Source organism: Alosa pseudoharengus, unplaced genomic scaffold (assembly GCF_046254945.1).
Source record: "Alosa pseudoharengus isolate Yale_2024_CS ecotype anadromous, Long Island Sound unplaced genomic scaffold, YU_APseudo_1.1 YU_APseudo_1.1_scf_70, whole genome shotgun sequence".
NCBI classification, from domain to species: Eukaryota; Metazoa; Chordata; class Actinopteri; order Clupeiformes; family Clupeidae; genus Alosa; species Alosa pseudoharengus.
In genome coordinates this window covers 32,625-104,713 of record NW_027468860.1, presented here as the reverse complement: position 1 = coordinate 104,713, position 72,089 = coordinate 32,625, and the positions used below count along the sequence as shown (strand labels likewise).

General features: G+C 41.6%; 1 protein-coding gene and 4 long non-coding RNA genes across 5 annotated transcripts; 4 read left to right on the top strand and 1 right to left on the bottom strand.

Moving 5' to 3' along the window:
* Nucleotides 1-17,321: 17,321 nt before the first annotated feature.
* On the bottom strand, nucleotides 17,322-18,296 carry LOC143111223 (uncharacterized). The gene is made up of 3 exons (XR_012984501.1): nucleotides 18,182-18,296; nucleotides 17,650-17,704; nucleotides 17,322-17,362 (listed from the first exon to the last, which is right to left on the bottom strand). It is a non-coding gene; the product is annotated as an uncharacterized LOC143111223 (long non-coding RNA).
* A 1,917-nt stretch (nucleotides 18,297-20,213) lies between these two features.
* On the top strand, nucleotides 20,214-24,044 carry LOC143111214 (uncharacterized). Its single transcript, XR_012984495.1, has 3 exons — nucleotides 20,214-22,711; nucleotides 23,394-23,762; nucleotides 23,938-24,044. It is a non-coding gene; the product is annotated as an uncharacterized LOC143111214 (long non-coding RNA).
* Nucleotides 24,045-33,534: 9,490 nt separating this feature from the next.
* On the top strand, nucleotides 33,535-47,000 carry LOC143111213 (uncharacterized). The gene is made up of 3 exons (XR_012984494.1): nucleotides 33,535-33,608; nucleotides 34,205-34,262; nucleotides 46,951-47,000. It is a non-coding gene; the product is annotated as an uncharacterized LOC143111213 (long non-coding RNA).
* Nucleotides 39,578-40,103, top strand: LOC143111218 (uncharacterized). Its single transcript, XR_012984496.1, has 3 exons — nucleotides 39,578-39,683; nucleotides 39,864-39,898; nucleotides 40,017-40,103. It is a non-coding gene; the product is annotated as an uncharacterized LOC143111218 (long non-coding RNA).
* A 313-nt stretch (nucleotides 47,001-47,313) lies between the features above and the next one.
* On the top strand, nucleotides 47,314-57,882 carry LOC143111212 (uncharacterized). The gene is made up of 5 exons (XM_076273418.1): nucleotides 47,314-47,342; nucleotides 47,461-47,560; nucleotides 48,588-48,658; nucleotides 55,364-55,547; nucleotides 56,846-57,882. The coding sequence occupies exon 5, from the start codon at nucleotides 56,878-56,880 to the stop codon at nucleotides 57,610-57,612; it is 735 nt and encodes a 244-aa protein (XP_076129533.1). The 5' UTR covers nucleotides 47,314-47,342; nucleotides 47,461-47,560; nucleotides 48,588-48,658; nucleotides 55,364-55,547; nucleotides 56,846-56,877; the 3' UTR covers nucleotides 57,613-57,882.
* Nucleotides 57,883-72,089: the final 14,207 nt, after the last annotated feature.

Below are 72,089 nucleotides of genomic sequence, written 5' to 3'. Positions count from 1 at the left end.
AAGAGCAGATGTCACTTGTCCTCCGTTTTGTGAACATGACATCATTAGATGTGAGCATTGAAGAACATTTCATTGAATTTCTTAAAGTGAATGATCAAACAGGGAAGGGCCTGTCAGATGTTCTTTTGGCTGCACTAGACGACCTTGGCCTCGACATTAACGACTGTCGTGGCCAAGGGTATGATAACGGGGCAAATATGAAGGGGAAACGTCAGGGGGTTCAAGCTCATATCTTACGTCTCAATTCTCGAGCTTTCTTCATGCCATGCGGCTGTCACAGTCTCAACTTGACTCTACAGTAGGTGATATGGCCAAGAGTTGTCCTAAAGCGATGTCCTTTTTTGGTATTGCGCAGCGTCTGTATACTATTTTCGCAGGCTCCATCAAACGCTGGGAAATACTCAAAGCGAGAGTGCCATATCTTACGCTAAAACCTTTGTCTGAAACTCGCTGGGAATGTCGGATAGAGAGTGTTAAAGCAATACGATACCAGTCAAGTGATATCGTTGAGAGTGATCTTGTCTATGGTAATATGGTATGATATTCTGTTTGCCATCAACACAGTCAGTAAGACACTTCAGTCCAGCGACATGCAGCTAGATGTGGCCTTGTCGCAGCTAAATGGACTAATTGACCACATGCAAAAATACAGAGATAATGGATTTGTGTCAGCAAAGGTTTCTGCAACAGAGATAGCTCTAGAGATGGACATTGATCCTGAACTCAAAGCAGCACGACGAATTAAACGCAAACGGGATGAAAATCAAATTGAATATACCCCTAACGCAGAGCAAGCCTTTGTAACAGACTATTTTTTTGTTGTCGTGGATCAGGCTCTCACTGCTCTAAGATCACGTTTTACGGAAATGCAGGGGTTTGGGGAAATGTTTGGATTTCTTTTCGATATACCAAAACTATGTGGCATGGAAGAGGGAGATCTGCGCAGACAGTGCGTAAGACTGGGTGATGCTATGAGCGCGTCTGAATCGCATGACATAAATACACTGGACCTTTTCCAGGAGTTGAAGGTACTAAGAGACATAATTCCTAAGGGGACAGATACTGCGCTCCACACTCTTCGTTTCCTTAAGGGGATCGAAGGCACATTCCCCAACTGTGAAATTGCGCTCAGGCTCTTACTGACAATTCCAGTAACTGTGGCATCGGGGGAACGAAGCTTTTCAAAGCTGAAACTTATTAAAAATGATTTGCGCACCTCAATGTCACAGGACAGACTATGTGGGCTCGCCCTTCTGTCAATTGAAAATGACGTTGCCTGCAAGCTGAATTACAATGATTTAATTGCGGAGTTTGCGGCAACGAAAGCCAGAAAGGTCGATTTTTTCTAAGTAGGCTATGGTGAGTCAATCTATGTTATGCGTGTTATTAATTTGTCAGTTTATGTAATGCACATATCTTCAATAGTTTAGTTTGAATGTCGTGCGCTCGATATTGACAAATTGCGTTCAGTAGCCTAATAGCCTACTTCATGACCATTTTCTTCAAGTCAAAATGTTCACCTTTAGCTATGTTTGTGTTGTAACATGTATGTCTGTGTTGTTGATGTGACGGATAATAAACGGCTTATTATGGCCAACGATTTATGTGCCTGCTATAATGTTATATATCATTCCCTCTCTTAAAGACATGTCAATGTATTATCCTACTACTAAATATACACCGACAGTAGCCTAAGTTACGTGTAAAGTAGGCTGTTGCATGATTCCATGCACATATAGTTAAAAGGGCCTCGCACCCGTCAAGTTCGCACAGGGCCTCGCCCCCCTCTTGCGACAGGCCTGCGCATGGGACTCATAGCACTGCCGCTGTCCTATTGCGTGCAGAGGGAATTTGAAAGACAACTGATTATCCCGCCCCTCGGACTGAGCACTGCGAATGGTGAGTGCCCAGACCCTACATTTTAATGTGGGTCTGGCTCGTCAGGCTAACTGGTATCTGCTAGACAACAAGTACCAAAACATGATTAGTTCAGATTTCACATGTAAAATACATTTTATATAACCCCACCCCCATCTTCAGTGTTGTGCCAGTTCACAGCTTTTCTGAACTAGTTCAAGTTCAGTTCATACATGCTCAAAGTGAACAGTTCACAATTTTAATTCTGAACTAGTTCAAAGTTCAGTTCATTTTACTTTTTTCGTGAGATATTCAAATAAATACTTTTTTGACACTACGAGCTAGATATCACTATACGTTCTTTGAAGCTGCTCATTGTAGACATTTGCTCATGACACTGCAATTGTGGGTTTCTTACCAGGTGATGAAACTTGCAGCAGTACAGACAAGGTAGACCAGTTCTATACTTAGTGCAATGAAATCCAGCCCTCCTCGCTCTCGTCGTTGCCTGCTACGCGGCGTTGCTATGCCTACCCCGCTCTGCTGCAATTCATCACGGGTAAAGTTGTGCGGAAGCCAGTATGCTATTCAACTACTCTCAGCCGGACACTACGTTGCCCGCAATGCATTGCGCACACAATGTCAAAACCATTTCTGTCTGGTGATACATGATTTAAGCGGCACCAGCGAGAATACAGGAGGGAGGAACTTTCTCTCGTTGCGTTTCAAAAGAGAAAACAGATGTCACTCAGTTTTCAATGGAAAACAAATTCCAACATTCATTTACAGTGATGTCTGCCGTTCATGACACATAATGTGAACTAATTCACGTTCAAGTTCTTCATTAAAAAATGTGTTGCGTTCAGTTCAACGTTCACGAAAAAATTAGCGTGTTCAATGCGTGTTCTTCTCGTTCACGCACAACACTGCCCATCTTGCCTGTTCATAATTTTGAGAAACTGTTGAATTGTGTGCATTTGTGCGTGTACGTGTTTATGTGTGTGTGTGTGTGTGTGTGTGTGTGTGTGTGTATGCGTGTGTATGCGTGCGTGCATGTGCTTGTGGATGTGCCTGTGTGTGTGCATGTGCATGTATGCGTACATCTACTGTGTGTGTATGTGGCATATGTATGATTACTGTGAATGTATGTGTGTGAATATCTGTTTATGCACATGTGTGCATATGGAATTGGTTAACATGACCCCTGGAGGCAAACATACGCAAAAAATTGGTCATCCTAGGCCCTACGGTACAGATGAAAACGAAAAACGATGGTTCGCTGGAAGATTCGCTGTATGCAGTTTGCTTGCATAAAATTATTCCAGGGATTTTGCAACACATCAACAAACACGGGTATACAGTGGCTATTCAAAACATGAACACACTGTGAGCTATACAAAACAAGTGGGGAAGAGGAAGCGTTACACCTAGAAATATTTTGCCCTGGAGCTGGGTAGGGAGTTGATCAATGACTTCGCCAGCAGGAAGAGAGCTACCATTCGTGAATGTGGGGCTACTGTGGACATTAATCCAAAGAAACAAGACAGCGCACGTCTTCGAGTGACTTCCCGGAAAGCACAGTGTTTGGCTGTGCCACATGCAACACACATACAGGGGCTGTTTCCTCCAAGCCCCCCCCTCACCTGATTCATGTTTCATTGTCACACCTATTGAATCAGTAAAGGTGTTTATTTAGCTGATATTTTTATCTGTTTATCAGATTATCAGTTTTCAGTAAAAACAATTATGAATTGCAATCATCAGAAAACACTGTCAATTCTGAGAACCACATGGGAATATTCATAATGACTACAACACAATACAAAATGGGTTTGACTGATTACCTGATAATGAGAAAAATCATGCTGCAATCACCATAAATACAGGTATACAGTACCAATACCATACTTACCATTACTTACATGAAAAAGAGAAGAATGCCAATGCAATGTTTCTGATTAGATAGTCCAGAATTGTAAGCCCCCCCCCCCCCCCCACGGGTAGCCTTAGAATGTTCTATAAGGGTGGTTCTGTTAGGCTTTTCAAGGGGAAAAGGGTTGATTTATATTGAACAAAAATAGACTCAGAGTTCCACTGATAAGAATTTAATACATGCTGACAGAATGTGTCAATTCAGCAAACAGCACAATACAGCAACGAAACTGTCAAGGTCCAGGCTGCCTTACTGATACAGCACACGGCACTCCTGACTGACCGGCATGTGGTGATCTCATCCTGGGCTCACACTGACCCTGTCATTAGGTACTGCCTCCATGATGTCTTTGTCCATTTAGGACATGGCAATCATCGCTGAAGACTGGTGCCCTGCTCTCTGCCCCCTTGTAAGCCATAGACTTTGATCAGTTAATAGACTCAGCAATCTCTCTCTCTCTCTCTCTCTCTCTCCTCACCTCTCCGACAGAGGAGGAGCAGGGTTAAGCTCATTCTGGAATTGAATTATCCAGACCATAATACTGTAGAAGATGATGATTAAGAGCAGGGATTGTTAAACTGTGGATAAAAAAAGCTAAGCAAAATGTTACCACCTTACCGGAATTCTGTGCCGGGTTGGTCACTCAGGGTCATCGAGAAGAAAAGGTTTGTGTGGAGGGGAGGCCGTTCAACTTCCAAGTGGATCTGGTTAGGTAGTGGGCAGAGGTCCAGTAATGTGTATATACTGTCAGGATTGGATGTAACTAGGTAGGACTGGGTATTCACATAACATATACACTGTCAGATTGGTATAACACACTATCAGTTTAGGTACAATGTGGATACACTGAGTCTGTGAGTCCAGATCTTTCTAGTAAGTGTGGGGGATATGTTGACCAAATATGACCTGAAACAGCCAGAAACTACTGGTGGAAATAATTGAAGAAAAGAGCATCTAGTATTATTTAAGAATTGAACATGATGTAGCTTCTCTTCCATTCTTGTCTTTTCTGCTCTTCTGTTTTTGTTATTTTTCTGGAATGTGTCAGCACCTGCAGTTCCTTCCTCTGTTTGATGGGGCTATTATAAAAAAAATCACAATATGTTGTCTTTTCAAAATGAATATTTAAAATGTTTTCATAATCCGAGTGACAAGTGAATTATGACACAGGGTTATTTATTATTAATAAAGTATCACAGCAGAATGCATTATTGATAGTTTGTCCTCATTTTCCTGCGAAGCTTCCATTGCATTTGTGCATCCTCATTCTCAGGTGATAGAATAAAAGACAAGGCGTTATAAAATAGGCTCTAGAATATCTTCAGCAGTGAAGTTATAGCCATAGTGAAGACGTCGTCAAAGCACTCCTTCAGCTGATTACCAGTGAGAGTTCAGAGCAAGTTAGACATGACATGTCTCACTGCGTCTCTCTCCTATCAAAGAGCTGAATACGTGTCAGAGCTGATAGCTTGCCAGATTTGCTTACACTCTGATGTCAACTGGGAAACTTTTGCATATTTTTTTTTTCACAAGCCAAACCAATGCTTTGACAGCATAAAGATTGGTTATATTGTTAGTTTACGAGGACAGATGCATACAAATTTTTTTGCCATACTTGGTAACCTCATTCCTGCAGCCTCTTGTGATTGTGCTCGACCAGCATTGTAACAGCATGACTGAGCCAGAGACTTCCTAATGAGGAGACACAGCACTCAAAGAATCATCCATAGAAATGCATTGGGTTAGTTTGTAACGCAAATATGGCATGTGTCTACACATATCCCACCCCTTCCTGTAATGTAAGTAACCCTTACGTATGCCTCCCTAATCACTTGAACAGGAAACTAGCTGCCCGATAACTGCCCAAAGTGCGTTACCAAGATGACCGCAGAGTGGGGGGACTTTGGCTGAGCCTCACTAGAGCTCAGTGGAGACTGCGTGCAAACCGTTATAGGCAGAATGGGAGTAGCTTATAAAGACATACAGGTATTCATTTAGCAGACGCTTTTAACTAAAGGGACTTACAGAAAAAGAATACCATTCAAGCTACAGAGGAGCAGAGGAGAACAGGAATAATGCATCAGTAAATACTATTACTAGAGGAAGAGCAAGAAAAGGCGAATCCATTAGCCTGGCCAATCCTTGGATCAGCTCAGCTCTCCCAGTGTGCAGGATCACCACAGTGTTCCATGCCCTCACCCCAGCGCTCCATGCCCTCACCCCAGCGCTCCATGCCCTCACCCCAGCGCTCCATGCCCTCACCCCAGCGCTCCATGCCCTCACCCCAGCGCTCCATGCCCTCACCCCAGCGCTCCATGCCCTCACCCCAGCGCTCCATGCCCTCACCCCAGCGCTCCATGCCCTCACCCCAGCGTTCCATGCCCTCACCCCAGCGCTCCATGCCCTCACCCCAGCGTTCCATGCCCTCACCACAGCATTCCATGCCCTCACCACAGCGCTCCATGCCCTCACCACAGCATTCCATGCCCTCACCACAGCATTCCATGCCCTCGCTAGGCAATGCATCTCTCAAAACTCCAGTGATTTCAGGGGAGCCCAGAGTCCTTTGGGAGCTTTTTTAACCCAGTGTTCTCTGCTACACCCCCACTGCTTCCCTACGGAGGAGTTTTTTGGCAGTTTGCAAACGGAGTGCATTACCACCATCTGCTAGCTAGACTGAAGTGTGATGGCAAGTGTACCCTGTAGTCTCGTTCTGGCCGCCGGGTGAATAAGGCAAATTGTCCAGCAATCTTTTAGGCCCAGGCAATGATGCCATGCATGAGATGACTAACCACGTCGGGTTTTAATTTCGTTTTTATTAGATGATGTTCTCATCGTCTGTACGTATCTTGATGAACATGTCCACCAGGTCAGATGAGTGCGCCAGCTACTATTGGAGACAAAGCTCCTTGTGAAATTGGGAAACATGTCAGTTTCATGTGTCTACCACATCTAGAACAACTCTAGAACAACTCGTTGGCTACAACGAAAAGAAACAAGTGCAAAGGCTAGGGTCTTAGGGCAAGTCTTAATGCTCAATTCTCAATTTTTTGCATGGCTGTTTTTGGCACATTGTTTTTTATTAAATGTGGCCAATATCAGACTCCTACTCCAGGGTGGACTGAACTCGGCATGCATGCGCAAATCAACAACAAATGAACAAACACAGCACGCAGCTAGCCTGATCGACCGCTAATCTTATCAGATTCAGTGGAAGAGAGAGTGTAAGAGAGAGACAGGGAGACAGGTAGAGAGAAATAGAATGTGTGTCTGTGTGGGGTGTGTGTGTGTGTGTGTGAGGGGGGGGGTGTTGCACTGCAATTGCAATTGAGGACAAATTTGGATACCAAATTAGGATTCTCAAAGACCTGTTTGCACAAGGAAACACCCACTGTTGGATTCTCACTGTGATTTTTTCCCCTACCATTTCCAGCACAAGCTCATAGAGAGAGCCAAATTGGGCTTCTCAGAGTAATGTTTCCATTTCCGTCTCGAGGGGGAAGAAAAGCCACGGCTCTCGGTGACAGGCAGCACTGACGGGCAGATGGAGCGTTGTCGCTCCCCAGCTTCACTCCTCTTCTGAGGGATCAGGCCAGGGCGCTCACGCTATTTCTGAGCCCGGCGTGTGCTATTTGCGAGGCTTTTTCTCCCAGCCTCTTTATCTCGGCCGCACACTAACATGCTCATGTCTCTTAAATTAGACAAGCTGGAGTTGTGGAGAAGAGGCTTAAGATCAATTTGAGTAACAATACACAGCCAACGATATTTCAGACTGGGTTTGTGTAGATATGGTTATATTATATCACTTAAGAATAGTTACAGATACACACTGATACACACATGAATATGAGCATGGGATGACTCTGCTCCCAGATACAACAAATCACATACTATAATCAAACACACTGATATTCAAACACGCGCACACACACACACACACACACACACACATTTGAGTTATTTATTTGAATCCACCCATCACAAGGGATTCAGATATTTTCAGAGACACAATATGCACCCTGGCACTTAAGGGTACAACACACACACACACACACACACACACACCCAGATAAAGACCATCGCAATGATAAAATGGGTAAGAATCAGCGGCATTCCTTGTGGGACAGCTGTGTGCATCACAATAGGCACATTAGGGTGGTGTGGATAAAGCCCATTGCATGCTGCACCACGCCTCCGTCATTACACCTTACCCTGTGTGGGCCTCCCCCTCTCCTCTCCTGCCCCTCAGCGTCCCACTGTCAGAGACCCCAGTCACCAACACCAGTCCTCCCCCCCCCCCAGCATGGATCTGCATCTGAGTCCTTCATGTGACCCAGCCACTAACATCACCGATTCCCTCCCCAACAGGACGTGTGTGGGAGAGCGAGGAAGAAGAGAAGAGTACGGAGGGTAAGAAAGATAAATAAAAAGAAAGACAGAAAGAAAGAAAGCATCAAACAAACAAGTGAAAAACAGAAAACAAACAGAAAGACCTGAATATACCTGAATATCATTTGTCTGTTTTTCCTCTGCTTATGAATATTACTTGGAGAGAAGCTGTTAGCCGCTATATTTGAAGTGATAATATGATTTTATCTGCACAATGCCTGCACAAGCATGCAAGAGCCAATCAACTACCCCCCCACCCCCCCCAACCACACACACACACACACACACACTCACACACACACAAAGCATTACATTTGAAATGTCTCCACAGATGGTTTTGAAATAGAATAAATCAAGCATTTCCAAAGTGTAAAATAAAATTGTGAACTATGAAATATTTTGCAGGTACCTTAGAATTTTCTGAAAACAACATATGGAGGAAATCAAGCAAGGACTTTGTTTCTTCTGCACTTGAAGAGGCTGGAAAATACTGAAACAGTGGCTTGTCTTGTCATATGACAAAGCTTCCATTTCCTGCCTTTGCTAAGCTCCATGAGGACAACCGTCGCAGTGGCTTGGCTTTGAGAACACACACTCTCTCATACATCACCCTGTCCTTCTACTAAACAATACACACAATGTTTTCAATATTTTCTTGACATAGACAACAACACATTCCTTGAATGGGTAGGCAATTGCTTGGCAGCACTATAAAGCTAAAAGTGGCATATCTTCATGTGTTAACACGTCATCACCAGCAGGACAGGTTACCTTTCCCATTTGATCAATCTGTGGACTGTATCATATAGTGCTTAACATAATTATGCTTAACTATCTTAACTGGATAGCTGAAAACATTTCCTCTTTTGATTTTCTGAACGACTTGTGGTCGTCATCTTCATTCTCAGGGAACCTGATGTGCAGAATGATCAGGATGAATTCCAATGCTCACAATTCCACCAATACTAACAGACAGAATAACATCCTTTTCAAAGCTGTTAGAAGCAGAATCTCCCTATTATTCAGATATGTTAGATGTCTCAATCATAATGGAAATGAGATAGACAACAAGACATGTCATTGACAAAGCTGGTTGAAAGACATTGAAGTTGACAAACCTGGTGATCATATTAAGTGAGAAAATAAAATACCGACCTAAAGATACTGCTATAGTAAGTTCTGGGGCTAGGTCACCTACGGCCAACACCTCCTCTCCTGTGTTTGTTTGCTTCATTCACTTACTGTGGAATTAAGTTAAGAGTTATGACATACCGGTGGCTGTGTGGAGGCAAAATAAAGAAAGACTAAGGAGACACAGACTAAGGAGAAAGGTGGAGCAGAGACAAAGAGAAAGAGAAAGAGAGAGAGAGAGAACAAGAGGAGATAAATAGGAATGCGGGCAAGACAAAGTGCCGGTGTCTGTTCTTGAGCCACAGCCAGGACTTCCTCCCCTTCATCAATCAGCATGAAGCGCATGGATGACCTCTGACCTCTCCATCCACTTCTGCTGGGGACTGAGGCTGAGCACCGTGTAGCAACCCACTATGCACACTGACACTATTTCATCTCACACTCACTCTTTATAACTCTCTCTCTCTCTCTCTCTGTCTCTCTCACAGGTGGAGCTCCACACAGATGCTGGGCTGAAAACAACCAGATGAATGACTGCTAATTAGCGAGTTTTTCATGTCATAACTGCACCGTAAGCTCACTGCCTCATCAACAATATCGATCCATCATGAAATCTTTGAGACAAGACGACCCCTGGAGCAAGGCTCATTACTACTGCCTGAGCTTGTGTATTCCAGAGGTCTCGCTGTCCAATGCAGAGGATCTGAGTGATGGTATGACACTTTCTCTCTCTCCTCCCTCTCTCTCTCTCTCCTTCTTTTCATGTATCACACTGTGATATTACAAACAGGGGTGTGAGACTGCCATTAGAGAACTGATGGAATTTGTGTAACAATTTACAAACCACTCTGTGATGCAGTATATCTGGCCAATTAGCATGCTAAACTTAGGTAAAGTATTTATGTGTAGGCAACTGGCAAGGGCAAACATTTAACAAGCACCTGACCCCAGGTTCACACTTGAAAACTCTCTGTGGGTTTAATCTTTTAAATATTGAGCCTACACACGGCACACTTAGAAGCCTTTTAATGCTGAAAAAGCAACACTAATATATTCATCGTTCGGTGGACTAAAAAGCAGCTGGTGATCCATTTGGGAAGACTCAGTATCCATGGCTGCATAATTAAAGGCTTTCGCACGTTGGTGCCAAGAAGAGCCTGCGAAGGTGAGAAAAAAAGAGTGATGCCTTTTTGCGTCTGACACGAGTCCGAATCCCAGCGCTGCAACGTCCTGAGTACGAGCAGCGGCCAACAGCCGAGGTAAAGAATGAGTCATTAGGACGCACTCCCATTTGTTAAATTAAAATGGCTTTCATGGCTCTCAGCACACAGCTGATGCTGCCCAGTGCTTTAGAGGTGCGGCCAAATTTAACCCATTCTTCTGTAAATAAACAACAATAACAAGTTGAAGTTGTTTTGAGAGTGTTACATTAATTTAGGGGTTTAGTAGACTTTGGGTTCCCATTAATCCATTTCTTGCTAGATTGATGTGGCTAGTCTCAGCTTTCTTTCCAGGTGGAATAAAAAGTGCTGTCTGTTTTGCCTCATGCATCTGAATACTCTGAGCTCAGAAGTAATACCAGAACCAAGAAATTGATTCTAGGGTACTCCTAAACTGAAAACTTAAATGATATTATTTAGTCACTTTAGTGTATATTTAGTCACTTTTAATTAACTTTGTCCTATAGGATCACATCACTTTCACTTCTCTGGTTTAGTACTAATTATTTTCAATGGATAGATCTGTGATATCTTTGAGGACCAGTTCACTGTTTATCAGTATATAATTGTACATTATCAACTACATTTAAATATTTTAAACTATTGTGTACTCATTTTTAAAACTTAAGTAGGGTGAAGCTTCTGCCTTATTTTTTCTCAACTCCACTTACTGTCTGACCTGAGTGCTCTCACTGGTGCTCAATGTCATCTGTCTCCTCAAAGTCCAAACCCTATGGCCAATGTGATGATGCAATACCTGCCATCGAAAGGGCCACTTTGGCTTTCAATTGCATGTGATGCCCTTTGGGATGATGCAACACACTGCCACCTGACTGAGGCCCTGGGGCCAGAGACCACCTCTTCTGGCAGATTTAGCCTGCTGATTGGGCCTGGAATATTCTTTTCTTTTCTAATAAGGGTTGAATGGCATACTGGGGTGCTACAGTACCCTCCAGAATTATTGACACCTTTGGTAAAGTTGACTAAAAACAGGTTTTAAAAATAATATTTTGATGATATGTTGTAATCTCACAATGAAAACAACAAGTAGAAATCTAACCTTGAAGGGAAGAAAATGTGTTCTTAGAAAAAGGAATATCTCATAAAGAAATAAATAATTTTACATAAACATATTGCCCACAATTATTGCCACCCCTAGAAAATCTTATGTTACAGAACATTTTCCTGTTTGTACTTATTTAAGTTAATCAGAGTGTCTGTGAACTTTCAGAAGTAGTTCATGACTTTGTTCTTCACTAAGGTATAAATCCCCTAGTCATTTTTCAACATGGGAAAGACAAGAAAGTACACTAAATTAAATTAAATAAAAAGAAAGTGTGTCGACATTTGTAAGTCAGGAAGTGGTTATAAAAACTAGGTACTTTGAAAATGCCTATATTTACAGTTACTGTAAATCAATAATTAAAAGGTTGTAATCAACTGGAAATGTGACAAACATGCTTGGACAAAGACCCATGGTTATCTTGCCCCCACATATGGAGGATGGTAAGAGAGGTAAAACATTCTGTAAGAACCACTGTTGGAGAGTTACAGATAAAGGTATCATCTTGGGGTCACAAAGTCCCCCAAAAAATCTTCAAGTTACCTCATTACTAATAGATTATTTAGAGGGCATACCAGGTAAAAGCCTTTCCAGTCATTTAACTACCAATGTAAATGGCAGGAGTTACTGAATGGTACAGTGACTTTGTCAGGAATTGTGGTCTATTGTCAGATAAAATGAAAACTGTACTCTTTGTCAAGAAACACTTTAGGTGGATTTGACGTACAGAAGAATGACTATACTGAAAAGAACCCCATGCCTAATGAGAATTACGGTGGACGTGCTGTGATATTGTGGGGCTGTTTTTATTCCCAAAGGCCTTGGGAACCTTATAAAGGTGCATGGTATACTGTATAACCCCAAGGAAAACCTGAAAAGAAAAAAATCCATGGAAATCTGTCAATTTCTGCCAAGGCAGTAAAAGTGGGTCATGGTTGGATCATTCATCAGGTCAATGAACCAAAATAAACGTACAGATAAAAACTAAAAATGGCTTACTGAACAGTCAATGGGCAATGTTTAAACTATTTGTTCTGAAATTCAAATATGGCTGTGAATCATCCATCCTTAGTGTACAGTGTTTCCAAAAGTTTACACAATTCAACCCGAAAAGAGAGACACCTTTAGAGTGAGAGACACATTTAGTACCTGTTTGCCTCAATTCAAATAGTCCTATTTCATATAGGCCATAATGGTACAGACAAAATGAATATTTCAGTCTTGGGAATATGTCATGCAGTCTGCATCAATTAAATCACTGTTTAAGTGTCTTGGCCCAGATGTCAAGATTACCAAGTCAACAATTCAACTGTAGCAGCTTTTTGGAAGCTTTTACATTCATCAACTGTCTGCTATTTTCATCTGGCACTGACAGTCAATGCATTTAGACTAAGCCAATGACTTGTTCCGCTGCCATATCATTGACATTTTTTTAAATGAGTTACATTTGTGTGTTTATTTCTTTTTTGTTTATTTATTTATTTATGTCTTTTTTTCTCAGCCACACTCATGCAGGGATGTGTTTAGTTGTCCCTTGACTTCATTCAACACAAAACAGGATAATAAAAAAACTTTTTTTAGTGCTCAGACACATGCACATATTTACGCTCAAAAGGCCCACATAGGTAGAGGGCAGAGAAAATGACACACTGCTATGAATGCATAACAGTGTCAATCTGCTCTATGAAGATAAAATGATGGGCTCTGTTGTTGACTGGCAGGGGCTGACCTAACTGCCTGTCACTCATGTGTGATTAATGCTTAGGCCACGCTCTTCGGCTGAAGCACCCGCCCACCCCTTGCCAGGACATGCCAATCAAACACAATCATCCACAGGGGTCATGACACATCCTGCCAGGTGACATTGCCACTGATATGTCTCGCTTGTGCTCTCTCAACCAAAAGCATTGCAGCTCTGCTTCACAGGTTCCTATTTTCTAGTTCCTGTTTCCTAATTATCCTGCTCCAACCGTGTGAGTTCCTTTCTGATGTGCAGCAAAAAGCCTCTGCTACATTAATGTGAGAAACCACAAAAGCTGTTGCTGTTGATGGAGGCACGTTTCCAACAGGTCATCAATACTTCTAGTTTGCTTATTCAGGCTACAGCTTCCTGTATTCGGTTTAGCTCTGTAGAAAAAGGCTCCGAAACAATTGGCTCCCATCAATCAATCAATCAATGAATCAATCAATCACTGTCACTGTCTGCATGTTTTATTCCAATAATCCTTGTCTTTTCTGCTGCTATTATCCAGACACATTCATTCTAAGACCTCTTAACTCTCCTCACATAAATAGCCTTTTAAGAAGTCAGTATTTACTTCAGAGAGTGTACACAGAAAGAGACAATTAAGCCTGTCTAGACATGCTGTTGCATTCTGAACAGCATAAATGGCAATACCAGTGACAGATCAATTAGCTGTTGACGCTACAGTATATGGTGAGCAGGATGACTGTACAGGTTAAGCTATGACTATACATCCAATGGAATGTAAGCCTGCCTCATAGAGCTAACACTGTGTTTCTTTGAGAGTGCTAAAGAGAAGGGGAAAAAAAAGCTTCTCGTCAGCAGTCAAGGATCTCGGATCAAATGGAATGCACAACTTTGATGCCTACAAGCAGATTTCTGCCATTAAATTCACAGCAAAGGATCGTTTTCCAAATCTCTCTCAGTGTCAGCTCAAACTTCACAATTACTGTAGCTGGGCTTTACCAAACAGTGAAGCAACACATTTTGAAAAAAAAAACAAAACGTTTACAGTTAGCATGCTAAAGGCTTCAATGAATGCCTCTGTTGTTTAATTAGTACTCAATGTGTGTTTATTGATAGATTGAAGAGGGCACTCATATTTCATCACATTCAGAACAGAATCTTCATGCTCACAACCCCCCAACACCCCCCTCCTCCTGTCTGTGTTTGCTCTCTCTCTCTCTCTCTCTCCCCCAGAAAAAACAAAAGCATCCTGCACACCCTCATCTCCCCTGACAGAGGAGGGAAAGACTTTCATTTCCCCACATTTGGAAACACCAGCCTGATCTCATGAGGACCCAGGCCTGGTGCAGCTGAGAAGAAATAACTACTTAGAGTTTTCCTTTTATCCATCCCCCTCTTCTCTCTATCATACGCAATTGCTCTCTTTCTGTCTTCACTTTCTCTCTCTCTCCCTCTCTCTTCATCTCTTCTGACTTTTCCTCCTCCTCTTCTCTGCATTTCATTTGTTTGCCAAAAGGATTGTTTGATGTTAAAGCAATGGCCCAGTGTATTCACAACCTAGGGTCTATTTATGGATGATAAAGAGTTCAAACTTTCGTTTGGGAGCAAAATGACGTTAATCAGAGGAGTTGTGAGCTAGACATTTGATGTAATGGGTAGGAGGGCTGAAATCTCCAACAAGATTAAAGACAGTGAGGGGAGTGATGGTTGTCAATAAACCCTATGGCTTCCTCCCAAACTTTGTTTTAAAAAACATAATTCATCACAACACTAACAAGTAGAAGTTTAGGTCTAGAGCTAGCTCAAGCCATTTGGTGCTGTTGCTAATAGAGATCAATTTGGTCACCAGCCATTGGCATTTCCTTTGGCAAATGTCACAACCTGAGCTAAGCAGTTTTCTCTGGATCATTTTGTTCTGTTTTTTTTTATCATATCAGTGTCAAGAGGGCCCCATCTTTCTGACAGAGAAGATTGGACTGGGTGGCTGGGAGTCCTGACAAGCCAGCCCACAGTGCCTGGCTAAACGGGGACAGACCGCTGTGGTATACTACAGACAGTCTGGACGTTTAAAGCTACCTTGTGTAAGAACTTCTCCCATCTAGCGGTGAAATTCTATATGACAACCAACTGAATATTACTTTCTAGCCCCTCCCATTCCGAGCGCATTTTAACTCCTACGGTGGCCGTTTCATGCCAAAGTTAACATTGCTACGACTTCGTCCGGTGTTCCTTCCAGTTATAAGGTTACTTTAGAAAACAATTACACATTGCATTTAGTTATATAGCCAGTAAACATGTTGGGTATGACCTCTATGTAAAGTGAATAGCCTAGTTTTACGTTTTCATTATTTTGGTAGGCTACTATTTCATTGCTAGCATCAGCTATCAGGTTCCCAAACGAATGCATGCTAATGTTATAGTACAGTAGATTCAGTGCTATCGTTATTCTGTATGTGCGAGATTAATAGTGTAAAGGCAATGTTTACAGCGTAGCCTACTATTTTTCTCAGTGAGCAGAGTCAGAGATCAGTCGATGCAACGGAGGTGCAAGGGAAAGGTAAAGGAAGAGGGAAAGGTAAAGAAAAGCCAAGAGCCGGTGGCAGAGGATCGATGAGACCTCCTAGGCAAAGAAAAAGTAAGACTCCAAAAGATGACGAGGAGAGACTGGAAGAACTTCAAAGACAAAGGAGAGAAGCAACGGAGGTTTGTGTTTTTAATATATTTCTCTGAACAATATCAATGTCAATGACACCGAAATTAGCTCGGAAGCTGCACCAGGCACGTTCGTTTGCGTTGCGTCTGTTGCAGAAAAAAAATAGACCATTAATCTAAAATTGATTTTACGCGTTGTGAACGGAACGCTTCAGTCACGCGCTTGGTGTAGCTTCCCTGCCTGTTTGTATCTCAATTGTTTGTAGCAATTTCTAGCTGTTGCCAGTCAACTGCATGATGCGAGATGTCTCCCAGTGAAATCACGACACATAATTACGTTATGGTCTATAGAAAATGTTACACAACATTTTCACCTTTTCATTGTCCATACACATACATAGTATTCATCATTTTGTGTGAACACTTGAAAAATGACACAGAGTAGGCTACTATTACTACTACTCTGCTAACAATCTAACTTTGCTACCTAAACAAGCCTATCTGATCTTATTTCTTGTCTTATTTCTTCAGACTTGTGGATGGAATGAGCCTGCAAGAGCACAGGAACCTCACCACACAGTTGCTATAGTGAGGCAGCCAGGTCTGGTGTTTGATGCATCAGTGCAGACATGTCGTCCCCCCACCTGTGCCAGGGATGCCTTGGTGTAGTTGTACACACTGCAGAGACATGCCAATCGATCAGAAGAGAAAATGCTGTGGACAAAACCCTGCCACCTGTGTGAGCCTTCTGCCTCACTACACACAGCACTGCCTAGATGAAGGTTTTCTCCAGATTCACAGGCAGTACATCACAGACATCACAGCATTAGGCCATGTAAGAGAGCCAGGTGATGACAATAGAGTTCAGATATGCTACCTACAGACATTTCATTTTCTGGCAGCATGGGTCTCTAGGACAGGGTAATAGAAGAGTGATCCCAAGCTGTGTGTGTAGGATAAGGGATAAATTCCCTGACCCTCAGGGACATCTCTGGAATTTATTTCACCTTCCTATAATGTTGTAATGTTGTGTTATTGTAAATAGTTTTGTATTAGTGTTCTTGTACTGCCTGTTCCTTTTAAAACTGTATTTAATTTATTTTACACCGGTACATCGCTATATTTTGCTTTCATGAAAATAAAAACTTTTAGAATTGATAAGAGACTGTTCATGCTGTACCTCATACATTACATCCACAAACTTATAATTAAAAAAGGAGTTGTGGTAATTTACCATTTTGAAACACCAAATGACAGTAACATGGTCAACAATGTTATTTGCAATATATTTATTTACAGAAATTAACAAATTATGGTATTTACACATGAACCCTTCCTTTTTGTATGGTGCCTTTGAAGCAACATGGGCCATCATTCTAAATTTGCAGTCTCCTGGAAAGCTGATCCTGTGGAAGACATGCAGTGTCGTTAGACATACACGCCATTTTATATAGTTCAACATATTGTTACTAATCTGTATAGTGCTATTTTGCCTAGACTGAGTTACAGGCAAGGTTACAATGAAGGCATGCACGTGCATCACATAACAAGACCATTGAATTTCGTCCACATCCTCCTCCACGATGCTCATGTCATGTAGGCTTTGTAAAAAATATATATAAATGCTTATATCATGAAAATATACAATAGAGAATGTCATCGGGTATAGACATTATGAGCATTGATGGGTTACCTCTGTTCAAGGTTCTCAATTTCAGGGGCTTCTGCAATTGCGCCAAGATGCTAATCTGAAATGAATAAGCAGAGTGTTTCACAACATATAACAGTACATAAAATGGTAAACACCAAGATATTAAAAATATACTTTCAGTTATTATCAAACAACAATCACATAGAATCAACAATTGTTTTCATGCAGTGAAAAACGTTCAGACAATTTAGTAGGCTACGTCTACAATTAATAAGACTACAGGACAGGCCTCAGGATGTGAACGTCACCCTTGGAATTGGCTACACTAGCATTATCAGATTAGGATATATTTAGGCTACAAAGCAAAAGCAATGAAAAATAACTACAATTTAGTGCCCTTTGCCTGTGATCCGTCATAGCAGATTTATGTTACAATCCTTTTTCATCGACGCGAGGAAAAGTATCCCAGACGTCATTCTAGCGTTATGGACAACCATGCTATACTAAGCCAAGCAACTATAAAACTTCGAATTTACACCATAGACTGTATGTTTACACGAATAGGCCAAATTACCTGTCGAGGAGAAAGCAGGCAATTTCGGCGTCCCTTTTAAAATCCTTGCTCCTCACGAGCTCTTTCCATCTTAGAAAAGCCACTCCAATATTGACTTTGGTCTGTTGTTTTTCCGGTCGCGTTGGCGTTTTAATTCTCTTTTTCGCTTCCTTGGCGACTCCTTTTCATGTCCTCGAGAATAGTTGTAATCCTCCATTTTCAACAGACTTTCAAATCTGCCGGCAGTCGCGAGTAGACTGATCATGCAATGAGTGTTGCCTACAAGCGCGAAAGGCGGAGCTGAATTTCCAGGAATGTCCCTCGTTGGCGAATGTATTTCAAAGATGGAGGCGCAACATGGATTCAGCCATTTGCGCGGCTCGCGCGTATGTATTTGGAATAGCAGATTCTACACTTACGAGAATACTTTGATTAGTAAGTGGAAATAATTACACATGAATGAGCACATATTTTTGAAAGAACAAATGGGTTTTTGCTAAGAATTAACTCAAAAAAGTACACAATGTAGCTTTAAGTGTATTAAACGGCGCCATCATTTGACCAAACCAAGTCCGGAAGCTTGCCTCCAAATCATTTAAAGTTTCTTCAAAAGAAGTATTGCATACGCTGAAAGGTGAACAAGAGCACTGGCGCAGGAGTGGACTTTTTTTCCATCTTTCTTCTTCTTCCATCTTTCTTTTCTGTTCTGTTTGTTTCCCAGGCTCACTTGTTAGTCTGTGTACATTGGCGTTGAGCGAGGCAGAAGCCAGAAGTGCAATGCACAGTACTGTACATGTGCCAGACAGGCTCTCCGTTCATTTTTTGTTGATGACTAGACTAGACCACAGCACTGTTTCTAAATGACAGGATACGAGTTTAAGGCATACATATGTCTAGACCAACAGCAGGTAGGTCTAATATCCGCCTACAACGTTCTCAGCGCAGTTTTCTCTGATTGTTGATTCGCTGACTGTTTAATCCGGTCTGCGACGACACCTTCACGAAACACGCTGCTAGACATGAGGCAGACCGACATAAAGTGTGGCCGCCCATTCTTCTCTAGGAACTACTCGCGAAGTAGCCTCACACACATCACATAAATAACTTTTTCTCATCTTTTATAAGGTATAGCCGCTATTTGCTGCGATAAACGGTTCGCGAGAAAATGAACTTTCAAGAAATAATCATATTAGGCTACTATCTGCGCTCATTTCAATTCATATAGGAGGAATATTTCACAAACTTTTCGTTCCACACATGACAAACCGTAAACCAGAATAAACAGCAGACCTTACCGAACACAAAGGTGTAATGCAATCCCCTGTACAACTAGATGTACCGCATAGCGGTACAAAATATGACCGCCGCTCAGTCCTGTACAGCCGTTCCGCGAAAATAAATCACACTTCAATTTGTCTCCATATTTTACTCCATCCCCCACTCTTGAAACTTTTGTGTATGCTTGTTTGGCATGCCTGAGTGTGTGTGTGCGGCTGCACAGAAAGTAGCCTACTGGTGCTGAAAAGTTGAATAGATTGTAGAATAGCCAAAGAAGATGTAGCATTGTTATAAAACCTTTAAAATCTCTAAACAATCACGAGTAGGGCAGTTCATCACAGTTCATCCATTGCAACTGATTGATGAAAGGTCATTTACACCTGTAGGCTACATTGTATTTGGGAAAAGCAAAAGGTATCAGCATAATGTTATTTATGTATTTATTTGTTTGTTTGTTTGTTTGTTTGTTTATGAACAAAAACATCAGTCAGTTCCATGCCGTTTTCAACAGCTATCAAAAACAAAGGTCATTTTTGGATGGATGGATTTTTTGTGAATGTTTCTTCTTCTACATAAGATTTTAGTCATCTTTAGTTCATGTAATACTTCATTGTCAATGCACAAATTAAGTAACAGTAGTCTGAAACGTTATTGTTAATGCACAAATTAAGTAACAGTAGTCTGAAACGAAATGCTGTTTTACATGTAACCAGTGGTGCAAATAACTGACATGTCCAAATGGGCCTTGATGAAATGCGTCGCTAGACTGTTCATACACATTTTAACGAGCCAAAATTGAAGAACTGTTGTCCGTTATTGTTCGTGCAAATATAGGCTGATTCATGTTCCCTTCCATTGTGTAACTGAGGTCCATGGCTAGTCTGGCTTTCACCAGACCAAGCTCAATCTTTTAAGAAATCAAAAAATAAATAGCGGGCAGATCAGGCTGGGTTCACCCAGCCTAGTCCATGGCACCCGATATTGTTTAATTTTCCGATTGAGATATCCACGCTCTGGCTATTCTAAATGCAAAAATGCATCAGGGAGTTATGACAAAACTGTAACTAACAAACTAGATCCTAATAGAAAGCTGTTAGCTTCCCTAAGCTACAGGTAGGCTTATAAGGTAGGCCTATTTACAACATAAATTGTCAATAGGCTATGCTGGCGACACAAATAAAATCTCCTTTGGAAACCAATGGCTTACGCCTTACAGTATCAAGCGGACTTAAACTGCCATAGGCTATTGTGGCGAAAAGTTGTAATAAAATTCATGCAGCTCCATGAGTTAAGGAAAGCGCGAATGAAGTAGCCACTTCTAAATGGGACCCACTACACAGTAGCTTAAGGTGTGTTGCTAAAGCAACCATAATGAAATGAAGGTGTCATTGTTTGGATACTTCACACACACGTGCTTTTTCATTTCACAGACTACAACTACCAAGCTGGAATCAAAGCACATCGATTCCCCTCTCACACACCCTGCACGCACTTAAAACGAAATAAACAGGCGTCTTAGTCTCACGCATGTATAGGCAAAACTGTATCAGTAACGTTGGTAAATCTTCCATTGCACAGAATGATTTTTGTAGCACGTGCAAAAAATGACAGTCGAAAGATGGTTGCAACCCGGTCTCACGGTTTAACGTGATATCACCACGAAAGTAAATCTGTTCAGGGGTGCTGCCATCACGATTTCGGCCCTTTTTTCGTGATAGGACTACACTTCCCTACCCTATTCATTTTAATGCGCGAGGCATAAAGCCGCCGCTGCGAGCGCTAACCGGTGACTGGGGGACAGGAGGAGAGACATTTGCGCGTCGGGTTTTAAAAGATTTTACCATTTCAAAATATATGAAACATTTCCCGCTAGTTCATAATAATAAAAGTTTAATTCCTTGTCGTTTGTTTGCAATAAGCTCGCCAGTTTAAGACTAAGCAGCCGTGAATCGTGATCCCAACACATTTTGTCATGATGGCCCAAGATCAAGGAATGCGTCTTAGTTGTTTCCTTTTGTATAAATGAACGCTTTATTCTGAAAACATATGATTCCCGCTAGAAATATAACAATAAAATGTTAATTCCTTGTCGTTTGTTTGCAATAAGCTTTTCAGTTTACGGCCGAGTAGCCTGATGGCCCAAGATCACAACGAATGCGTTGTATGAACGAACGCTTTATTCGGAAAATATATCAGGCTACATAGGCTATTTCCTTCTAGAGATATAATAATAAAAGGTTAATTACTTGTTATTTGTTTGCAATAAGGTCAGTTTAAGGATAAGCAGTCGTGAACCGTGATCGCAACACGCTACTTTTTCCCATGATGGCCTAAATCAAGCTGTGAGACCACCTTGGCCAGTTGTCTTCTTTTGAATTAATGAAGGCTTGATTGCAAAACTACTGCGCATTTGCCGCTACACATAATGTTTGTTTGCAAAGCTTAAAGTTGAGAAAACGTTATTTTTCGTGATAGGACAGTTCCCTACCCTATAGGCATATTTTAATGCGCGGTGCATAACGCCGCCGCTATGAGCGCTAACTGGAGAAATTCGCCTTCACCTCAAGTTCTATCATTTTTAGCAAAAGATGAAACCATGCGGTTTCAAATGCAATTGGCCTGTTCTACGCCATTTCTTTAGGTCTAGGCCTACTTTAGCCTACATGTCAGCTCACAATGAATGTAGGCCTATCTTAGAAGTCGTCTTTAATTGCAAAGCCAGCTTAAGGTGGAAAAGTCGTGAATCGTGATCGCAGCACGCCTGCATATCTTCATGATGACCTCACATTAGATGACAGAAGGGGAGCAAATTTGTTTTGAGTTTTTCCACTGTCTTCGCCTCATGCGAGTGGCGTTGTAAAATCTTAGGGCTTAGGGCTGAAACAGGTCGAAAAACATGATAGGGCTAAAGTCTTACAACATCCAGGATGCTATGGTGTTTTATCGTGATCTGATAACGATAATGTGCCGCAACCATGCCAAATAATGCTCAGTTATCAATTGTGACTGACTGTAGACTATGCATTGTGGAAATGTACAGTAGGCCTAGGCCTACTACACATTTCCCACTAGATGTGAAATAATACAGAGCTAAAGAAGAAGAAATAACATTGAATTGATTCCTCCTTCGATTCAGTTTGCAAAACAAGGCATCTCATCCGCAACTACGGGAAGTCGTAGGTATTTTTCGTGATGTGATCACCCCCACCCAACCCTAAGCCTAATTGGTCACGTGTCTCTCTTCGCGCCACCGACCACCGTCTCGCGAAGCAGGTAGGCCATGACTTCACATGGTGCTCTGCATTTTGATTAAAATATGACAGATTGTTATTGATTTTGTGACATAAAATTGTGTAAGAGTTTGATAAGTATTGATTAACTTATCTTGAAGCCAAGACCTTAAAAAAGTGAATGATAGGCTTTGTTTTCAACCGTTTTCAACCCAGCCTCTCCTTAACCCATGCAAGGCTAAAACCTGCATGGTCATAGCCTATGTTAGTATCACTGTCCTGAAAGTTGCCCTCACTAAATATAGAGTGCAGGCATAGGCTAACATACTCTGTCTTATGTTTAGATATTAAAGTAGGCTAAGTAACCTACATTTCTTATAAATATCTCATGGTGCTGGATTTACAGTTGAATTGCTACTTTGACCTAGGCTGCCTTAGGCCTATTTCTTAAAGGGATCCCTGGCTTCTAAGACATGTTTGCCTTATAAGATTGCCTTATAAGATTGACTTAGTCGTCAGCCACATAAACATGATTTAAACACACTCAAAATGCATTTGGTTTTCTTAAAAGTTTACAGATTCCTTTCACTCGTAAGCTGGCATCTAATCAAGGTCCAGTCAAGGCGCATCAACATGTTTCAGCTTGTTTTGTGTTTTTAAATCATGTTAGATAGCTGAAACCAATGTCAGTCTTCTTTATTTATTTATTTATTTATTTTTTGCAGATTTGTTGTTGGATACTTCCCCAGATTTTGCAAACTTTATCAAAGGCCCTTTTAAGAGCCAAACTCTCTCTCTCTCTCATTATATACATCTCTCACTCACTCACTCACTCTCTCTATCTCTCTCAATTGTTCACTTTCTCTCTCTCCCTATACATCCACCTCTCCCTCCCTATAAAAAACATCTCTACCTATATCTCTCACTTGCTGTCTATCTCTCCCTATACATCCATCTCTCTTTTTTCCCTTTCTCTTTCTCTCTCGAGCGCTGTCATCACCATGAGACGCGTTATCAATCCTGATGCCAATTTTGAAGAGGGCAAACAGATGGCTCTCGAGATGGACCTCGATGCTTGCTTTGAAGATTACCGTGTAAGTTGTACAATTTGTTGTTTAATTGTAAATTTGCATGTTCTGTAAAGTTTGTAAGAATTCTTTATGCTTGTGAGAGCCTCCAATAGCTATGAATAATTCTCTTGAAATGGGTGAACAGAAATTCTGAAACTTCACACAATTTTGACTGCAACTTCATGTTTAACTTTTCTAGAGGGAATTGGAGGAGCGCAGAAGTGCTGCCCCACCAGCACCTAAAAGGGGTAGGCAAGGCAAGGGGGCAGGCAAGCCAAGGGGTAGGCGTGGAGGGCGCCCCAAAGGCTCAGCTGTAGGTATAATCAATTCAGTTACTCATCATTATTTGTGTTTTCAAGAGTTATTCTTATTGTCAAATATCAACTTACACCCTTGTTAGTTAAGAAACATAAATTTGAATTTGTTCATATCTAAAACACAAAGATTGTAGATGGTCGGTGCAAGATATGTACATCCTGGAACCACGATCACATGGTGGGGGAGGGCAGGGTCCAGAGGCATGCTCTGTAACATTGAGAATATTTAAAAGCCTTGTTTTTCTGATCAATGAATGTTCATTTCAGATTACAGTATCATGCTCTCCAAACCCTTCTGCCCATTAAAGGAAAATGTTGCAAAAGGATGACTGCCCTTATCTGTCCACTTAATAGCTGATTCCCTTGGCTGTTGTACTGACATACAAATACATATTCAGCAGTGTGACATTAATGTTCTGTATGTTTTACCTTAATTAAAATCCGTTCTAGGTGGTAACATTGTGAAACATGCTTGAGTTAGATTTCGCCTGTGTGTGTCCAAGGTTTTGGCCTGTATAATTTATATGAAGCCTCCGCACTGAATACAGCCCTGGACCAATAATCAGAATGAACATGTGGCAGGAATTTTACTTACTTAAACTATGTTAAGACACTGCCAGAGATACATAGATAATTTATTCATCACCAAGAGCAAAGTCAGTTGTTGCCTGGTTGGGTGTTGACATGTAACAGCGAAACTACACCAGGCGCGTAGCACCAAGCGTTCCGTTCACGACGCGTAAAATCCATTTTAGAAGAATGGTCTATTTTTTTCGAACGTACGCGCCGCTATCACTTCTGGTGTAGCTACTTCCATTGATTATAGTGGAAGCTAATTGTTGCAGCAGACGCAACGCGAACGGAACGCTTCAGTTACGTGCCTGGTGTAGCTCAGCCCTAATTGTTGTTGATTATTAAGATTGTACAAGTAGGTAAATCTGTCATTGCTGTCTCCCCAATATAGTTTGAATCATAGCCTATACAGGTATTTACTAAGATAGACAGACAGATGCATGCTTTTTTATCCAAAAGGAAGTAAATGTATTCTGCAGTGTCATTGACTTACTGTGTGCTTGTGTGTGTGTGTGTGTGAAGATTGATAAACTACACAATTGCCTGGAGGAAAAAGACCACTCCCTTACACAAGCGAACCAGGTGTGTGTGTGTGTGTGTGTGTGTGTGTGTGTGTGTGTGTGTGTGAATGATGAAGTACACAATTGCCTGGAGGAAAAAGACCACTCCCTTACACAAGCCAACCAGGTGTGTGTGTGAAAATGAGGAATTAGCATTATTCACCCGGCGGCCATTACGAGGCTGAGGGGTACACTTGCCATTACACCTCAGTCCAGCAGATGGTGGTGGTATGCAGTCCGTTTGCAAACTGCTAAAAAAAAGCTCACAGAAAAAAAAGAATGGTTCACTGGCCTGTTCTTCTTCTTCAGTGAGTTTTTTTTTTTGGCAGTTTGCAAACGGAGTGCATTACCACCACCATCTGCTGGACTGAGGTGTAATGGCAAGTGTACCCTATAGCCTCGTAATGGCCGCCTGTTGAAAAAGGCGAATTGAGGTGATTCAGTCACCACATTCACTAAATACAATTTCACTCATTGCAAAACACTACATGAAACCGGGAGATGGCAGCACAGCAAGAATGAACAAAACTGTAAAATGATGAAATAAAATGTTTTATTTACAATAACAGCGATTGTCGGACGAGGTAGGGGAAGCCTGGCTTCGCTTGGCCTCCGGGACAAAACGCCACTGCTGGGGAATTGCCCCAATTACTAATTGCATGCATTCTAAGTTGGACAGGACAGGACAGTAGATAAATTATTATGTGATATAAAAACTACTGATATAAAAAGAAAAGAATGATGCATTTCTGATTATTTATTCATGACCGCCCGCATACATTATGCAGGTATAATTGCCTGTTTAAAGTAGCCTTTATTATTAGTAGCAGGTATTATTGCCTGTTTAAAGTAATTCTATACTCTTAAAAGTTGCACTTAGCTCTGCAACAAAAGAGTTGCAGAGCTAAGAGAGAGAAATAAAAATATAGCTGCAAGCAGCAATGAGGGGGCCAAGCAGTATAGGCCGGAGTAGCCACGGCGACAAGATAGAACTCAGCAAACACCCGCGATCAACACTTTCAACTAGTGTCACATCAAAACATAGCTGATTTTGTAGGGCTGAAACAGGGCTGAGTATTGCCACCGCCTCCGCCAGCCAGCCCCCCTCACCTAATCACCCCTGCCCGTCCCACCCCGTCCTGCCCCACCCTTGCATGCACGCACGCATTAGAATGAACTGGATGGAACATGTTGTCATTAGTTTCACATCAAAAAGTAAAACATCAATAAAACACATTGGCAACTACAGATCAAAATGCAATATTGCTAATTGCAGCACCCCCTACAGGTCAAAGGTCACCAAAGTTTTTGAGCGTCCTCCTAATGGGGTCATGAATCCATGTAGTAAGTTTGGTTATGATACATGGCAGGGTTGCTGAGATATGAGCTCACTACCTGTTTGGCAGCTTCGCCACCAATTTCGATTGGCTGTTACGGGCGAATGCTTTTGTCAATTGTTCCAGAAAGCAATATATTGATAGGTTATGGTCTGAAGATGGTCTCTGCCAATTTTGGTGAGGATCCGCTAAAATTTGTGACCTGCGAGAACTTGTACGTGTTTTTGATTAAATCCAATATGGCGGCCGAATCAATTATGATGACATCACAAGTTGGCTTGGGTCGGCCTAAGGACCTCCAACAGTATTACCAGACACCACTAGTGCGTTTTAATTCTAAGCACAACAGCAGCTACAGGCCAAAAGGCATGTTTCTAAATTACAGCGCCCCCTAGAGGTCAAACGTCACCAGATTTCTTGAGCGTCCCCCTGATTGGGTCCTGAGTCCATGTACAAAGTTTGGTTATGATAGATCAATGGGTTGCTGAGATATGAGCTCACTTCCTGTTTGGCGGCTTCGCCACAAATTTCGATTGGCTGTTACAGCCAAATGCTTTTGTCAATTATTCCAGAAAGCAATGAACTGATAAGGCATGGTCTGAAGATGGGCTCTGCCAATTTTGGTGAGGATCCGCTGAAATTTGTGACCTGCGAAAAATTGTACGTGTTTTTCATTAAATCCAATATGGCGGCCGAATCATTTACGATGACATCACAAGTTGGCTTGGTTCGGCCTAAGGACCTCCAACAGTATTACCAGACACCACTAGAGCATTTTAATTCTAAGCACAACTGCAGCTACAGGCCAAAAGGCATGTTTCTTAATTACAGCGCCCCCTAGAGGTCAAAGGTCACCAGATTTCTTGAGCATCCCCCTGATTGGGTCCTGAGTCCATGTACAAAGTTTGGTTATGATAGATCAATGGGTTGCTGAGATATGAGCTCACTTCCTGTTTGGCGGCTTCGCCGCAAATTTCGATTGGCTGTTACGCGCGAACGGTTTTAGTTCCGAAGACAAAACACCACAACTTTTGTGAGGCTTGGTCTGAAGATCATGTATGTCAAGTTTGGTGACGATCGGACAAAATTTGTGACCTGTGAAAAATTAGTTTCACTTTCACTAAAATCCAATATGGCGGAAAATCCATCATGGCGGAAAATGACGTCATAGGATGCGTTGAACTCGGCCTGGTCCAAGGATTCCAACGGTACCTCATTTTTCAAAATCGGGTCAACAGGTCAAAAGTTACGTGCGTGAACGCACGTCCAACTTTGGCCTGTTGGTGGCGCTAGAGTCCTGGAGGTGCCGACATGAAACTTGGTGAAATTAATCATGGGACTGTCCCTAATCGGTGTGCCAAATTTCACAACTTTTTACAAGACGGTTCTATGGGCTGCCATAGACTCCCATGGCGGAAGAAAGATGTTAAATAAATATAGCTGCAAGCAGCAATGAGGGGGCCAAGCAGAATAGGCCGGAGTAGCCACGGTGACAAGATAGAACTCAGCAGACACCCGGGATCAACAGGGCTGAAATAGGGCTGAGTATTGCCACCGCCTCCGCCAGCCAGCCCCCCCCCACCTAATCACCCCACCCCGTCCGACCCCGTCCTGCCCTGCCCTTGCACGCACGCATTAGAATTAACTGGATGGAACATGTTGTCATCAGTTTCACATCAAAAAATAAAAGATTGATAAAACACATCAGCAACTACACATCAAAATGCAATATTGCTAATTGCAGCACCCCCTACAGGTCAAAGGTCACCAAATTTTATGAGCGTCCTCCTAATGGGGTCATGAATATATGTAGTAAGTTTGGTTATGATACATGGCAGGGTTGCTGAGATATGAGCTCACTTCCTGTTTGGCGGCTTCGCCACCAATTTCGATTGGCTGTTATGGGCGAATGCTTTTCTTGGCGTGGGTCGGCCTAAGGACCTCCAACAGTATTACCAGACACCACTAGTACATTTTAATTCCAAACAGAACAGCAGCTACAGGCCAAAAGGCATGTTTCTTAATTACAGCGCCCCCTAGAGGTCAAAGGTCACCAGATTTATTTAGTGTCCTTCTGATTGGGTCCTGAGTCCATGCACCCAGTTTGGCTTTGATACATGCAAAGGTTGCTGAGATATGAGCTCACTTCCTGTTTGGCGGCTTCGCCGCAAATTTCGATTGGCTGTTACAGCCGGATGCTTCTGTCAATTGTTCCAGAAAGCATGGCACTGATAAGGCATGGTCTGAAGATGGTCTCTGCCAATTTTGGTGAGGATCCGCTGAAATGTGTGACCTGCGAAAACTTGTACGTGTTTTTGATTAAATCCAATATGGCGGCCGAATCAATTACGATGACATCACAAATTGGCTTGGGTCGGCCTAAGGACCTCCAACAGTATTACCAGACACCAGTAGTGCATTTGAATTCTAAGCACAACAGCAGCTACAGGCCAAAAGGCATGTTTCTCAATTACAGCGCCCCCTAGAGGTCAAAGGTCACCAGATTTCTTCAGCATCCTCCTGATTGGGTCCTGAGTCCATGTCCTAAGTTTGGTTATGATAGATGAATGGGTTGCTGAGATATGAGCTCACTTCCTGTTTGGCGGCTTCGCCGCAAATTTTGATTGGCGGTTACTCGCAAACGGTTTTAGTTCCGAAGACAAAAAGCAATGCATTAATGAGTCGTGGTCTGTAGATGATATCTGTGAAGTTTGGTGTCGATCGGACAAAATTTGTGACCTTTGAAGACTTTTTAGTGTTTTTGATGAAATCCAATATGGCGGAAAATCCATCATGGCGGAAATTGACGTCATAGGGTGCGTTGAACTCGGCTTGGTCCAAGGATTCCAATGATATCTCATTTTTGACAATCGGCAATACGGGTCAAAAGTTACGTACGTGAACGCACGTCCAACTTTGGCCTGTTGGTGGCGCTAGAGTGCTCTAGGTGCCATCATGAAACTTGGTGACATTAATCATGGGACTGTCCCTAATTAGTGTGCCAAATTTCACAACTTTTCACCAGACGGTTCTATGGGCTGCCATTGACTTCAATGACGGAAGCGTAATAATAATAATAATAAGAAAACATAGAAACACAATGGGTGCCTTCGCAGCTTCGCTGCTTGGCCCCCAAATATAGCTGCAAGCAGCAATGTGGGGGCCAAGCAGGCAGTTCAGCAGGCCAGATTTGCCATGTAAGTCAAAGCCGTTGCATCAGACATATAGCCTTAAGCAGTCACAGCAAGTTCCATGCCATACAACCCAAGATTGGCTGAGTTACAAGGTCAAGTTTCACATCAAAACATAACTGATTTTGTGGAGCTGAACCAGGGCTGAGTGTCGCCACCCCCACCCCCAGCCAGCCCACCGTCGCAATCGCCCCTGCCCGTCCCACCCCGCCCCACCCTTGCACGCACACTTTAGAATGAACTGGATGGAACTTGCTGTCATCAGTTTCACATCAAAAATAAAAGATTGACTGAGATATGATCACACTTGCTGTGATTTAAACAGAGAGGTCAAAAATTGACGTCATAGGGTGTGTTGAACTCGGCTTGGCCCAAGGATTCCAATTATACCTCATTTTGCCATTCGGGTCAACAGGTCAAAAGTTACGTCCGTGAACACAAATCCAACTTTGGCCTGTTGGTGGCGCTAGAGCGCTTGAGGTGCCGGCATGAAACTTGGTGAAATGAATTATTGGACTGTCCCCAATTAGTGTGCAAAATTGTATAACTTTTTACCAGACGGTTCTATGGGCTGCCATTGACTTCCATTGCAAAATAATGCGCATCAGCAACTACTGGCGAAAAATGCATTTTTGTCAATTACGGAGCCCCCTAGAGGTCAGATGTCACCAAATTTCTTGAGCGTCCTCCCGATGGGGTCGGAGGTACATCTACTAAGTTTGGTTTTGATACATGAAAGCGTTGCTGAGATATGAAATCACTTCCTGTTTGGCGGCTTCGCCGCAAATTTCAATCGGCTGGTACAGGCCAATGCTTCTTTCAATTGTTCCAGAAATCAATGCACTCATCAGCCATGGTCTGAAGATGGTCTCTGCCAATTTTGGTCAGGATCCGCTGAAATTCGTGACCTGCGAAAACTTGTACGTGTTTTTGATTAAATCCAATATGGCGGCCGAATCAATTACGATGACATCACAAGTTGTCTTCTGTTGACCTAAGGACCTTCCACAGTATTGTCAGACACCACTAGTGCATTTTAATTCTAAGCACAACAGCAGCTACAGGCCAAAAGGCATGTTTCTTAATTACAGCGCCCCCTAGAGGTCAAAGGTCACCAAATTTCTTGAGCTTCCCCCTGATGGGGTCATGAGTCCATATACTAAGGTTGGTTATGATAGATGAATGGGTTGCTGAGATACGAGCTCACTTCCTGTTTGGCGGCTTCGCCGTAAATTTTGATTGGATATTACGGGTGAACGGTTTAAGTTCCGAAGACAAAACACCACAACTTTTGTGAGGCTTAGTCTGAAGATCATGTATGTCAAATTTGGTGACAATCGGACAAAATTTGTGACCTGTGAAAAATTAGTTTCACTTTCACTAAAATCCAATATGGCGGAAAATCCATCATGGCGGAAAATGACGTCATAGGGTGCGTTGAACTCGGCCTGGTCCAAGGATTCCAATGGTACCTCATTTTTCAAAATCGGATCAACAGGTCAAAAGTTACGTGCATGAACGCACGTCCAACTTTGGCCTGTTGGTGGCGCTAGAGCCTTGGAGGTGCTGACATGAAACTTGGTGAAATTAATTATGGGACTGTCCCTAATCAGTGTGCCAAATTTCACAACTTTTCACCAGACGGTTCTATGGGCTGCCATAGACTCCAATGGCGGAAGAAAGATGTTAAATAATAATAATAAGAAATCATAGAAACACAATGGGTGCCTTCGCAGCTTCGCTGCTTGGCCCCCAATAAATATAGCTGCAAGCAGCAATGAGGGGGCCAAGCAGGCAGTTCAGCAGGCCAGATTTGCCATGTAAGTCAATGCCGTTGCATCAGACATATAGCCTAAAGCAGTCACAGCAAGTTCCATGCCATACAACCCAAGATTGGCTGAGTTACAAGGTCAAGTTTCACATTAAAACATAACTGATTTTGTGTGGCTGAACCAGGGCTGAGTGTCGCCTCCCCCTCCCCCAGCCAGCCCACCGCCGCAACCGCCCCTGCCCATCCCACCCCGTCCCACCCTTGCACGCACGCATTAGAATGAACTGGATGTAACTTGCTGTCATCAGTTTCACATCAAAAATAAAAGATTGACTGAGATATGATCACACTTGCTGTGATTTAAACAGAAGGGTCAAAAATTGACGTCATAGGGTGTGTTGAACTCGGCTTGGCCCAAGGATTCCAATGATACCTCATTTTGACATTCGGGTCAACGAGTCAAAAGTTACGTCTGTGAACACACGTCCAACTTTGGCATGTTGGTGGCGCTAGAGCGTTTGAGGAGCCGGCATGAAACTTGGTGAAATTAATTATTGGGCTGTCCCCAATCAGTGTGCCAAATTGTATAACTTTTTACCAGACGGTTCTATGGGCTGCCATTGACTTCCATTGCAGAATAATGCACATCAGCAACTACTGGCCAAAATGCATTTTTGTCAATTACAGAGCCCTCTAGAGGTCAAAGGTCACCAAATTTCTTGAGCGTCCTACCGATGGGCTCAGAGGTGCATGTACCAAGTTTGGTTTTGATACATTTAAGCGTTGCTGAGATATGACCTCACTTCCTGTTTGGCGGCTTCGCCGCAAAGTTCGAAAGGCTGTTACGGGCCAATGCTTCTGGCAATTGTTCCAGAAACCAAAGCACTCATCAGGGATGGTCTGAAGATGGTCTATGCCAATTTTGGCGAGGATCCGCGGAAATTTGTGACCTGCGAAAACTTTTTGATGTTTTTGATTAAATCCAATATGGCGGCCGAATCAATTACGATGACATCACAAATTGGCTTGGGTCGGCCTAAGGACCTCCAACAGTACTACCAGACACCACTAGAGTGTTTTAATTCTAAGCACAACTGCAGTTACAGGCCAAAAGGCATGTTTCTTAATTACAGCGCCCCCTAGAGGTCAAAGGTCACCAGATTTCTTGAGCGTCCCCCTGATTGGGTCCTGAGTCCATGGACTAAGTTTGGTTATGATAGATGAATGGGTTGCTGAGATATGAGCTCACTTCCTGTTTTGCGGCTTCGCTGCAAATTTCGATTGGCTGTTACGCGCGAACGGTTTTAGTTCCGAAGACAAAACACCACAACTTTTGTGAGGCTTTGTCTGAAGATCATGTATGTCAAGTTTGGTGATGATCGGACAAAATTTGTGACCTGTGAAAAATTAGTTTCACTCTCACTAAAATCCAATATGGCGGAAAATCCATCATGGCGGAAAATGACGTCATAGGGTGCGTTGAACTCGACCTGGTCCAAGGATTCCATCGGTACCTCATTTTTCAAAATCGGGTCAACAGGTCAAAAGTTACGTGCGTGAACGCACGTCCAACTTTGGCCTGTTGGTGGCGCTAGAGGCCTGGAGGTGCCGACATGAAACTTGGTGAAATTAATCATGGGACTGTCCCTAATCGGTGTGCCAAATTTCACAACTTTTTACCAGACGGTTCTATGGGCTGCCATAGACTCCCATGGCGGAAGAAAGATGTTAAATAATAATAATAAGAAATCATAGAAACACAATGGGTGCCTTCGCAGCTTCGCTGCTTGGCCCCCAATAAGAAATCATAGAAACACAATGGGTGCCTTCGCAGCTTCGCTGCTTGGCCCCCAATAATAAGAAATCATAGAAACACAATGGGTGCCTTCGCAGCTTCGCTGCTTGGCCCCCAATTATTATTTATTTATTTATTTTTTGACAACCTATTTAAGGCGGGAAGCGTGTGTTACTTAGGTAGCTCACTGTCCACATGACAAATGACTATTTATCTGTTGGGAGATTTCAGCAGTGTTTGTGTGTGTGTTTACAGACTGTGGTTTTACTGAGGAATGAACTGAGGGACTTGTGTCAGCAGCTTCAGACGCAGCAGCGTAAAGAGAGGTACAGTGAGTGAGAGAGAGAGAGAGAGATGGTGGGGGGGTGTTATGACTGCCGTTATTCATGACTTCCACACACATGGACATGGCACACACACAAACACACACACACTCATAAGTTAACATAGACAAACACAGAAGCACACATACCCACAACAGCAAACACACACACACAAACACACACACACTCATAAGTTAACATAGACAAACACAGAAGCACACATACCCACAACAGCAAACACACACACACACACACACACACTCATAAGTTAACATAGACAAACACAGAAGCACACATACCCACAACAGCAAACACACACACACACACACACACACACACTCATAAGTTAACATAGACAAACACAGAAGCACACATACCCACAACAGCAAACACACACACATACACACACTCGCTCACATACACTCACTCACATACACATAGGATGACTTTCAAGAGTAGGGGGTGGAGACATATTGACATGTGTGATTTATTTTTGCAGAGAGAATATGCAGAGCTGAGTGGCAGTCATATTTTGCACCGCTATGTGGTACATCTAGTTTATAACTTATGTAGCCTTTGATCTCTTCTGACTCCTACAGGGTGTTGCAGGAAGGGCAAGAATGGCTGCAGGGTGTTGAGAGCCAACTCCAGGTTAAGGTACACACGCACACATACACAAACTTGCACATACACATACTAACACACACACACACATTAACAAGCACATACACACACACACACACAGACACACACACACACACACTTGCTGTCAGTGTTAACATGTTAATCGCGATGAGATTATGGACCATAACATGTGTTTTTTTTTTTAATTGCGTTCATGGTGTGCCGCCAAATGTTGTTTTTATTTATTTATTTTGTACACCGTCACTTGTGCTGTTATCAACGATTCTCTTTGGCTGCTTTTAATTCATGATCCTTTGATGTCCTCAGACTGCCACAGACCACCAACATTTCCCAGCACAGACACTTCCTAGTGGGCTTCTGCCTGGTCCTCCTGCTGAGGTCATAGAGATAACTATAGCATAACAGCAACACAGTTGTGAATGACACAATTTTATTTTATTTTTTTAAACCTCCCGATTGGCTGAAAGGCCCGTTTTTTACTTTTTAAATAAGTTGACTCAATAGACATGGAATTAAATGATCCTCAAAGCACTTCAGGTATAGCTATGATCTACAACAGAGGTGGGCAAACTACGGCCCGCCACGCACTTTATGCACTTCATTAAAATGTGTTGAAGGCCTAGGCTACATTTTGCTGGAGCATATTTCTCAATATGACAAGTCCTTTTCAACTGAACTTAAAGGTCCCATGTGTAAGAACTTCTCCCATCTAGTGTTTAGGGATTGTATTGCAACCTAATAGAACTACGGTAGCCGTTGCACATCAAAAACAAACACCCAATTTACGAAACCGTCGCAGAAGGAATAGCGCTGGAATAGCCTCCATGTCTGTGACTGCAGATAGATGCGTCTGAAATGTCAGCTGGAATGTGAGCCCGGCGAGGAGAGATGCTTAATTGATGTCACAGGTGGGCTAGTTGAAACTTTCAACTTCTATTAGAAAAAGACGTTGAGATTGGGAACGTAGCATAGGCTGTTGTTAAAGTTAGCGATATTGGACAGAAATATAGACATAACGAGTTCATTTGATGAAGAATACGTGCAGTTTGAGCCATCTAGATCGAAAAAAGGTGAAGCAAATAGGCATACTGTATCAGTCGCCTATAGCAAAGGCTAATGTGATTAACTAAATAGTTGAATTAAAAGCTCCTAAACTGGGCTGGTGCGGTTTGTCGAGTTCAGAGACAAAAGCAGTGTTTGACATGGTAATGCTGTCTTTTAAGAAACGTTCAGTAACCTGATCAGATCACTGTCCTTTGTCTACAGGGTACAGTTTAACATGTGAACACTGTTCACACAACTTTATTGGTTGGTTAAACACACTAGCACAATGCCACAATCTGTATGTAGCCAAGGCTGAAGGTTAAAACATTTCAAACCAATTTTACAAATTAAAGCCTACCCTACCCAAGTTTATTTATTACCTGGTTTGGTCCAACAAATATTCAGACTTATCTTATTCAGACTTATTCTAATAGTCTACAATGAAGTGTCCTTTAGGCCTATGAAATCTTCAGCCACAAAGAAAGAAAGAAAGAAAGAAAAAAAGTCCCTCATGTAGATTACTGAGGAGGAGAGGAGGGCCAAACTGAAGCATGTTGCCAAACAGAGCAAGCGGGCCCCTTCACACTTTGGCCCAAGCCAAAAACAAGAAATAAAGGGGGGTTTTTTTTGTAAAAATTAGTCTTTTTGTAGTTTGTTTTCTTTATAAATCTCTGGTTTTAGGCAACTTCATACTCCATGGAAGCTATGCACTATTGGCAACAATGTCACTCGCGCTTGTTTTGCTATGAAACGGCCATTTCCCTCTTTGCGCGCCCTTCTCACCTTTTTCACCCCTGACCCGTTTTCATGCCTGAACATACATTCAGCAGCAATGTCATCAAAAGAAAAGGGAGTCCAAGGCACTCTTCTTCAAAAAGTTATAAAAAGCCTTTATTTAAACATGGCTGTTTTTTTTAAAAACAAGATCTGGGCAGACACCCACGCGTAGCGGCACATAGCCTTCTTCAGGGTATACTGCACGAACAAACAATTGCCTCTTTTGAGGTTAACTAATGACATACACCTGGACAGCACAGGTAATGAATTCACATAGTTCTCAGGTAAACACTACATACAAGGGCCAGTAGGTGGCCCCACAGGTGTCACAAGGCAGTGAATAGCCAGGTAAAGAAAAAAAGAAGAAAAGAACCATTTATTTGTTTGTTTTTGGACAACGTAGGCTACCGATAAGTAAAGCGGGAGTTGTGGGTTGCTTTTGCGGCCGCATAAGCTGCAAAGCACTGCGTGAAACACTAGAAAGGGTGTGTCGCGATTCTGCCTTTTCACACCGCGACACAGTATCGTGGATATGAATGTCGCGATTTCGGTTTCGAATCGTAAATCGTTACAGCCCTAACAGATAAGGACTAAAATCTATCTCCTCATTTAATCCAGGGTATGTAATGGCCTGCAGAGTATATATGTAGAAAGTTTCCCTTTGCTTTCATGTAAAACCTCTTGCCCAACAGCTCCCTTCTTATATACAGGACACTACCCATGTCTTAAAGATTTTGAATGATATAACTGTTTCTGATGATTCTTATCTGGTCACTATGGATGTAGAATCTTTATACACAAATATTACTCATGGCGATGGACTGAAAGCTTTAAACTACTACTTAACCAACAGTTCTGCAGACTGCTTACCTCCATCTGATTTCCTAATTAAACTCCCTGAATGGACATTGAAAAATAACATCTTTTTGTTTCAAGACCAATTATATATTCAGGTATGTGGCACTGCCATGGGGGCATGTTTTGCCCCTAATTATGCCAATCTTTTCCTAGGCCTATGGGAGAAGGAATATGTTTACAATAATGTCTACAGTTATAAGATAAAATGGTATGGGAGGTACATTGATGATGTTTGCCTAATTTGGACTGGTTCTGAAGACGAGTTGTTAATGTTTCATGATATGTTGAATAATAATGACAGAAATGTTAAACTGTCGATGGAACATTCAAAGACAACTATTAACTTTTTAGATCTAACTATCTCAAAAGGACTGGATGGCCGGCTCTACACTACAGTTTTTCGCAAAATCACTGATAGAAACACTATGTTAAGAGCAGATAGTTTTCACCCAGTCTGGTTAAAAAACAACATACCTTTTGGACAATTCCAACGTCTGAGACGTATATGCGATTCAGACCAAGAGTATGAGAAGCAGGCCAAAATCATGTCTCATCGCTTTATACAGAGGGGCTACCAAACTGATGTTGTACAGTCTGCTAATGAAAAAGCTCTCTCCAAACAGAGGACAGATTTGTTTAAAAAGAAGAAAAAAAAGTCATCTAGTCAAGAACAAGTTTACTTTGTAACAAAATATAGCAGCCTTGTAGCCTAGAAATCTAGACGCACCCTAGCGGCGGCAAATTAATTTGCTCAGCCTGTACGTCTAGTATCGAACCATAGGAATTTCTATTGGCTTAACACCGTGGATGTTCTCCAATCACAGCGCTCTATTTCGTTAGAGAGTCTTAAGGCGGGCTTAACAGGATAACGATATCCTGCAACGGTGAACAACAAGGAAGGTGGCTATGGCGAACGAAGAGCGGTTGTTTGAATCGGCGTTGGCGTCAACTTTGGAGGAGTTGGACTTGTGCTTTTCTTTGAAAGTAGAGCAACACAATGCACTTAAGTCATTCCTTTCGAAGAAGGATGTATTTGCCGTTTTGCCGACCGGATACGGATATGGTCGTAGCGCTGGCCTATTGCATGCCTAGGCAGTTTGAAAGACAATTCTCTGCCCGCCCCTTGGATTAAGCAGGTGAATGATTCGATTCCAGACTATACATTTCAATGATATAGGATGGCCCGCCAGGCTAGCAGCCTTGCCAATCCGATTAAAAAGATAATTTTGTCTAATTGGAACCTGTTGAAAAGTGACTCTATTTTGAGAGAAGTGTTTCCAGTCCCCCCCAAAATTACGGTTAGGAGGAGAAGCCACCTTAGTGTGAATAAAAAGACTACCTGGCTTCATAGACAGATAACCGGTACATACAAATGTGGTTTTTGCAACCATTGTTCTAACATAAAAGAATGTAAACAATTTGTTGATTTCAAATCTAACAAAACATACAACATACAATCATTCATCAACTGCAATACCACCTTTGTGGTGTACCGTTTATCATGTATATGTGGCTGTTTCTATATAGGCCGAACCAAGAGGCGTCTAAAAGATAGAGTCTCTGAACATAAAAATGCCATCAGAAAGGTAAATTTGGATTATCCAATGGCAAAACATTTTCACACAGTACATAACAGCAATCCAGATGGTCTAATGGTTGAAGGTCTAGAAACGATAAAAAAGAATATTAGAGGTGGTGATAGGTTAAAATCATTATTGCAAAGGGAAACTTTCTACATATATACTCTGCAGGCCATGACATACCCTGGATTAAATGAGGAGATAGATTTTAGTCCTTATCTGTAATGACTTCACTTTCAAGTATTGATGTCTGTCCTAACCTAAATCTGCTGCCACCTAGTGGTTCTTTTCTTCTTTTTTTCTTTACCTGGCTATTCAATGCCTTGTGACACCTGTGGGGCCACCTACTGGCCCTTGTATGAAGTGTTTACCTGAGAACTATGTGAATTCATTACCTGTGCTGTCCAGGTGTATGTCATTAGTTAACCTCAAAAGAGGCAATTGTTTGTTCGTGCAGTATACCCTGATGAAGGCTCCGTGCCGCTAGGCGTGGGTTTCTGCCCAGATCTTGTTTTTTAAAAAATAGCCATGTTTAAATAAAGGCTTTTTATAACTTTTTGAAGAAGAGTGCCTTGGACTCCCTTTTCTTTTGATGACATTTTTGTGTTTTTTCCCAACACCAAAGAGCACCTTCAAGATCTTTTTTCTACAATTCCTAAGCACTTTGGAGTTTTTCTTTATTTCAAGATGCATTCAGCAACGTTGTGGTAGTCGTTAAGGGTTGTTTTAAGGACATGTTTGTGCATGCCCATAGCCAGCCACTCTGAAACAGTCAAAGGCGATTCAAAACGAGTCAAAGTCGAGACAGGACCCATTGTCAAAATTTCGGTTTCCACCACTCTAGTTCATCCAAAACAAACCAGAAAAGGCACTCAAAGTACTAAATACTGGAATTATCCTTTAAGGTGAAAATATTGCATAGTGTACCTTTAACCACCCGCTCACTCACACCTATTAACACTCAATTTTGATGGGCTTGTCTCATACTCGTCTCATGTTCACCTATTAACACTCAATTTTGATGGGCTTGTCTCCTACTCGTCTCGTGTTCAGACTCAGATGGTCTCTCCTGAGGGTCAGAAGCTGTTTGAGGCTCCAGTCTCTTGCATTAAAGAAGAAGAGGCTGAGGAAGAGGAGGAGGAGGATTATGGCCATAGAGAGTCCAGTCAGTCTGGTAAGCAGACACACCCACGCACCACACACACACACACACAGACACACCCACATACACACACAACACACACACACACACTAATGTCCTGTGTTGAATATCCACTGAGTGCAACACAATTGTACTGTATTATGCTGGAGGATTAAATGTGAATGTACGTTTCCTTTTTTTCTGCTTTTGCAGTAGAGATAACTGACCCCAGATCAGAGCTGTTCCAGGTACGGTGTTTGTTACATATACACATCATGTCAAACACATGGATATGTGTCAGCTTGCTTGGCACACACACAATCACACGCGCACACACACACTCTGATGGTTTTGTTTACTTCTCAGACTCAGCAGGTGCCGTGTGGTGGTCTGGTCCTTGCAGTTAAAGAAGAAGATGGTGAAAGTGGATGTGGGGAGCGGAGAGGCTCTGGCAAGGAGAGCATAGGTGAAAAGAGCAACACGCATACACAACACACGAACGCATACACACACACACTCACACACACATGACTAATATGACGGCAGAGTTAAAATGTATCATCATATTCATTTATGTAGATAGACTGGACCTGTCCCAAATTTTCTGGCCAGCACGTGTCTTTATTGTAGTGGTTTCAAAAACTAGCATGTTAGCTACCATTAACTCATTATTATTGCACATTATGGCAGTAAAAACTCCCTTAACTGTTTTTTTTTTGTTTTTTTTTGCTGTGAGTAGTGATGCACGATATATCGGCCGCCGATATAATATCGGCCGATATGGTCATTTTTTTACACATCGGTATCGGTCCGATGTCAAAATAGGGCCGATGTGAACAGGCCGATAATCATTTCTGTGTATTTGACGTGTGTGTAGCGATCCAAGCGTGTTATCTGTCTACACTGAATCCGTTAAATATGCCCTTCTATTGCATCATATTTCTTATTTAAAATAGCAGGGCAACAAGACTGACAGAAAGAAGACACTGGGCATCTGACAAAAGTTCTTTCAAAACGTTGCGTTGTATCGCGCTGCTCGCGTTGCTTGCAGTCAAGTTGATGGCTGGCTTGCATGTCATGTCACGCCTAGCACTACATCTCTCGCGGTAGGCTAAATATAACTGTGTATCAGGCAGAATGTAGTTATATGGTCGTAATAGGAATTTAATAGGGCTGTAACGATATGCGATTCAAAACTGAAATCGCAACACTCATATCCACAAACCTGTGTCGCGGTGTGAAAAGGCAGAACAGACACACCCTTTCTAGTGTCTAGCAGTGCTTTGCAGCTTACGCGGCCGCACAAACAACACACATCTCCCGCTTTACTTGGCGGTAGCCTACGTTGCTTTCATTGTAGACTTTACCAAACAGTATAAACCCCCTGTTAACCTTTCCTGCTTTGTTTCAGACCGTAGTCAGAAACGCAGGGGAGATTCGTTATTCGAGGGCCGATGTTATAAGATAGACTAACGTTGGGGTCACGGTCCCATTTCTGATGAGCAAAATACACGAGCTGAACTTTATGGAGTTTTATTTTGGACAGTAACACCGCTCACACTGTGTACAGACTCCAACTTGAACTTCCACACTCTCTGCTCCAGTCGCATACATACACTTCCTCACTCTATCTCCCTCCTTCCCAGCTTCTTCCCACACACACACACACACACACACACACAGAGCTCTCTTAAAGGAGCCGCAACACCATTTTACACCCCTCTCTTTGCCCCGCTCTCTCTCGCTCACTCAATGGACACGCACGACTCGGCCAACGCAATCCAAATAAAACATTACAATCGTGAAAGCAAGGACTCATAGAAGACGACTAGCTAAATTGCTATTAAATCTGCTTAGCAACATTAGCATGCTGCACATATTTGTTTAAAACTCTTGGTTTCAAGTTGACTGATCATCTCAATACCAATGTTTCCCAAAAGTGCCTGTACCAAGGAGAACAAGTATTACCTTTAAACTTAAACACACATGTAGTCTAGTCGTGATCCCCATAGGCCCAATAGTAAACCCAGAAATGTTGAGTACCCTAAAGTTTTATTGCAGAAATGTCATCTATAGGCCTAGTGGGTGGAATTCAACTTGGTTGCCTAAAGTTGCACTTTGGGCAATTTGCATAATTAGCATAAATAGGCAATTAAGGCGAGGCAGTACAGGTGAATAGGGTAAAAAATTTAAATCATAGATATCACCATGAAACTTTCTGAGTTGATTACTTATGTTAAGATGAGAAAAAAATGTATTGCATGTTTTTTTATAATTTAATGTTTACATATGCAAATGAGGCCCTATTCATTAAAAATGCTCTAATTTGCATACACACAAAAGCAGATAGTGTGATAAAGCCCAAAATTGTTTTTCCAAGGTAAACACGTGTACTTGGTTGGGTGAGTTGGTGAAAACCTTTAAGAAACTTGGTAAGGAGGCAGTGTTGACCTATGGACAGACAGATTAAGAAATGCCATGCAAAACTATAAAAGCACTCCAAGAGTGCAGACCTCCGCCAAGTGAAAACATAACCGCCTCCTGGATCCAGACGGTGATCCGGATCACTCCCAAACTTTTTGAGTTATCTTGCGAACAAACAGATGAACAGACAAACAAACAAACAAACAAACAGACAAACAAACCCTGATGAAAACATAACCTCCTTGGGTTATAACTATAGGTAATAACTATTTAACAGCATGCACACACACAAACCCACAAAAACTAAATACAATATGCAAAATAACCATATCCAGCATGCACACGTACACAAATGCACAATAACTATATACAAGAACTATATAGAACATGCAACGCGTGCGCACACACACACACACACACACACACAGTAAACTATATAACTATATACAGTATGTACACACGCACGCGCGCACACACACACACACACACACACACACACACATTTAACAACAACCACACAATCCCACTCAATAGCCTTCACCATCTTCATCATTTCTTTCCTCATTCCCTTCAGTCTCATCATCTTCTTGATCTTTATTATTGTATTGTGAATGGGTTGCAGCATCGGACCTCACCCCCTTCACACTTGCAATAGTCAGTACAACTGACTGACTGCAACTGAGGCTCTCTCTGACCTGCAGCCTTCCACAACATGACCTGAAGATGAGCACGCAGTATGTGCATCATCAGGTTGGCATCTGTTGGAGGAAGCTTTTCAAGCATAGGAAGCTTTTTGCTGCGACTGTAAATCTGGTAGCGAGTGTTGTTCATCGACTTGGCCTTCTTCTGCCCATACAGTGCAACAAAGAACTTGGTCCCAGTATCTTTTAGGTCACTATGAGTGGCATCAGGTTCCCCAAGCACTGTATTGAGACCAGGAATGGTATTTCCTAGGAATACTTTCAGCGCAGATGTCTTGCCCTTCCAATGGGATGTGACACTGCCTCCTATCCCTGTGGGAAGGGTAAGACATCTGCGCTGAAAGTACTCCTAGGAAATACCATTTGACCACCTGGTCTCAATGAACAACACTCGCTACCAGATTTACAGTCGCAGCAAAAAGCCTCCTAAGCTTAAAAGCTTCCTCCAACAGATGACAACCTGATGCTGCACATACTGCATGCTCATCTTCAGGTCATGTTGTGGAAGGCTGCAGGTCAGAGAGAGCCTCCTGCAGAGGCCAGAGACATCACACAGTTTGGGTGGGAGGTTGCTAGTGAAGGGGCTGTCATGCCCGCTCTTGCCATTCAGGCAGTGGCTCCAGTAAATTTGCTTGATGTCACCAGCTGTAGCTGCAGCACATTGAAAGCCTGCAGCAAAGGAAACTGCAGCTGCCATGCTGCAAGTCTCAGTTGCACTGACTATTGCAAGTGTGAAGAAGGTGAGGTCCACTGCTGCAATAAAGATCAAGAAGATGATGAGACTGAAGGGAATGAGGAAAGAAATGATGAAGATGGTTAAGGCTATTGAGTGGGATTGTGTGGTTGTTGTTAAATATGTGTGTGTGTGTGTGTGCGCGTGTGTGTGCATACTGTATATAGTTATATAGTTTACAGTGTGTGTGTGTGTGTGCGCGTGCGCGCGTGCATTGCATGTTGTATATAGTTCCTGTATATAGTTCTTGTGCATTTGTGTACGTGTGCATGCTGAATATAGTTATTTTGCATATTGTATAGTTCTTGTGGGTTTGTGTGTGTGCATGCTGTTATATAGTTACTGCCTCCGCCAAGGAGGTTATGTTTTCATCGGGGTTTGTTTGTCTGTTTGTTTGTTTGTTTGTTTGTCTGTGTGTCTGTTCATCTGTTTGTTCGTAAGATAACTCAAAAAGTTTGGGAGTGATCCGGATCACCGTCTGGATCCAGGAGGCGGTTATGTTTTCGCTTGGCGGAGGTCTGCACTCTCGGAGTGCTTTTCTAGTTTTGCATGGCACACTTAATTTCTTAATCTGTCTGTCCATAGGTCAACACTGCCTCCTTACCAAGTTTCTTAAAGGTTTTCACCAACTCACCCAACCAAGTACACGTGTTTACCTTGGAAAAACAATTTTGAGCCTGGCTTTATCACACTATCTGCTTTTGTGTGTATGCAAATTAGAGCATTTTTAATGAGAGAGGGCCTCATTTGCATATGTAACCATTAAAATATAAAAAACATGCAATACATTTTTTTCTCATCTTAACATAAGTAATCAACTCAGAAAGTTTCATGTTGATATCTATTATTACAGTGCATGCAAATGCACTGTATTGTTATTCCTCGGGCTTCTTCCGACTTATTATTATTATTCTTCCAGGCCCTAATTTGGCTTGAACCACTTATCGTAGAAACTTGGTTCAAATTTCGTCACGTAGATCTTGCTCTAAATGTTCGTTCTATGACTTTTCATATTTCTACGACTTTTACTTTTTGAGATATTAAATAAAAACTAAACTTAAAATTCTCCATAGACTTAACATGGCTTTATGACATCATAATAGGCTATCAAGGAAATAGAATGCAATCAACTGCACCTGTGCTCTCTCACTGACTGCCTGCAGCAACTTGAATGGAACCTCTTCTCTGTGTCCCTCTCCATTCAACTGAATAGCTCACTTCTCATCCCAACTTTCTTTCACTTCTTTTTCTTCACTTTCTCTCACTTTCTCTATCTATCCCTCTATTTCTCCCAATTTCAATAACTTTTAACTATTCTTACTTTTTTTTACTATTTACACATTTTAAAGCATGGTAACCAGCATGGTATCATTATCCTAGCAACAGCCTGGTATGGTAACCACTATAATGACCCTAGCACCAACCTAGCAACCACTTTTATAGCATAGCAACCACTATCATTATCCTAGCAACAGCCTAGCAACCACCTTAAATATCCTAGCAACAACCTAGCAACCACTTTTATAGCATAGCAACCACTATAATTACCCTAGCAACAACCTAGCAACCACTTTTATAGCATAGCAACCACTATCATTATCCTAACAACAGCCTAGCAACCACCTTAAATACCCTAGCAACAAACAAGCAACCACTTTTATAGCATAGCAACCACTACAATTACCCTAGCAACAACCTAGCAACCACTTTTATAGCATAGCAACCACTATCATTATCCTAGCAACAGCCTAGCAACCACCTTAAATACCCTAGCAACAACCTAGCAACCACTTTTATAGCATAGCAACCACTACAATTACCCTAGCAACAACCTAACAACCACTTTTATAGCATAGCAACCACTTTCATTATCCTAGCAACAGCCTAGCAACCACCTTAAATACCCTAGCAACAGCCTAGCAACCACTTTTATAGCATAGCAACCACTATAATTACCCTTGCAACAGCATAGCAACCACTTAAGTACCCTAGCAACAACCTAGCAACCACCTTAAGTACCCTAGAAACAACCTAGCAACCACTTTTATAGCATAGCAACCACTATAATTACCTTAGCAACAGCCTAGCAACCACCTTAAGTACCCTAGCAACAACCTAGCAACCACATAGCAACCACTTTTACAGCCAAGCAACCACTATAATTACCCTAGCAACCAACCCAGCAACAACTTTGCATGCACTGTATTTCCTTCAGGAAATGCTTTTCTAGTTTATTTTTTTTACCCTATTCACCTGTACTGCCTCGCCTTAATTGCCTATTTATGCTAATTATGCAAATTGCCCAAAGTGCAACTTTAGGCAACCAAGTTGAATTCCACCCACTAGGCCTATAGATGACATTTCTGCAATAAAACTTTAGGGTACTCAACATTTCTGGGTTCATGAAATCACGACTAGACTAATGGGGAAACTGAACAGTCCAATCAGTAGACTATGATAAGCTAGCCAACTATGCTACTTTGTTTACAATATTTCCAGGCTTCAACCACACAGCTGAATTAAAGAGGGAGAGTTGTAATATAAATAGTAGGCCTATAGTGTGCCATACCTATAGGCTAATCTGCATAAAGTGCTGTCATAAATATCAGACATTCAGTATTCTCTCTTTTTATATCAGGATATAAAATAATACAGATATATTCTATTATATTGTAATCCTCTGGTGTTCTAAGGTAGGCTATTGAAATGTTATTAAAAAAAATGCATTTTGGAAAATAGCTCTTTATTTGATTATCATAAGAATGTGTTTTCTATACAGATATATCGACATCGGTAAATATCGGTATCGGCCATAACAGCAAAATTAATATCGGTTATCGGTATCGGCCACAATTTTCACATCGGTGCATCACTAGCTGTGAGTTATTTTTCAAATAAAAAAAACGCCCTGGCCAACTATTCTTGTCAAAAAGGAAGCGTAGTCTGTTCACACTAAGTGTCTTGTTTGTTTGCGTCTGCAGTAGAAGAATCCGTCCTCAGAGCAGAATACCCTGTCTCTTCAGCTGAAGACATCAAAACTGAACAGGTCCAGGTACAGTGGTGAAAGTCTATGATGTTTGTAATGTCTAGTATAGTTATCCACTGTTAAAATCACATCTTTATTTAATTAGCCAAACTAATACTAATATTACAGTAAAATCAAATGAGTAAAAGGTACAATACACAGGTTTAGGTATTTTTGGCAAGTGTAGAGCTCCCTCTAGAGTCGCAATGTATGTTACTCTGCTATTGTAAATAGCAAACTTCTCGTGACTTATCCCCTATACACAATGTAAATGCTTTTGTTGTGGAGGTGAAGGATTAGCAACAGGCAAACACTATCTCCAAAGAGCTAGATCTACTGACAAGGTAATGTTTCACGATTCTCGTGAGATTTGTTGGGTGCCGCTCTTGTTTTGTCTCATACTCGTCTCGTGTTCAGAGTCAGATGGTCTCTCCTGAGGGTCAGAAGCTGTTTGAGGCTCCAGTCTCTTGCATTAAAGAAGAAGAAGAGGCTGAGGAAGAGGAGAATGATGAAGAGGAGGAGGAGGATTATGGCCATGGAGAGTCCAGTCAGTCTGGTAAGCAGACACACACACACACACACACAAACGCACCACACACACACCACACACACACACACACACCCACCCGCCCACACACCACACACACCCACACACCACACACCACACAACACTAATGTCCTGTGTTGAATATCCACTGAGTGCAACACAATTGTACTGTATTATGCTGGAGGATTAAATGTGAATGTACGTTTCCTTTTTTTCTGCTTTTGCAGTAGAGATAACTGACCCCAGATCAGAGCTGTTCCAGGTACGGTGTTTGTTACATATACACATCATGTCAAACACATGGATATGTGTCAGCTTGCTTGGCACACACACAATCACACGCGCGCACACACACTCTGATGGTTTTGTTTACTTCTCAGACTCAGCAGGTGCCGTGTGGTGGTCTGGTCCTTGCAGTTAAAGAAGAAGATGGTGAAAGTGGATGTGGGGAGCGGAGAGGCTCTGGCAAGGAGTGCATAGGTCAGTGTGTCACTGTATGTCACATCCGGCCCGTAGGTGAGAATATATTTTTTATTTGATTTTCATTTAATTTTCGGTGGAATCCGTCTGTTGCTGCTGCTCGCCTCAGCTGCAGCAGCGCTGGTAGTGCTGACGGTAGATTAGTCGCTATCGAAATGTTAACAAACTCAGTACAGAGTATTATGATAGTGTTCATGCTTTTCAAAGTAGGCTAAACTGGCGTTATGGAAGACGCAGCTCTCCAAGCGCAATGCAGCCCACTTCCCCCGTCTAAAATCTCAGCCTGTTAATCGAGTATGGACAAGAAGGCAAACTTGCTTTCCGGATCCAGGCATGAGTTTGACAATCGATTCACGGTTTTTGCTGAACTGGAAGAGGACGTTGCACTTTTTTGCTTTCCATTCACGATTGACGCTTCCGAGGTCCCAGAGGCGATCCAAATGGAACTGATAAAACTGCAGTGTTGTGCACCGTCGAAGGATTAGCCTACCATGTATCTGTTGCAATCGAATCATTTGATCAATACTTGCCACCACAGTACCCAATGCTCACGGCCTTTGCAGGTAAAATATGTGTGTAGATGTAAGTTTGGGACAACATATTTATGTGAGCAGGCTTTTTCCATGATGAATATTAATAAATTGAAAGTGCGAAATCGCCTGACGCACGGACATCTGAATGATGTTATGTAAATAGCCAGAGGCTCTGGCAAGGAGTGCATAGGTGAAAAGAGCAACACACATACACCACACAAACGCATACACACACACACAAACACACACACACCCACATATGACTAATATGACGTCAGAGTTAAAATGTATCATCATATTCATTTATGTAGATAGACTGGACCTGTCCCACATTTTCTGGCCAGCACGTGTCTTTATTGCAGTGGTTTCAAAAACTTCTTTTTTTTTTTGCTGTGAGTTATTTTTCAAATAAAAAAACGCCCTGGCCAACTATTCTTGTCAAAAAAGAAGCGTAGTCTGTTCACACTAAGTGTCTTCTTTGTTTGTGTCTGCAGTAGAAGAATCCGTCCTCAGAGCAGAATACCCTGTCTCTTCAGTTGAAGACATCAAAACTGAGCAGGTCCAGGTACAGTGGTGAAAGTCTATGATGTTTGTAATGTCTAGTATAGTTATCCACTGTTAAAATCACATCTTTATTTAATTAGCCAAACTAATACTAATATTACAGTAAAATCAAATGAGTAAAAGGTACAATACACAGATTTAGGTATTTTTGGCAAGTGTAGAGCTCCCTCTAGAGTCGCGATGTATTGATATGTTACTCTGCTATTGTAAATAGCAAACCTATCACGACTTATCATCTATACACAATGCAAATGCTTTTGTTGTGAAGGATTAGCAACAGGCAAACACTATCTCCAAAGAGCTGGATGTACTGACAAGGTAATGTTTCACGATTCTCACGAGATTTGTTGGGCACCGCTCTTGGTTGTTGCATGGCTGGTTTTCTCGGTAGGGACTCGCTACGTCTATGCTGTATAGCTATGCTAGGTGAACAATTTCCCTATTACAAGTTAGTAAACCATCAAATTGGCTTTGTAAAGATGAAAATCTTGCATAATGTACCTTTAAGGCAAGAACTACATCAAGCTAAAACTTTGAAGAAGAAGGCATTCTGATGCATGAACTTGTAAGTGACCTTGGCTGAATATGCCTGGGAAGAAAATGTATTCTGAGAAAAAAGAAAATCTTATAAAGAAATAAATATTTTTTAACGAAAACACAATTATTGGCACCCCTAGAAAATCATACATACAAAACCTAACAGAAGCATTTCCCTATCTAATTTTAACTTTGTTAAGTTAATCAGAGTGTCTGTGAACTTTCAGAGGTAGTTCATTACTTTGTTTTTCACTAAGGTATGAAAATAAAGTCACACAGATGCTAAATTGTCTTGTCATTTTTCAACATCAGAAAGACAAGAGAATACACTAAATTTAAATAAAAAGAAATTGTGTTGACATTTGTAAGTCAGTGAATGTCTATAAAAACTAGGTACTTTGTTGAAAATGCCTATATTTACTAGCCTGACGTAGTCATACTCAATTCTAGTCAGAATATGAGTCTGATACTGCTCCATTGGGACATAATTATGGGGCGTGTTTTAACCGATACAGGGGGGGAATGCCTCTGCACTCAATTGGATAGACCTAACCAATCAGAGCAATGAAATAGCTTACCGTGAGGCAGGGCTCCAGAGTGCGACCAATTTCGACCTAATTTTTCAAAAGTGCGACTAAAAAAAATCGGAGGTCGCACCGGTGCGACCAGCTATTCGAGAGAGGAAAAAGTGTCCGCATTGAAACTCTACCTTTGGTTCAATAACAGACACATATTTGGCCAATATCGTGGTTTAAAGGAACACGCCACCCAAAATCAGTAGTGATATATGTTCTTACCGTAACTTTCACGAGTTGAGTCGTACCTCTCCCGCGTCGGTAGGTGCACTCAAACGCTCTGTCGCGCGGCGCAAATGTGTTAGCATGTTGCTATGCTAGCGGGCTCTGCCGTGGCCGTAGAGAGAGGCACATAGCAGTATTCAAACACCTCCACGTTTTACCTACTTAAATACAGTTGCACGAGTAGTTGATGAAAAATGTTAGGGCACACAACATGGAACATGACGATTTTCCAAGCGAATAAACATGAGAACTACAATGTGTGGCGCAATAGCACTTGGGAGTACTTCGACCTAGTGTGGTAATATTATTAACACCTAGTTGTAGATCCTATCCACCACAGAGTTTAGAATCCATGCTGGATCGACCCTCAGCCTCTCCCTCCCCTCTGAGCGAGAGAGGCACACACACTAGAGATGCGCTGATGGGCTATTATTTCAACCATAACTGCATAGCAAAACTTATCATCCATCAGCCATCCATCAGCACCAAAGTTTGTTGACCAATTTTTTTAAAACGGCACCGAACAGAGCGTTTGAGTGCACCTACCGACGCGGGAGAGGTACGACTCAACTCGTGAAAGTTACGGTAAGAACATATATCACTACTGATTTTGGGTGGCGTGTTCCTTTAAACAAATCACAGATAGTGAAGGGCGGGACCCAGTGCCTGTGTGTAAATTTGAAAATGCAAACCGATAAGACTAGCCCGAGATGATGATCAAGTTTATCGTTGCCTACGATAGGCCTAGTGAAACTTCCCTTCACCAAGTTCAGTCTGAAATAATTATTCACCAGAAAAACCCGACGTACAGGAATGCCACTTGCACCAAATTTATAGGAGTCATTGCAGATGAAAAGACGTCTTAAAATTGCGAACAATGCATACAAGGCCTTCCCGAACGACAGAGATACAGATATCGCCGAAAAGGAGTGCGTCATTGACCGCAGTTACATGCAGGGAGTAACCCGGTTTTCAACAGCAATATTCATTTTGCGCGCGAGTTGTGTAAACTCATTCTGATGGCATCAATCAATTTAATCCAGTATTTGGCGCAAACCGAATATCGCTGCTACATTTAAAGCCCGAATATTCTCAGCATGTATAACTGTGGTCATTTTGTACGGTGAATTGAATGGACACATTTAGATTGAGCATGGTAAGTCATTGCAATAGCCTATAATAATAGGCCTATCATTTCGTTACTGCATTAACCATAGTGATGTTCTTATTGAAAACTTAAAAATACTAAAATTAAAAAGTAAATTGCATTGTGGGGCTGTCAAATGATTATTGCAATCATCATTGCAAAATCACATAAAAATCCCCCAGGCTACTTGGAACATCTCTTTAAATTGTGCTCAAATACATTTCTATGGAAGATGCTAGCATGGCGAGCTGGTTTAGCCAAGGCCTAAAGATCATGAAGGATAGTATGTAAGACATTGAGCCATGAGATGTGCAGTTTGAAGCCCTTAAAAGGCGTGCACTGTTAACTTACTCACTGTTTTTATTTAATTCATCTTGAGATGTTTTAAGTTTAAATTTCAGCTCAGTGAAGCACTTAAAGCACCAACACTTCATTAAGTTACTTTTCTTGTAGAAGTTTAAATCATAAGTCATAGGACAACCTATATAGGACAGTAACTAAGGAAGAAAAGTGAACCTGCTGCGGTGTTAAATGCGCTGTGGTTGAAAATTGGGTGCACCTAACTTTTGTGCTGGTGCACCTAAGAAAAAAAGTTAGGCGCACCAGTGCAACCAGTGCAAAAAGTTAGTCTGGAGCCCTGCCGTGAGGTGTAGGAAGAAAACGAACCATCCTTCTCCACAAATGCCTTAACTTTGTTTTCTGGTCTTTTGTAAAAGTTAGTGGCGTCTATAACTCATAGCCTACAACACTCATTAGCGAAATATAAGAGATACGTAAGACTAGTAGGGTAGGCTATTAGGAAAAAACTGATAGCCTATAGCCCCTCTGTTTTTAAAAATAATTCTGTTGAACACTGATATGCTACAAACATGTTAAACAGCTGGGAAAGGCTGTCGCAAATCCCTCAAACAGGTGGTCAATCAGAGATTTCAAATGAACGAGGGAACATGCCACAATGCAACAGCACTGTTTTCCCTTGATGAAAGTGAAACCACGAGTTTTCCCACATCTCAACTTTGGCCAAAGTTTTCAAAAATCATCGTTTTCAGTGATAAAACCTCATTAAATAATATGCATTTTCCATATGGGGTCTTAAAAGCCATGTATCCTTCTAGCCACAGTGTTTTTGTTTCAAACATAAGCTTAATCTAAGTTTATGTTTGAACGACGACGTGATAGACTAGGCGCTGTTGCTCACCTGTCCATCATCGTAAAGCCCGATTTGATTGGTCCACCTGATTTAGGGCGAGCATACTTGCTCCACAATGCAGCAATGCCAGACCGAACTTCCCGACCTCAAATGTTGTGGGCGGGATTAAGTTGAGATGTGGGAAAACTCGTGGTTTCACTTTCATCAAGGGAAAACAGCGCTGTTGCATTGTGACATGTTCTCTCATTCACATCTCAACTAAGCACCCAGGCTATATATTTACAGTTTAAACAATGATTAAAAGGTTCTAATCAACTGGAAATGTGACAAACATGCTTGGACAAAGACCCATGGTTATCTCTCCCCCATTTACAGTATGGAGGATGATAAGATAGGCAAAAAATTCCATAAGGACCACTATTGGAGAGTTACAATCTTCAAAAGTGACCTCACTGCTAGCTTATTTAGAGTGCATGCTAGGTAAACGCCTGTCCAGTCCTTTAATTACCAATGTAAATGGCAGGAGTCACCGAATGGTACAGTGACTTTGTCTGGAAGTGCGCTCTTTGGCTAGGAACACTTTAGGTGTGTTTGGCATACATAGAAGAATGACTTTACTGAAAAGAACCCCATGCTTAATGAGAATTATGGTGGACAGGCTGTGCTATTGTGGGGCTGTTATTATTCTCAAAGGCCTTGGGAATCTAATTAAAGTGCCTGGTATCACAAACAACATGAAAAACCTGAAAATGTTTTAAACAAAATCTGTCAGTCTCTGCCAAGATACTAAACGTTGGTCATGATTGGATCATATATCAGGTCAATGAACCACAAAAAACGTCCAGATCAAAACAAATATGGTTTACTGAACGCAAAATCAAGCTTCGGCCAAGCTTCGGCCATTGCCATCTCAGCCTGGAAATTTTGTAAAGACCAACAGTCTTAAATCTCTTGCTTTGTATTCTCCAACTCTATGTGGTGTCATAGGTGAATTTTACAAGCTGTTTTATTGGAAAAGGGAGGCTTAAGAAGTAGAGATGCACCGATAGATCGGCTGGTGACCGGAATCGGCCGATTTTCACGTGATCGGCCATGACCGGCGACCTGCCGGTCAGTCTGAGACATGCCGATTTTATGCCGGTCAAATGCACTCGTGCGCCGCAATTGTAACAACACCCAGAGTTTGCTAAGTTTGAAGAAGCTAGCAACCAACACTCAGGGCTGGATGTAGGGCTACAAAGAAAGCGCTAATAGGCTACTGAGTTTTTCTATGCAGCAAACGCTGTGCTTTGCCATTGGCCTACTGCGTGGAATTTACTAAGCTGTCACTTCATTAGGCTACGTAAACATCGCTCATCACCGCCCGTCACTGCCGCTAATTGCGTGCCCACAGCTGAACGGAGATAACCGATTGCGACATTAAAAATAATCAAAGTTTAGCGATCATAGGCTACATAATAAGATGTCAACAAGCAGGGACATACAGTAGCCCTAGTAGTTCTACTCCACTTAAAAAAAAAAATACTCAAAGTATTTACTGCACGTAGACTAGGGCTATGCCTTAAAATACCCTAGTCTAGCAGATTGAGAAGTGGATGTCGTGAAGTGAACAAACGATAGCCTATTAGAAAGGCAAAAAAAAGTTGCTTTTGACAGTAGCCTACAATGAAGAAAATTGATGCTCTGAATACTGAATCAACCGTCTCTGAAAGTTTATTTAGCCTAATTGATGCATTTAACCGGAATTTGGATTTAATTTTTTCACCGCAAAACAGACGTGCACTGTTTTCATATATGGTGGAGCACCTAATCGCTATTAGCACTTCTCCCCTGTTGATTGCGTGATAGCCTAGGCTACTACCATTTTTCCCTCGCCCTCCCATAAATTCATCAATGCATTTGAAAATATGACATGGTAGCATGTTCAAATGTAGGCCTATCATGAAAATTGTTCTTATATCTTTAGTTGGATATTGGATGTGAGAAGAATAAAATGGGTGTTCCATAACTTAACTTAATCCATAATTTGATACTGCAGCTGAAGTTAGACTTGAAGAAGAATCTGTCTGCTCACCGGTTCCATTTTTTAACAGCCATTTCATTATTGATAAGTTGATTACATGTCTATATTAACATGCTCTACCAAAGAAAAGATAGAAAATAACTATTTGTGTGTGTGCTGTAAAATGGTTAGAAGAAATGAAATCGGAATCGGCTAAAATCGGTATCGGCAGGTCAAACTCTATGAAAAATCGGATATCGGTATCGGCCCAGAAAATTGCAATCGGTGCATCTCTATTAAGAAGGTATTATAAGCAGGTGTGCCAATAATTGTGAGCAACATGTTTTTGTTAAAAAATTGGAGGAGTTGTATAGTGTTGGGCACGACAGGAGTTAGTTCTCCACAATCGGCAATGTGACAGATAGTGTAAGTATAAGTATAAGTATATATACTTTTTTGATCCCGTGAGGGAAATTTGGTCTCTGCATTTAACCCAATGGTGAATTAGTGAAACACAAACAGCACACAGTGAACACACAGTGAGGTGAAGCACACACTAATCCCGGCGCAGTGAGCTGCCTGCTACAATGGCGGCGCTCGGGGAGCAGTGAGGGGTTAGGTGCCTTGCTCAAGGGCACTTCAGCCGCGGCCCACTGGTCGGGGCTCGAACCGGCAACCCTCCGGTTACAAGTCCAGAGTGCTAACCAGTAGAGATACAAGCTGGGCTACATTTGAGGTATTTACAGTACCCTCCAGAATTATTGGCACCTTTGGTAATGTTGACTAAAAACAGGCTTCCCTTCAAGGTTGGATTTTTCCTATTTGTTTTTATTGTGAGATTACAATAAATCACCAACAGATTATTTTTTATACCAGATTTTAGTCAACTTTAGCATGGGGTGCCAATAATATTGGAGGGTACTGTATGTAAGATGAATACAGTACATGTCTGAAGTATTTATTTAGGATGAGTTAGGGGCCAGTTATCAGACAACCTAATGCTAACAGTAAGGTGCTGCATTTAACCAACTGGCTCAAGTTACCTCTTTTTCTCCTTCTGTGTGTGTTAGGAAGAGGAGGATGAATCCCACTTGGCTCCAGTGTTCAGCTCTGAAGCTGGCTCATCCACCCTCTCCCTTGCAGACCCCCTGCATCTGGTCCAATTAAGCAGGGTGTCCGTGAAGTTGGTGGACTGCTGCAGGACAGGACAGCATGGGACAGAGAAGAACAGAGAAGGAGAACAGCAGAAGAGTCGTAAGATAATTCAAAAAAGAAAGATTTCACTTCATTGTTAGTCTGTATCAAAAGTGGTGGTTCACTTTGTGTGAATTATGCTATTTTCTGAAAATAGAATAAGCCTACAATCAAGTAATTTTACACCACAACCTACCACTCATACAAATGTAGTTCAAAACGAAGGCTAAGTTTCTGCCAGTGACTGCCATAGAAGGCCATTTCCCTTGTCAGGCCAGCTATCGCTAGGAAAGGTGGCTGACAATTTGAGTGTGAAGCTAATTATTACTTAGCTGCTAACACTACCGCCACCACTGCACACAACTGCGAACCTAGAAACATACCTGACGTCCTACTAAATCCTCGGTTATCGCTTAATCAAGTTATGAACTTACTCGACGTAATACCAATCTTATCAAACTAGCTAGAGTTAAACTTAACGTCCTCTCTATACGTAGCAGCTATGAGTTTGTTGCTAATCGATGACAGGTAAAGCCAGCTTGGTTGCTTACTTGATTAACTAGCCAAGTCGTTAAAAACAGACTTCACACAATCCATTCGAATAAAAAACACAAATTAATTGTAACTTACTTTGGGTGTGGTAGGAAAATGTCCGTTTCGTCATAGTTTGTTGGATGAAGCAGACGCCAAGAATGTAAACTTTCTTGAAAAGAATTGAGATATGCTTGAAAGCAGTGTGGTCGAAAGCGATTAGTCATAGGATGTGTAGTTTAGGGAGCGCCAGATTGTATGCTTAGAAGCTGACGTTGCAGGTGGACCCACACCTGATTACTTTACGACCCTTCCAAATGAGCCCCCTTTGTGATGTCATAGAGAGAAAACATTTTAATCCCCTATTTCTCAAAAAGTATAAACTTTTCAAAAAATCTAAAAAGATTACTCTTGGCCAATTCCAGACCTACACAACGGTTATTTCAACAAGTCTGTACGTTAAGCGATTATAGCCGCATTCATTTTTGAAAAGGTAAAAAGAAAAGGTAAAAAGAAGAAGCCAGGAGATATCAAGATAGTGGATTCCATCCACTATAATTAGTGGGTCACACAGTCACATTTAAGGACTTAATTTATTTGTAAACATAGGTAAGTACAGACATGTACACACATTTGGTTCCATTTCCATTCCATTTATGAATTATTTATTCCATTTTCCAGTCCATTTATGACCGACGTTTATTAAAACATGACTAGTACATCTTCAGATATATATCCGGACATCGGACCAGCATGAGAAAAGGAAACCATGAAAACCCTGGTATGGATCTATTTCATGGCCTATTTCATGTGTTGTGTTTTCCCAGTGAAACGGACAGGATTATGCACTTCATCCTCCATGGCCCCTTCAGAGAGTCCCACGTCCAGCTGGACCCTGCAAAAAGAGCCGAAGGAGTCTGGAAGATTGTCCCGTCCTCTGCGTAAACACAGCTCCCAGCTCAAGTTGTGTAATTACACTCACACAAGAGAGAAGCTACACTGCTGTAAACTGTGCGGCAAAAGTTTCAGTCAAGTAGGACATCTCAAAGTTCACCAGCGAGTACACACCGGAGAGAGGCCGTATAAATGCACTCAGTGTGGCAACAGTTTCAGTGTAGTAGGAAATCTCAAAGTTCACCAACGAATGCATACTGGAGAGAGGCCGTATAAATGCACTCAGTGTGGCAACAGTTTCAGTGTAGTAGGAAATCTCAAAGTTCACCAACGAATGCATACTGGAGAGAGGCCGTATAAATGCACTCAGTGTGGCAAGAGTTTTTTTCAAAAGGGACATCTCAAAGATCACCAACGAATGCATACTGGAGGGATGCCGTACAAATGCAGTCGGTGTGGCAAGAGTTTCAGTGGAGTAGGAAATCTCAGAGTTCACCAACGAATACATACTGGAGAGAGGCCGTATAAATGCAGTCAGTGTGGCAAGAGTTTCAGTCAAGCGGGAGCTCTCAAAGTTCACCAACGAATACATACTGGAGAGAGGCCGTATAAATGCAGTCAGTGTGGCAAGAGTTTCAGTCAAGCGGGAGCTCTCAAAGTTCACCAACGAATGCATAGTGGAGAGAGGCCGTATAAATGAACTAAGTGTGGCAATCTCAAAAGACACCAGCACATTCACACAAGAGAGAGGCCGCACCAATGCACTCAGTGTGGCAAACGTTTCAGTCAAATAAAATAATTCAAAAGACATCAGTGCATTCACACAGGAGAGAGGCCGCACCAGAGTTGCAGTGAAAAGAGAATGTAAAAGCTTGTTCACATTTTAAAAGCAGGTGTGTTTACCTGGGCACATCTAATCCAATTACAATTGGATTCATGACTCAGTTGGAATAAAATTACTGTTCTGAAACGGATAGTTCTGGTTCTTGATTATGATCAGTGTTGGGAAAGATACTTTCAAAACGTATTCCGTTACAGAATACATGCCCAAAAATGTCATTTGTAGCGTATTCTGTTACGTTACTCAATCTGAGTAACGTATTATGAATACTTGGATTACTTCCGCATTGAATTGCATTTTATAAGTGTAGGAATGCGGCCATCATTTCCTGCTTACGAAACAGGCCTATTCTGGTGTGTTCTTGTTCCAAATGGCTGAATGTGTTAGGCCCACAGGTATATTCACAAAACCTTGAATATATCACCATGGGACTTCATTACTTACATAATTTCCCCTGATAACCTTAAGTTTTAATAAATAGATAAGCTTGTTTTGTGCGTTCAGGAGAAATGTAGTTTACAGATGCAAACAGGGTAGTCCAAAAAAAAGATGATCAAACCAAAATCTCAAAATTGACAAGTAGCTTATTCTGGGGGAAAGGTTTTGGCTCCTTATCTCATAACTTGGTCTATTAATTCTACTAGTTTGTTCTTTGTCAATAGATCTTCATCAATACATGATATAAGCAGCCTTATATGTGAAAGGGGAATTGTATAATACTATTAATTAAGAAGACCTGGGGCCTCATGTACAAAGTACAAAAATGTTGCGTACGCCATCTTTAACGCTCACGGTCGGCTTTATCAAGAGTAAATGAGCGTGAGCAAGTGCGTTCCTCCTGGGTTTCTCCATGGCAACTACATCTGTGGCGTACGCACATTTCCAATGTGTATCGTCAGTTGGCGACACTTGGAGGCAATGCAGTGCAACAACATTATTTGTACAGCATATTGTAAAATGTGGGCTATTAAAAATGACAAAATTTCGAAGTAGGCCTATGTTTCTAGACAAATGGGCATGCAACATGCGCAAATACTACTAAGCTATGCAGCATAGGGTTGCCACCTGTCCAGGATTTTCCTGATTGTCCAGGATTTTCATGGTCTGTCCAGGAAAATAAAAATAAAAATCCTGGACACTGAATGTCCCGGATTTTTGTACATGATGCGCAAAATGTGTATTTCAGTTTAATTGAAGCGTGCCTACGTCCATAAACGTATGCACAGCCTTATTGGCTCTACAAAAATGACGTAGCATAACATGGGTGGTGGTGGTGGGGGCACGCACCGTGGAGGTTCATTAGAAATGGTAAGGTGGAGACGGAGAGTGTGTGGGACAAGGAGAGACGGAGAAAGGAAAGTTTATTCCACATAAGCAAAAAAGCAGAACCTAATTATGTATTCCCCCTTTTTTCTCAATACTGCCCCCAGGTGTCCACAACTAAAAACTGTTGAAAATATAACAAAATAATAAAGGTCTGCTATTAAATAAAGCAATTAACTAAACAAATAACTAGAAATTGTCATTCTTACTCATTTTAGCTATACAATTGTCGCTTAGAGTGACGGTTTTTATCTTGGGTTAGATGTGCGAAAGGCACCGTTGCTTACAAACAAAAAGGTTGATTGGATGGTCAAAATGTCCAGGATTTTTGTCAGACACAGGTGGCAACCCTAATGCAGCAGCCTACATCTATGATGACAGTAGTCTTATCAGAGTATATCAAGAATTAAAAGGGAATGTGAAACCTATTTAGAGACAGCACCTATATTTAATTCCACGATTGTTAATGACTGGCTTATCAACATTTCAGATTATGAACCTGTTTATTACAAATTACAAACCTGTGATGAATGAGGTCAGTTTCTCGCATTTGCGCATGCCTTGAACATTTGCCGGGCGTTTTCACTTCACATCTCATATTGAAAGTAATTGTAGGTGAATAATTACTTAAAATTAATCTTAGACTGGCGAACTTCAGGAAAAACTCAGGAATCAAGTTTATTCTATTACAGGCAAAGAGGGTACAAAAAAAAGGTCTATGTAGGCCTAGCCCAGGCCTAAAAGGCCTAGGTTGGCCTAGAGCCAACTACTCTCTTCCGCTCTACATCCTTAGTCTGACAATCCAAAAATCCTAATCTCATTTCAGTTTAGTTACTTTTAAATGTTTTAAACAAAGAACAAAATGGCGCCAAGAACAAGCCCACCTGATTGGTTCTACAGTTGGTATCTACTCACACCCACTTCACACCTATGAATTCTTGTCAGAATAGCATGAGGAGAGATATCATATATATCAGAAATATCACTTATAGAATGTTCCAAATATTCTCACAATCAAATCATTACAATCCTGGTACTGAGACTATCAGAATGATACCAGACATGAATACATTTACATTTCATGATACATGGATACATTATATCAAGGTAGCATCCTTTGTCTTGTGTAAGTGATAGGCCTTGAACCAGCACATTAGCATTCCATTGGGGAAGGGGATAGTGTCTTTGTTTAAAACCAAGATGGGTTACATGGCTAACTAAAAGTAGTCTTGAAGTTAAATTATTATCCATTTTAACCATACATTTTATTGCTATCAATATCCAGTGTTTGGAATAACGCCGTTTAAAAGAACAGCGTTAGGTAACAACGTTATTTTTTCACTAACGGGGTAATCTAACTAATTACTTTCCCCGTCGTTACAACGCCGTTAACGTTACTGGACGTTAAATGCGGTGCATTACTATGCATTGATTGAATAAACTGTGTAATCCGAACGCACACTCACAGCTAGTGAGGAGGTGGGTTAATAACGACGTAAGCGATTATGATTGGCTAAGGCAGAGTCATGTTCCATGATAGCCAATCAGAGCCAGTGTTTTTACACACTTGCCAGCACATGTGCCACACACACACACGCAACAGCTAAATTAAATTCGACGAAACAGCAGAGGTCAGGAGCAATCCGAAAAGTTGGCATTTTCAAGGTGGAGATATAAGCACTACTTCAAATTCATCAAGGCAAGAACGTGCATGTAATGTGTACATTATGTCCAGCAGCGAAGACTTTGTCGACATCCGTTGTAAGCAACTCTAATTTAACCCTTAGAACCCGATTGACGCAAAGTGCGTCAAAAAACACACCCTTTCTTCTCTGTTACATTGCTCCGCGACTGTTCATCGCAACAAGATGTAACCTTTATTGCATGACAGAGAAGAAGTGGGGCTTTCCAAAGAGACTACAATCAAGTATGAAAATTTAAAAAAATCATGAAATTAAATCAAATTGCATCATATTTACAGTCTATACTTCTCTGCGTTCACCTGCGCACCCATTACTCTCGTTTGAATTACTCGCGAACCCGTGATCGCATAGATATGGGAAGCATATCAGATAAAAGAGGAAACGGCTATCCATTGGTACCATGGATATTGATCTTTCTGGCTTATAAAAACAGACGAAGTGACTGCAAAATATTAACGTCATGTACACAAACCAACGCTGCACACCCATTACTCTCGTTTGAATTACTCGCGGACCCGTATGTCAGATGAAAGAGGAGACACAGAGCTATCATTTGATGCCAAATACATCCTTCTGGGTTATAAAACAGACGAAGTGACAGCAAAATAATAACTTCATATAGCTGGACTTACCCCACGTTTTTGTCTGTTTTTGTGGCAAAGCATGTTTATAATCTAACGCTATCGTGTGTTTCTCTATGGCAAAACATGTTCATAATTCAGTTTTGAGATCCTAGCAAATTCCTGCATGGCATCCAATTCAAGGCTCACATTGCATCCCAATTTGTTCAACAAAGAAACACCTTTTTTGCCTTTACTTTGTTCATGGCAATGCAGTAAAACGTTGAGAATCATCATGAGTGCATACACCATAGTCACACATGCTAACAGGCCAACTTGGGTCAAGTCAGGTCAGATCAGTTCGTGTCACAGATATGGAGCGCAGAATGGTCATTTTTCATCGCTAAATAAAAAATGGCATTTATTTCCGTAAATCACACACCACATATTTCTGTAAATTGCTCAGCCCCAGAGTATCCCTCCAACATTGCAATTACATTGCCTGTTTCAGGACAGTCTGCCCTACACACACATGAAATGCAAATACAGGTCAAAATATTAAAATAATTTATAATATGATTTTTATATTTTAATTCTTTAAAAATCAAAATAAAATCAATGCTAGTACTAATACATGAAATGATGGCAGATCTGGATAGCCTAGCTGAAAAAAATATATATAATATGTGTGTGTGTGGCACTTACATTGACCAGAATACATCCTTATGAATAAAGGTAGTGAAAATGCCCTAAAACAGCTTAGGGTTCTAAGGGTTAATGAAGCATCTCACACACGCATCTAAAGCTAGTGGCCAAAAACCTATACCTCCACCACAGATGATAGCTCGCCATCCACTAGTAAAGAAAGACTCGGAGCAAAGTCTTCCAAGTAGCAAAAGCTAGATCTTTCTGCCTCACAACAAAAACCTATGACACAGGCTGAAGTCAACCGTAGGTCTGTCGATGTGCAATATCTTGAATTTCCCCTTGGGGATCAATAAAGTATCTATCTATCTATTTATCTATCTATCTCTATCTAATAAATATCAAAAGTTATGTAGCCTACAAACACCTGTCTGTTCTACTCATTTCAACTGGCTGCTCAAAAAAATCCAAATTCTTTGACATATAGCAACTTTTTTTTGTAACAGTAACGCAAATAGTTACTTTACCTAGTAATAAGTTACTCTTAGCATAGAGTAATTCAGTTACTAACTCAGTTACTTTTTGGAACAAGTAGTGAGTGAACTATAACTAATTACTTTTTTAAAGTAACGTTCCCAACACTGCTCATATCATATAAAGTGAATAGCTAAAGCCTGACTAATAAGCGCAAATTGAAGCTATTTCCCTTAGTGTGACTGACTGCTATAGGCTACTTTGACTTTCCTTGAGTAAGCATTCACATCATTGATGTTACACTTGTGTGCAAATTATAGGAATATGATCCAGAAATTGTAATGTTGTGGCAAGGTGGCCTGGATCAACTTTGTTTATTCTACTTTGAGTGCGCGATGAGTGGTCTCTTACTTGTTCACGATTGACTTAATGACTTTTTAATTAATGCAGTTGTTTTGTAATGGTCCAAATGCCCACCAAACCCCGTTATGCAAACCCTGTCACCTATATGCAGACTGACCAATGAATCTGCCACGGTCTCTGACCCTAGTAGCCCTGCCACACTCCTCTGCCACTACTGTTTTTTTTTTTTGTTATTAATTACAGACAATAAAGACGTACGTTTCTTGCCATTTCCATTACATTTTGGAGCAGGTTCGAGTACGGATGGGTCCACAAATTAGTTTTCATTCGTATTAATATTGTGGGATAGGCCATTGTCTCCGCGGAGGTCTGCAATCTCGAGCGTCCTTCTAGTTAGCATATTAAAATGAGTGTGATTGAGGGAGGAGAGAGGGTGGAGTATAATGCTTGTTCATGTGCGCTTAATTTCACGTTAATTGGGATGTACAAAGAAAGGTTGCGCGGTTTGCTTCTTATGTACAGTTTCATACATCTGGATTATTGTATGCGTGTGCAACTTTCCAGATTTTTGCGTACGCAATGTTTTAGTAGGAATTCCACGCAAGTCTTTGTATATGAGGCCCCTGAAGAAGCATGAAGGTTAAAACATCTGCATTTCAGAATTATTTGTCCCTTTAATACCCTGAAAATTCAGAGTTCTCGCGAGAGCACAATTTGAATTGTCTCTGCAAGACACTCTGGCAATGAGTAATGATGCACATTGGTTCCTCGCGATGCGAAAAGTAATCACGGCGGTGTATCTGATATAGGCGGGCCAGAGGCGAGCTAAACAGATGACGACAGCGCTGCAACGAATCAGTCAGTAAACATTGGTCGTAGTGTTACCCAATTGCGTCGAAGTCCGGAATCAGTCAGCAAACATTGGTTGTAGTAATTAACTGCGTGCAGTGAGATTTTCAAATGCGTGCTTGGTGCTGCCCCTCGAGTTGGGCCATTAAATTATTTGTGGCCAGACCCTCTGGCAATGAGTAATGATGCACATTGGTTCCTCGCGATGCGAAAAGTAATCACGGCGGTGTATCTGATGCATGCGGGCCAGAGGCGAGCTAAACAGATAATGACAACATTGAAGTCCGAAATCAGTGAATAAACATTGGTCATAGTGTTATCCAATTGCGTGCAGTGAGATTTTCAAATGCATGCTTGGTGCCGCTCCTCGAGTTGGGCCATTACATTAGTCATGGCCAGACCCTTAATCTTTCTAGATTTCCAGGGTCTGTAATCTCCAGGCTAAGAGTTTAACATGTGTGATAATTCAAAATCCCCATGTTATTTTCACATGGAAAAAAATGCAAGATACCTGATCTCATAATATACCGTATTTTCCAGACTATAAGTCGCTCCTGAGTATAAGTCGCATCAGTCAAAAAATGCGTCATGAACAGGAAAAAAACATATAGAAGTCGCACCGGACTATAAGTCACATTTATTTAGAAATGTATTTCACAAAATCCAAAACCAAAAACAGAGACTATGTAACTGGATTATTGAGGCCAAAAAGATGAAGACGAAGGAGTGAAGGCAGCCAAGTGGAGGGCAGGAAGGTAGGCTAATTGCAAAACAAAAGATTCACTGAAAGAAAATGCCATGTGGTACACCAAAATGTATCTAAAATGTGGATACAATGCAATCAAGCATTTTGGGCGATGTGGAGTCACAAGCTGGCAGCAGATTAAATGCTCATGAGAGAGAAAAAGATGCAGTTTTAGACGTGACCAAAGCAAGCCAGGTGATAGGCCTATAGGCCCGAAGGTAATTGTAAAGCAATTTACAAAAGCATTTTTGAATCTGATATGATACATGAAATTTTTGCTAAAAATGTGGAGAATGCAATGCAATCAAGCATTTTGGGCGATGTGTAGCTGGCAGCAGATTAAATGCTCACGATAGAGAAAAAGACTGTTTTAAAAGGACGTGCCCGAAACTGGCATGCCAGGCAATAGGCCTATATAGGCCCGAAGGTATTTGTAAAGCAATTTACAAAAGATCCACTGAAACAAAAATGCTGATGTGGTACATGAAGATTTTGCTAAAAATGTGGAGAATGCAATGCAATGCAATCAAGCATTTTGGACGATGTAGAGAGACAAGCCAGCAGCAGAACAAATGCTCGCTGGCCACCTCCGAGAAAGCAGAGAAAAAAAGATGCACATTTAAAACCAGGGCCTACATTTCAGCGCGGGATTGCGGGTAGGCTATTGCACATAAATTATTAATAAAATTAATAAGTATTGAGCATACTAATAAAAGTCCTGCAACTCTAGCCATCATAATGCGAGAAATTCCCACACATTTTACAGCGCTGTCTGACGTTAATCTAATAATGGAGCGGCCTGAATGCGGAACTAGACTGGACGGACCAACTCTGACTTCAATTGAACCCCATGCAGAGACACACACACGGGCGCGCGCAGGACCACTTTGGGGGTGCCTCTCTCTTTGCGCGCTCTCTCTCTCTCTCTCTCTCTCTCTCTCTCTCTCTCTCAGCAGGATTTGTCACCACTGAAGTCGCAGGGCGATATGTAGCAAAAAAAGGTGTTTGGAACATTTCATATAGATTTTTGCAAATTATGTTTTTTCACTTCTTCAGACCCTATAGTTTGCAAAACTACCTGTTTCCAATTTTTTCCCGGACTGCACAGGTCCAAAATCCAAGATGGCGGATATATCACCAAAAATTGCAAATAATCGCCTTTTTAAACATTTTAAATGGATATATGTTAGGTTTTATCATTATATACATACATTTTCTAATAAAATTGAATGACTTAGGTAATAAATATGACCATGGGTGACATGAGATGTCATGATTATCAACCAGTGATGGGTGTAACCACCATTATGCTATTTATTGGCATACCCGGAAAAACACATTGACTGATTTAAAAGTTTCCTTCACATAACCTAATAATCATTTGAATTAAAGTAATGTTCTGCACTCACCCCAATAGATTAGAGTAGATTAGATTCAACTTTATTGTCATAGCAGAGTACAAGTATGAAGACAACGAAATGTGGTTTGCGTCTAACCAGAAGTGCAAAAAAGGACAAAAGTGCAATGTGATATACAAAGTATAGACAGGTGGTGCATAGACAGGTCAAGAAATATAGTGCAGTGTAGACAGTAGTATACAGTTGATTTATATAAAGTAGAGAGGTTTAGAGTAATATAAATATGTGCAGTGTATTAGCAGTTACCTTATAAGAGCAGAATAAATATGGCTATGTAATGTGAACAATGTATGAACAACATGGGGGGGGGGGGGGTCTGCCTCCTTGTTGTCCATGTCAAGGTTGCCATGGTCGTGGACACCTCAACAGGCACAGGCAAGGAGGCATTGGACAGGGGTGGGTAGGGGGGGGGCTTAGTTGGTTGGTTGTCGGGAGTGAGGAATGCGTTGGGCAGTTTTCACCACCCTCTGCAGTGCTTTTCAGTTGTGGGCAGAGCAGTTGCCATACCAAACTGTGACACAGTTGGTAAGGATACGCTTGATGGTGCAGGGGTAGAAGTTCACCAGGATCTGAGGAGGCCGGTGGACCTTCTTTAGCCTCCTCAGATAGAAGAGATGCTGGTAAGCCTTCTTGATCAGGGTAGAGGTGTTGAGGGTCCAAGAGATGTGGACACCCAGAAATCTGAAGCTGGTGATACACTCCACTTCAGTCCTATTGATGAGAATGGGTGTGTGTGCTAGCTTTAGACTTCCTGAAATCCACAATGAGCTCTTTGGTCTTCAATAATTCTGTTAACAGGACTTGCAGGAAATTGTGGGAACATATGCATTTGTTGATTATATGCAAGCTCTAATGCTGCCCACTACAGCTAAGTCTGCCTTCATCCATGAATTGTGACTGGTTTCAGAAACAGCATCCTCTGAACAATCTACAGAGAGTAGCTCAGTGCAATTAACACACACATTGGATAGCATCTTAATAGATGGCATGGCTGTTGTGCAGGAGATGGTTGTCAGGAAAAGTGACATAAACTGTTGCCAAGATCTGGCAGAATGCTTCTTTGAAAATGTTGAAAGTAAGGCACGAGGCTACAATGATATATACTTATTATTTAACAACTATACCATCACAAACTCCATGAAAGACAGGTCGAGACAGGTCCATACAATGGGAAAAGCACATGATAAGGGATACAAAATACAAGACTACACCAATCAAAGACTTTAAAGCTTTCCTGGGATCGAAGGAAACCAAAGCCAACCTCATCCTCTACCTTGGTCATAAAGCTGTTGAACTATGTAAACTGCCAGTCACAGTTCACACACACAAAGGTGGCAGTAGCAGTCAGTCATTTTGGCAAAAACCCATATATCTACATGTCACACAGATGTCTTGGTGCTTGCCCTTCGCAGGGTACCAGACATCAACAAAGACAGTCTCATTATCATGGGCACTGGAGAACGTCGACAAAAGATACAGCCTAGAAATCTTGACGCACCCTAGCGGCAGCAAATGTAATTTGCAGTCAGGGTAGTCTAGCAACTCTCTGTTGGATTGTGAGGTGGAAAAACCAAACTTCGCTCAGGGCAATCACATCGTGTATAGAGACGGTGGACCTATCTGGTATCCTATTGTATCCTATCCTATCAGGAAATTGAAAGTCAACCGTTTGTCCCGCCATTTACCATTTATCTCGTGGGAAAGGAAAGGTTTCTGTTTCAAGTCAATCAAGTCATGATGGTGTCATTAACACACTTTGTAGGCTTGTAGTAGGTCCTCATCCATCTCCAGACGTGTTAGCTGGATGTGAGAAATTTGTGTGTCAGCTCCTCAAAACATGGTTTTCAAAACAGCTAAAGCCCTTCGGTGGAACATGTTTAAAACTCTAAAACCCAACCAGGGAAAAACTTGGGAACTAGGGAAATCCCATCCCTATGATTGCCCTACCATCGCCTATTGCTATCCCCATGCTCGGATTTCTGCCCGCGCAGCCTAGCGAGCCACTATTTGCCCGATGACAACTCCTAATTCCTATGGACAATTCATCCCCTACACTGGACTATTTGAACTTAACACTAAATATGCATCATACTGGTTATGTAACCATCCAACCACTTTGTAACATATACCTCAGGTGGCTCTAAATACCATGTTCTATTCTCTGTATATAGACCTTACTGTCCTGTAACTGACCCCAGGCAGATGGGTCAGGCCCTTGAGTCGTGGATCTGCTTGAGGTTTCATCCTATATGTTTCTCCCATTCTTGGGAGTTTTTCCTCGTTTGCTTCAGCCTCTAGCTCAGAAAGGGGCTGCGTACGACTGGTAGCTTGATAGCAAGGTGTTGGAAACTCATGGTGTAGTACAATGACTTTTCATTGGCAACAATATTAAACCAACCAACAATATAAATTATTAAGAAGAGCTCTTTTATGAGTTGTAACAAAATTATACTGGCTTTTATTTTTCCAAATCTGAGGCCCGGCTATAAATAGAATCCCGGCCATAATTTGAGGATTTAAGTATGCATGTGTGTTTCAGGCATAGCGCAAGCACTAATCTCTGACTGAAAGTGCACAGTACTTGTGCATTTGAGAGCGCTCTCTCGAGGCTGTAGACGGTAATGTTTCATGTAGGGTTCATGTCAGTTAATATAAATTAACATTTAAAAACATGTTCAATTATATATTTTTTTTCATATATAAGTCGCACCTGACTATAAGTCGCAGGACCTGCCAAACTATGAAAAAAAGTGCGACTTATAGTCCGGAAAATACGGTAGGCAAAAATGTCAGCCTTTTTGTAGGTGAACCTCAGAGGTCTATTGGAGCCCTTTATATTTGCAAAACTTTGTATTCACCAGTAGATGGCAGCAGCTGCTTCTGTCATTCCCACAGTCAGTGCTAATATTGTTTATTAAGTGTTCAAGTGTGCAACGTTTCGACCCGGCTGGGTCTTCCTCAGGCAAATGTCATATAGCAGTGGCGACAATTCAAGCGTATAAATAGAGCATATACCTGCTCAGATGATCATTCATCAGCTGAGCCCATTCACACTAATTACCAAGGCCTAAGTATCACCTTATCCATCACACGTGCCACCACATAAGACAATTAGTGATAAAATTACATATACAATGGAGTGAGCAGGAAGAGTGAGAAGAGAAAGAAATAGCCCTTTTACAGACAAAAAAACAGTCTACATGTGGGGATATTGTCATGTCAGGCCTGGATACGTCATTCCAGAATATATTTTTCCCGGTGCCTTGGACTAGGACATTGCATGCAATGTAGACAGAATTTTGAGAGAGACGACCCAATGTAGACTGATTTGTTTTGTCTCAGTGAAATGCTATTTTGTGTTTTGACTTGGAAAAACACACTTGTGTTTGTTTTGATGTGTGTAAATAAATACCAATACTTGAAGTTTGGATCCCTGTATGTTTACAGAACTATGACAAAAGTATGACCTCAAACTGACATAGTCTACCTTGTGCACAGAGAAAGCAAAAGCCAGATGTGTTTTTTATTCATACCATCAGTGTGTTGTTGGCACATTGTGTGCTTACTATTGTGATGGCTTGTGTTTACTGTTAGATACGAAAACACCATTTTTACGAAGGTGTGAAGAGATAAGCAAGGTGTGTTAGCTTTTGCAAGAGAACTACAATGTTTTGCTGATTGGGTGAGAGGTTTTGCCATTTGTGTGTAGAGTTTTGCAAAAAAAGCCATAGTTACAAAAAATGTGCTTAAGCCATCAGAAAAAATTGTAACATGTTCTCATAAACATCAACAACTTCTTACAAATAATATAGGTGTTGCATTTAAACATATTGATAATGTAACAAGAAAAGATATATGAAAGTATACTCCCACTCCATAAGCTAAATATATTATGGCATCACCTTCACTTTGTTTGCTCATGGTTGATGTCATATTGCTTCACATTCTTATCTTTAGACTGCTGTAGATCACAGAGGGCTCCCCCTCTGGTGGGTCAAGTGAATTACAGGACAACAGAGATGAGCACAGCCATAAGACAAAAGTAGCAGTGAGGTGACACAGCAAGTAGGGGTCAAGTGAAACAATGTTAACGCTTCCAGGTTGCGATGCCCTCGGTGGCATATTTCAGTGATGTCATCAACATGCTATTATAACGCTGTTATCAACCGTGATTACTGGGTAACAGAATGATACCTTTTTTGTGCACCATCTGTCTTGAAGTGGACACTGGCGTACAGGACATCGTCCCCTTGACCTCCTGCAGTCTGCCCGCTGTGCTTGGGATGGACAGTCATGCTGAATGTCATCCTCTGTTCTTCCTGCTGCCTCGGCACTGGGGGGAGCAAGAGCTCCGCTCATCGTTCTGATTCTGCAGGGATGCAAACCTCAGTCATAGCAGTCACACGAGGATCAAGTTAGGAACCTCATTGTTAGGTCAAAACAGTCATGAGAAGAGCAAGTTTGGAATGTGTAATGCTCTTCAAATTCAGAAACGTCGTAGATTATGTTTCTGAATTGGAGAGCAATACAGATCTGATAATCAAGGTAAATTAGAGAAGCTTTTTGTACACAGTGGGAAGAGGCATCTCACCTCTGTGCCTATTTTCTCTGTCCTACTGTTTCCCTTGTTTTATCTTCCTTGTAAATCAAAAACACTTGATAAAGTCATGTTCTCCAGGAGAGTATATTTTATGACAGTCAACTGTTTTGGAATAGACTCACCCACATCCTCCCTCATGTGATCTCACCTCAGCCAATAGAGGACACACAGTAGACCCACAACTCCACAGAATTGTTCATAATTGCCAAAAGGTCCTTCTTGGCAGCCACCAGAACAGTCATGCATTCATATGGTTGTAACTGACATTCGCTGCTAGTCAACAAGTCATGCCTATGACAAAACACATCAACTGTATTAACAAATCATATTACAGAGAGAGGACTACCAGTTCTGTAGTGTAATAATTTGCATGGGGTACAAACATCAACTAACCTCTTTTGGGTGATGTTTTTGCTCACCAGCTTAGAGGTGACTTTTTTTATCAATGAAGGCAATGAAGTCCTGGCACTGTTCCTGGAGTGTACCATTCTCCATCCTCAGATCTGATAAATTAGCGTGGTAAACCAGGAATCTTTTCAAGCTCTTCAGGTAGTTCAATTGTGTTGCCTCAGAAAGGTCACGCAGGTACTGTCGGAGCTTCTCTCTGTCATTGACAAACTCCAGGGATACTTGCTCAGGGTTCACATAGTACAGATACCGAGAAACATTTTCAACTTGAAAATAAAAGCAACAATGTTAAATTACCTTCTAATCATGACTGTTGCTTCATCATTTGTTATTGTTTTTCCCTGCCTTTGACTCTGTTGTATTGTTTTGTTCTTTTGTTATTGTGTTTCCCTGCCTTCCTACTATGTAAAGCGACCTTGGGTTTGAGAAAGGCGCTATATAAAATAAACTTATTATGTATTATTATCATTTGTCAATTTTCTAATGAATGTGCCTAATAAACACAGAGTGTGTATTGATTGTCCTCACCTCCTGTTTGTAATTTTCTTTTAGGAGATCTATCCTTAGGTGTTCGGCAAAGTCTTTCAGCAGTGGATTTTCCAGTGGATGTTTGTTATAAAGCTCCTTCTTAAGCATGAGTTGCTTGGTCTTCTGGGAATAATTCACATCTCGGCCACTGCAATGTGGGATAAGACTTTTGTCATAATAGTGCATTATTATGATTTAATGTGAACCACACTAAAAAACACAAATCACAGATAAGTTGTGAAAACTGAGACTCTCACCATTGAAACAACTTTCCACTGCCGTCAGATGCCACTTCGGCTGACTCTCCCCGGTCTCTGGTGGATGGTCCGGCCTCAGAATTAGTCTGCCTGGTGGATGGTCTAGCCACAGAATTAGCCTTCCTGGTGGATGGTCCGGCACCAGAATTAGTCTGCCTGGTGGATGGTCCGGCCTCAGAATTAGTCTGCCTGGTGGATGGTCCGGCATCAGAATTAGCCTGCCTGGTGGATGGTCCGGCATCAGAATTAGCCTGCCTGGTGGATGGTCCGGCATCAGAATTAGCCTGCCTGGTGGATGGTCCGGCATCAGGTGGGGGGACACCATTCTTAACCATGTCATAACGCTTCAGCTCCTCAATCAAGCTTTCAATAAGGAAAACAAGATATTTGAAAAAGGTAATGAAGGCTTTTCACACACATACTCACACAGCAGAACAGAGCTGTCAACCAGAACAATAGGAGG

What these genes read in the sequence shown, in the direction of transcription:
- LOC143111212 (XM_076273418.1), top strand. Translation starts at nt 56,878, where the DNA reads ATGGCCCCTTCAGAGAGTCCCACGTCCAGCTGGACCCTGCAAAAAGAG.